The sequence below is a fragment of the Macrobrachium nipponense genome, chromosome 39 (genome assembly GCF_015104395.2).
Source record: "Macrobrachium nipponense isolate FS-2020 chromosome 39, ASM1510439v2, whole genome shotgun sequence".
Lineage (NCBI taxonomy): Eukaryota > Metazoa > Arthropoda > Malacostraca > Decapoda > Palaemonidae > Macrobrachium > Macrobrachium nipponense.
The window spans coordinates 46,576,232-46,648,320 of record NC_061099.1 but is presented as its reverse complement, the minus strand read 5'-3'; positions in this window follow the sequence as shown (position 1 = coordinate 46,648,320).

Sequence of the window (72,089 nt, the reverse complement as noted above, 5' to 3'; positions counted from 1 at the left end):
ACAAGAGCAAGTAGTTCCTTTTCAACTGTTGAATAATTTTCTTGGTGACTATTTAGTCTTTTGGAGAAGTAGGCCACTGGGTGATCTACTCCTTCAAGAAACAATACTGCACCGATACCCAGATCACTAGCGTCAATATTCAGTTTGAAAGGTTTATTGAAATCGGGGGTAGCCAAGATTGGACTATTAATAATAACAGATTTTAGTTTGTTAAATGCTTCTACACAAGCGTCGTTAAAACAAAAAGGTACATTCTTTCTGAATAAGGTAGTAATGGGAGTAGCAACGGTTGCAAAGTTAGGGATAAATCTGCGGAAATAGCTTATCATTCCTATGAATCGCATGGCTTGTTTCTTATTTACCGGAATGGGAAAATCCATTATTGCTTTTACATTACTTTCTTTAGGAGCGACTGATCCCATACCAATCTTGTGTCCCAAATAGGTAATTAGACCTTTACCAAACTCACATTTCTTAAGATTTATAACCAAATTTGCGCTGTCTAGGGCCTCCAACACCTTATCTAAGATAACCAAATGCTTTTCCCATGTGTCCGAAAAGATAACTATCATCAAGATATACGACACAGCCTTCCATGTCACCGATAACTTTGCTCATCAACCGCTGGAAAGTGCTTGCAGCGTTTCTCATACCGAATGGCATTACAAGGCATTCGAAGGATCCATGTGGAGTTACGAAAGCAGAAATTTTTCTTGCTCTTTGAGTTAGGGGGACCTGCCAGTAACCTTTGAGACAATCTATTTTGCTTATGTATTTAGCTGTACCTATTCTATCTAAACAGTCAATTACCCTGGGTAAAGGGAAATTATCCGGCTTGGTCACTGAATTTAGCTTCCTGTAATCAATACAAAGTCTATGCTGGTTCCCTTCTTTTCCAACCAAAACCACAGGAGAAGCCCAAGGACTAGAACTAGGTTTAGCTAGGTTATGAGCTATCATATAATCCATCTCTCTCTTAACAATATCAGCTTTTAGTGGATTCAGCCGATAAGGATGCTGTCTAATGGGGGTTGTATCAGTCAGTTCAACATCATGTTCAATTAAATGAGTAAGACCTGGTTCATCCCTTACTACTTTAGGATACTTTGAAATTATTCTTTTTACATCTTTTGTCTGAGAGGGACCCAAATTATAATAATCATCAAATGAACTGAATATGTAGGAATTACTAGCCTGTTCAGCAGTTTGATTGTTAATATCCTTCGAAGGACATTCTACATTAATATTAAGTTTTACATTAATATTACAAACTGAAGTCTGTGCCTTGTTATATTTTTTAAGTAGATTAATATGAACCCATCTAGCTTTCTTTATTTTACCGTCACACTGTAAAAGGTAATTAACATCTCCCTTTTTATCCAGGACCTTATAAGGACCACTAACTTATACTTAAGTGAACTTCCCTCCTTCGGAAAAAGAGCTAATACTAAATCGCCTTTCTCAAAGACCCGAGACTTTGCTTTCCTGTCGTAAACTATTTTATTTTTCTGATGAGCACTTGCCTGGTTTTCTCTAGCTAAATCCCAAGCTCTAAATAATTTAGTTTTAAAATTATCAATTTTGTCTGCAACATTAACGTCTGTTTTCTCATCATCCCAAGTTTCTCTCAAAACCTCTACAGGACCTCTCACTTTATGTCCAAACACCAAATCAAAAGGCGAAAGACCTAATGTTTCACTTGGTGCTTGTCTCAAAGCAAACAAAGCATAGGGCAACATGACATCCCAAAGGTTATCTTCACCACTACATAACTTCCTAAGAATGTGTTTCAAGGTCTGGTGGAATCTTTCAATGACACCCTGACTTTCGGGATGATAAGGGGTAGAGGTAATGTGCTTTATACCGAAGTTTCTCATCTGGTCCTTGAAAAACTTGCCTGTAAAATTGCTCCCATTGTCAGACTGAAGTGTTTTAGGTAACCCAAATCTAGTAAAAATATGCGATGAGATGTTGCACTACTGCCTTAGCTTTAGCGTTCCGAATGGAATTGCTTCTGGGTATCGTGACATTCTATCAATAATTGAGAGTATATAGCGTTGTTTCCCCTCCTACTTCTCGGTAAGGGTCCCACAATATCTATTACTATGTGCTCAAACGGCTCCTCCAGTAACCGGGATATTAATTAAAGGTGCTTTAGGAATTGGTTTGTTAAGTTTTCCTGCCATCTGACACTCGTGACAAGAATTTACGAAGTTCTTCACATCCCTCCTCAAAGATGGCCAATAGAATGAGTCATAAATTTTCTTAAAAGTTTTGTTTACGCCCAAGTGACCGCTCATTATATTGTCGTGAGCCAAACTTATTATTTTCGGTCGTAATTTAAAGGGAATTACTACCTGGTCAATTACTTCATTACTATTAGCGAAAATCGGTCGTGACAATCTATGTAACAAGTTATTCTTCAAAATGAACTTTTCCTTAACATAATCATCATTTCCTGAGCCTTCTTCACATTCTCAAAGATATGTTTTAAACTTACATCATCCCTCTGAGCTCTAATTAAGTCATCTCTTTGTAAAGATATTTCTAGAGGTACGCTAATTAATGAGCTATCAACATTGCTACCTAGATCTAAATCATAATTATCAGAATCAGTAATAAATCCAGATCTAGTTACGACTGCTACTTCAGCTTCAGGTGTAGGAGTTTTCATTACAATAGGATTCACAAGGCAACTTTCTTTTCCTAAATCATTTCCTAATAGGATATCAACCCCTTTGACAGGTAATGTATCTGCCACCGCGACCTTAACTAGACCCGTAACGTATCTGTGTCTAAATAAATGGTTTGCAAAGGGCAAGCATACAAGCATCAGGAAACCCCCCAATCAAGACAAACTCATCCCCAGCAACCGGATCATCGGGTAGGGAAGACTTGAGGACAACTGATATGGCCGCACCCGTATCCCTTAATACTGTAACTGGTTTCCTAATACCGGATTCACTTACAGCTAAACTACCTTTAGATAAGTAATTACCAAAGCTTTTAATAGTATTTTTCCATTCATCCAACTGAAGTACGGAGTCACTTCCTGAACTAACTAAATTAACTGGTTTCTTTTGTGTGGCCAAATAAGTTTTATGCTTGAAGCAGTCTTTTATAATGTGACCTTTGCTTTCTTTTCACAAAAAAAACATTTCATGTCACTTAGATGCTTGGTAGTTTTCAATTGAGAGTTGCGTACAGGTTCCCCGCTTAATTGACGGTACCCTTTAGTTTCAAAAGTTTTAGGATGTATTTTCTTATCCTGTCCTTCTTTACTAAATTGATGGGTCAAAGAAAACTCATCTGCTAATTCAGCTATCCTTGTGAACTTGTTTACCTGACACTCTTCAATATATAATTTCATCTCTGCTGGAATGTTATTTTTATCCTCTGTCAAGATTAGCTCCTTTAGGTCCTCTAACGTACTTACTTCCATGGAGTTACACCACTCATTAAAATACTGTTGTTTGCACCTAGCAAACTCCATGAACGTCATGCTACTATTTTTTCTAAAATGCCTAAATTTTAACCGATAAGCCTCTGGTACTTGCTTATAGGCTTTCAGTATAATTTCCTTTACTGTCTCGTAATTAGCACACTGTTCGTCTGAAAGACAAGAATAAACTTCTTGGGCTTTACCTGTGAGAACGGACTGCAACAACAAACAATAATACTCTTTAGGACACTCTACCTGTTTCATGAGCTTTTCAAAGGACTGGAAATATTTTGATACCTCACTTTCATTGAATTTTGGAACCAACTTGAGTACCGTTGTCCACCCAAACCTATCTGTCTCCACAATGGAAGTCCCCTCCAGCCCTAATGAACTAGGAGAACTTAATTTAATTTTTTGTAGTTCATGCTGTCTTAAGTTTTTCCTCTCCTCTGCTTCTAATTCTAATTTCCTAGCTTCAGCTCTTTCGTGCCTTTCATCTCGCTCCGCAGCTTGTTGACCTTTAACAAACTCCCTTAACTCACCTCCCTCATAGCCCAACTCCTGCCCCAAAGCCACCAATTCTTTGAGCCTATCACACATCGTCCACCAATAAACTGAAGGTAAAAGCAAGGTCGCCAATTAATGTTACGGGCGGGTCTTGTTAGTGACTGATTCCAGGCTCTTACGCCCTTTAACATTAAATAGAAAAAAAAATAAATATAAATACTTATAGGAATACCTTCAGTATATATTGGTAGGCGTAAAGAAAGAAAGCTTTAAAATAAAATAATTATATTTACAAAAACTTAACTTTAAATAATGAAGAAAAATAAATCCTTAGAACGTTTAAGGTCGATGGGATTCGATGAATGGGGGTTTTGAATTCGTGAAGGTTGGTCAGCGCCATCGAAGTCCGTTGACTAAGGTATCCATAATAGAGCTCTGAAGAAATCCATCGTCGACTAGCAATTGGAGACGAAGCAGATGTTTGGCTGATGAATACGGAGGTCGCTATCAGCAACTGAAGTCGAGTTCAGACAATCTCTTCTAAGTTACGCCAAGGTTTTGACGGGGGGAAAAGCAAATCGTATTTCGGTAAACAATACGTTTTCACTAGGGCATAAGTAAATTACCCAGTGTGCTGGCCAGCATTCTCTAGACTGCGAAACTCCAAGACTTCCCTGAAGTCGTACTTGCCATAAACTGTTCCTGAGCAATCCAGTAACGTTAAATAAGACCATCCAAAACCGGTCCATCAAAGACTATCCAACAAGTCCACCAATATCGAGGGCCGTTCCTCTCTCGCAGTCGTGTCCAAGGCTTTTTCCCCGCGGGTTCAGGGTTACACCACTCGAACTCACCTCACGTAGTGGGAGAAACAAATATAAATAACAGTCCTTCAACTATTCAATTACCACTAGAACAACCCATTTGCGCTCTGCAGCACAACAACTTAACAACAATATAAAGATAAATACATATTTCCGTAACACCTCCCACCAAAAGAAAAGTTTTACAGGTAAAACTTACACATACCACTGTTCACACAAGTACAAAGCCTCGAGACAGTGCATCTGCAACCTGGTTGTCCACACCTTTGATATGCTTTATTTCTAGCTCGTAATCCTGCAACATCAGGCTCCATCGTGTAAGCCTTTTATTTTTATTCTTGAACTTATTGAGGAATACTATTGGATTGTGATCCGTGTACACTGTAACTGGGCCGGTCCCATTATTGATATATACATCAAAATGTTCAAGTGCTAAAACAAGAGCAAGTAGTTCCTTTTCAACTGTTGAATAATTTTCTTGGTGACTATTTAGTCTTTTGGAGAAGTAGGCCACTGGGTGATCTACTCCTTCAAGAAACAATACTGCACCGATACCCAGATCACTAGCGTCAATATTCAGTTTGAAAGGTTATTGAAATCGGGGGGGTAGCCAAGATTGGACTATTAATAATAACAGATTTTAGTTTGTTAAATGCTTCTACACAAGCGTCGTTAAAACAAAAAGGTACATTCTTTCTGAATAAGGTAGTAAATGGGAGTAGCAACGGTTGCAAAGTTAGGGATAAATCTGCGGAAATAGCTTATCATTCCTATGAATCGCATGGCTTGTTTCTTATTTACCGGAATGGGAAAATCCATTATTGCTTTTAAATTACTTTCTTTAGGAGCGACTGATCCCATACCAATCTTGTGTCCCAAATAGGTAATTAGACCTTTACCAAACTCACATTTCTTAAGATTTATAACCAAATTTGCGCTGTCTAGGGCCTCCAACACCTTATCTAAGATAACCAAATGCTTTTCCCATGTGTCCGAAAAGATAATATCATCAAGATATACGACACAGCCTTCCATGTCACCGATAACTTTGCTCATCAACCGCTGGAAAGTGCTTGCAGCGTTTCTCATACCGAATGGCATTACAAGGCATTCGAAGGATCCATGTGGAGTTACGAAAGCAGAAATTTTTCTTGCTCTTTGAGTTAGGGGGACCTGCCAGTAACCTTTGAGACAATCTATTTTGCTTATGTATTTAGTCTTGTAACCGTATTCTCTCTAAAACAGTCAATTACCCTGGGTAAAGGGAAATTATCCGGCTTGGTCACTGAATTTAGCTTCCTGTAATCAATACAAAGTCTATGCTGGTTCCCTTCTTTTCCAACCAAAACCACAGGAGAAGCCCAAGGACTAGAACTAGGTTTAGCTAGGTTATGAGCTATCATATAATCCATCTCTCTCTTAACAATATCAGCTTTTAGTGGATTCAGCCGATAAGGATGCTGTCTAATGGGGGTTGTATCAGTCAGTTCAACATCATGTTCAATTAAATGAGTAAGACCTGGTTCATCCCTTACTACTTTAGGATACTTGATTATTCTTTTTACATCTTTTGTCTGAGAGGGACCCAAATTATAATAATCATCAAATGAACTGAATATGTAGGAATTACTAGCCTGTTCAGCAGTTTGATTGTTAATATCCTTCGAAGGACATTCTACATTAATATTACGTTTTACATTAATATTACAAACTGAAGTCTGTGCCTTGTTATATTTTTTAAGTAGATTAATATGAACCCATCTAGCTTTCTTTATTTTACCGTCACACTGTAAAAGGTAATTAACATCTCCCTTTTTATCCAGGACCTTATAAGGACCACTAAACTTATACTTAAGTGAACTTCCCTCCTTCGGAAAAAGAGCTAATACTAAATCGCCTTTCTCAAAGACCCGAGACTTTGCTTTCCTGTCGTACACTATTTTATTTTTCTGATGAGCACTTGCCTGGTTTTCTCTAGCTAAATCCCAAGCTCTAAATAATTTAGTTTTAAAATTATCAATTTTGTCTGCAACATTAACGTCTGTTTTCTCATCATCCCAAGTTTCTCTCAAAACCTCTACAGGACCTCTCACTTTATGTCCCCAACACCAAATCAAAGGCGAAAGACCTAATGTTTCACTTGGTGCTTGTCTCAAAGCAAACAAAGCATAGGGCAACATGACATCCCAAAGGTTATCTTCACCACTACATAACTTCCTAAGAATGTGTTTCAAGGTCTGGTGGAATCTTTCAATGACACCCTGACTTTCGGGATGATAAGGGGTAGAGGTAATGTGCTTTATACCGAAGTTTCTCATCTGGTCCTTGAAAAACTTGCCTGTAAAATTGCTCCCATTGTCAGACTGAAGTGTTTTAGGTAACCCAAATCTAGTAAAATATGCGATGAGATGTTGCACTACTGCCTTAGCTTTAGCGTTCCGAATGGGAATTGCTTCTGGGTATCGTGACATTCTATCAATAATTGAGAGTATATAGCAGTTTCCCCTCCTACTTCTCGGTAAGGGTCCCACAATATCTATTACTATGTGCTCAAACGGCTCTCCAGTAACCGGGATATTAATTAAAGGTGCTTTAGGAATTGGTTTGTTAAGTTTTGTTTTCCTGCCATCTGACACTCGTGACAAGAATTTACGAAGTTCTTCACATCCCTCCTCAAAGATGGCCAATAGAATGAGTCATAAATTTTCTTAAAAGTTTTGTTTACGCCCAAGTGACCGCTCATTATATTGTCGTGAGCCAAACTTATTATTTTCGGTCGTAATTTAAAGGGAATTACTACCTGGTCAATTACTTCATTACTATTAGCGAAAATCGGTCGTGACAATCTATGTAACAAGTTATTCTTCAAAATGAACTTTTCCTTAACATAATCATCATTTCCTAAGCCTTCTTCACATTTCTCAAAGATATGTTTTAAACTTACATCATCCCTCTGAGCTCTAATTAAGTCATCTCTTTGTAAAGATATTTCTAGAGGTACGCTAATTAATGAGCTATCAACATTGCTACCTAGATCTAAATCATAATTATCAGAATCAGTAATAAATCCAGATCTAGTTACGACTGCTACTTCAGCTTCAGGTGTAGGAGTTTTCATTACAATAGGATTCACAAGGCAACTTTCTTTTCCTAAATCATTTCCTAATAGGATATCAACCCCTTTGACAGGTAATGTATCTGCCACCGCGACCTTAACTAGACCCGTAACGTAATCTGTGTCTAAATAAATGGTTTGCAAAGGGCAAGCAATACAAGCATCAGGAAACCCCCCAATCAAGACAAACTCATCCCCAGCAACCGGATCATCGGGTAGGGAAGACTTGAGGACAACTGATATGGCCGCACCCGTATCCCTTAATACTGTAACTGGTTTCCTAATACCGGATTCACTTACAGCTAAACTACCTTTAGATAAGTAATTACCAAAGCTTTTAATAGTATTTTTCCATTCATCCAACTGAAGTACGGAGTCACTTCCTGAACTAACTAAATTAACTGGTTTCTTTTGTGTGGCCAAATAAGTTTTATGCTTGAAGCAGTCTTTTATAATGTGACCTTTCTTTTCACAAAAAAAACATTTCATGTCACTTAGATGCTTGGTAGTTTTCAATTGAGAGTTGCGTACAGGTTCCCCGCTTAATTGACGGTACCCTTTAGTTTCAAAAGTTTTAGGATGTATTTTCTTATCCTGCCCTTCTTTACTAAATTGATGGGTCAAAGAAAACTCATCTGCTAATTCAGCTATCCTTGTGAAACTTGTTTACCTGACACTCTTCAATATATAAATTTCATCTCTGCTGGAATGTTATTTAAAAATCCTCTGTCAAGATTAGCTCCTTTAGGTCCTCTAACGTACTTACTTCCATGGAGTTACACCACTCATTAAAATACTGTTGTTTGCACCTAGCAAACTCCATGAACGTCATGCTACTATTTTTTCTAAAATGCCTAAATTTTAATCGATAAGCCTCTGGTACTTGCTTATAGGCTTTCAGTATAATTTCCTTTACTGTCTCGTAATTAGCACACTGTTCGTCTGAAAGACAAGAATAAACTTCTTGGGCTTTACCTGTGAGAACGGACTGCAACAACAAACAATAATACTCTTTAGGACACTCTACCTGTTTCATGAGCTTTTCAAAGGACTGGAAATATTTTGATACCTCACTTTCATTGAATTTTGGAACCAACTTGAGTACCGTTGTCCACCCAAACCTATCTGTCTCCACAATGGAAGTCCCCTCCAGCCCTAATGAACTAGGAGAACAAAAATTAATTTGAATTTTTTGTAGTTCATAGCTGTCTTAAGTTTTTCCTCTCCTCTGCTTCTAATTCTAATTTCCTAGCTTCAGCTCTTTCGTGCCTTTCATCTCGCTCCGCAGCTTGATTTGACCTTTAACAAACTCCCTTAACTCACCTCATAGCCCAACTCCTGCCCCAAAGCCACCAATTCTTTGAGCCTATCACACATCGTCCACCAAATAAACTGAAGGTAAAAGCAAGGTCGCCAATTAATGTTTACGGCGGGGTCTTGTTAGTGACTGATTCCAGGCTCTTACGCCCTTTAACATTAATAGAAAAAAAAATAAATATAAATTACTTTATAGGAATACCTTCAGTATATATTGGTAGGCGTAAAGAAAGAAAGCTTTAAAATAAAATAATTATATTTACAAAACTTAACTTTAAATAATGAAGAAAAATAAATCCTTAGAACGTTTAAGGTCGATGGGATTCGATGAATGGGGGTTTTGAATTCGTGAAGGTTGGTCAGCGCCATCGAAGTCCGTTGACTAAGGTATCCATAATAGGGCTCTGAAGAAATCCATCGTCGACTAGCAATTGGAGACGAAGCAGATGTTTGGCTGATGAATACGGAGGTCGCTATCAGCAACTGAAGTCGAGTTCAGACAATCTCTTCTAAGTTACGCCAAGGTTTTGACGGGGGGAAAAGCAAATCGTATTTCGGTAAACAATACGTTTTCACTAGGGCATAAGTAAATTACCCAGTGTGCTGGCCAGCATTCTCTAGACTGCGAAACTCCAAGACTTCCCTGAAGTCGTACTTGCCATAAACTGTTCCTGAGCAATCCAGTAACGTTAAATAAGACCATCCAACAGGTCCATCAAAGACTATCCAACAAGTCCACCAATATCGAGGGCCGTTCCTCTCTCGCAGTCGTGTCCAAGGCTTTTTCCCCGCGGGTTCAGGGTTACACCACTCGAACTCACCTTTACTTCTAAAAATTACTTTATATTCTCCCCATTTTATGCGGTGATCGAGCTTAAGGCTGTGACTAACTAACACTGTTATCCGCATGCAACTGGTATGCTCTTTCGTGTTCCCCGATTCTAGTTGGCAGCCCTCTACCATTTTCTCCGAAATATTTAGAGTCACATTCTGAACAGGGAATTTCGTAAACAACAACATGTTTGTGATTTATAGTGCTGTTGTTATGTATACGAAGTCTTTTAATAGTGTTGTTATAATTAAAGACTATATTTATTTTATCATTGTGATTTTTGTTAATAGTTTTCCGTATTCTGTTTACATGAGGATTAAAAGGGAGTGCAAGACAATTTCGTAAACTTCTTTTTGTCATTAATTTAGAGGAATCTATGTAGAATATTCTTCTGGCTTTTTTAAAGGCGTTATTAATAAAATATGAGGGTAACAAAGTTTTTTGAAAACATCTTCAATGTGTTTAAGTTCTCTGTCAATGAAGTCAGGGTCACATATTTTCAGGGCTCTCAAAACAAAATTGACTAAGATGTTAGTTTTGACTTCATTATTGTGCTAGGAGAAAAATGAATGTACGTTTCTGCATTGGTTTCTTTACTATATACTGTATATTTAAAAGTGAAAGTTAGTTACTGGGTCATGGAAGATCAGTATGTCTAAAAACGGCAACTTATCATCTGTTTCGTGTTCGGCTGTGAACTTGATAGAGGACAAGATTCCATTAATATACCGAAGGAAATTGTCAAAATTTGAAGGGTTACCTTTAAAAATAATGAAAATATCATCTATGTACCTCACCCAGAAAATGGGTCTTAATGAGGGTTCACAGTTCTGTAAAATCTCAACTTCAACAAATTCCATGCATATATTGGCAAGAATAGGAGACAAAGGAGACCCCATCGAAACACCAAACTTTTGTCTAAATCCTTGATTGTTAAAGGAAAAGACTGTGGAGGACACACAAAGTCGAACTAGATCTAAGAATTGTTCAGTTGGTATAGCAAAACTAATGTTACCTAAATCCGACTGTTCCTTAAGCTTATCAAGTACATATTCCAATGGCACATTAGTGAAAAGCGCTGCCACATCTAGACTAATTTTACCCTGAATGTTTCCTAGTTTCTTGAGACGTTCCATAAAATCTATCGAGTGAAGAAGATGAACCTCAGAAAAAGTACTCAACAAGGTACTCAGTTGTTCTACTAAACATTTTGCTAAAACTGATTGAGGTGAATTACAAGTGGCAACTATAGGACGCAGGGGACGACCACTCTTATGAATTTTCGGTAAGCCATAAAAATAGGGAAGACTCGGGTTTTTATTGGAAATCTTACTTATTATGATTTGTCTATGTTCCTGTTCAGTCAACGTACTAGCAATATTTCTTACATCTCTATTGAATTTCAATTGCAGTGAAGTCAATGAGGGTATTTCGTTAAGTTTAATTTAAGTATTGTCATCATCAAGTTACGAGTTCGCTTTGGAAATGTATGTGTTATGGTATATAATAACAAGTGACCCTCCCTTGTCCGCTTTCATAATTTTGGTGTCCTTATTCTCACATAATTCTTTTAAGGCTATTTTGTGTCTTCTAGTTAAGATTCCAATTTGTTCATGCAAATGATTATTGATTAAAACACCTTTCAAAAAGTTTATCTGAAACTCAGTGTGTCTGAAATTAAAATGGTTTATATTGCTAATACCTTGTAAAAGGTCTGTGTTACTAGTCCCTAAACAGCAATTCAAACCAAGACCGAGCAATTCTTTTTGTTCTACTATAATAGTCATAAAAGATAAATTAACCTTTGTCTCCCATTCTTGCCAATTTATGCATGGGATTTGTTGAAGTTGAGATTTTACAGAACTGTGAACCTTCATTAAGACCCATTTTTGGGGTGAGGTACACAGATGATATTTTCATAATTTTTAAAGGTAACTCTTCAAATTTTGACAATTTCCTTCGGTATATTAATGGAATCTTGCCCTCTATCAAGTTCACAGCCGAACACGAAACAGATGATAAGTTGCCGTTTTTAGACATACTGATCTTCCATGACCCAGTAACTTTCACTTTTAAATATACAGTATATCGTAAAGAAACCAATGCAGAAACGTACATTTATTTTTTCTCCTGGCACAATAATGAAGTCAAAACTAACATCTTAGTCAATTTTGTTTTGAGAGCCCTGAAAATATGTGACCCTGACTTCATTGACAGAGAACTTAATCACATTGAAGATGTTTTCAAAAAACTTTGTTACCTTTCATATTTTATTAATAACGCCTTTAAAAAAGCCAGAAGAATATTCTATAGATTCATCTAAAGTAAATGACAAAAAGAGGTTTACGAATTGTCTTGCACTCCCTTTTAATCCTCATGTAAACAGAATACGGAAAACTGTTGACAAAAATCACAATGATAAAATAAATATAGTCTTTAATTATAACAACACTATTAAAAGACTTCTTATACACAACAACAGCACAACGAATCACAAACATGTTGGTGTTTACGAAATTGCCTGTTCAGAATGTGCCTCTAAATATTTCGGGGAAAGTGGTAGAGGGCTGCCCACTAGAATCGGGAACACAAAAGAGCATATCAGTTGCATGCGGATAACAATGTGTTAGTAACAGCCTTAAGCTATACCACCGCATAAATTGGGAAGAATCTAAAGTAATTTTTAGAATTAAAGATGTTGCTGCGGTTGCCTCTCTTTCTCCCGTTCAGGTAACTCGGCTACTTCCAGTAACCGATGCTGCCGGCGCCTATGCTTTTGAAGAGGACCATCAGAACGACCGCATTGGGCAAGGACCAATTAGACGTTCCAGACGATTGTCGGGGTTTTCATCAGAATACGACGGCATTGCCTAATTTATACTTGGCGACCAGCTCCATTGTTTATAAACAAATCACTTAATTTTTGACTCCTGTTTTGTTTACTTCGGTGTAGTGCTATATCAACGTGTCAGATTGATAAGGGAACCGAACAGATTCCCGATAGCTATCCTTGCTGTTTTTAAATTTAGATATATGTACATTTACATAACTGTGGGATTTGCTTTCTCCATTATTTTATTATTATTATTTATTATTATTATTATTATTATTATTATTATTATTATTAATATTATTATTATTATTATTATATAATATCTATTCCACTAATGCTGCCATCATCTTTAGCAATATATGTTTGAGAGAGTGTCTCCTACCTTCATATTATTATTATTATTATTATTATTATTATTATTATTATTATTATTATTATTATTATTATTATTATTATTATTTTCTTTTTTTGTTTGTTTGCTTAATCACAGTTTTCCAATTCGACTGATAGTGTGGGGTTCCGGGTTGCATCCTGCCTCCTTAGGAGTCCATCACTTTTCTTACTATGTGCGCCGTTTCTAGGATCACACTCTTCAGCCTTTAGTTTTTCTAGATTCCTTTTCAGGGATCTTGGGATCGTGCCTAGTGCTCCTATGATTATGGGTACGATTTCCACTGGCATATCCCATATCCTTCTTATTTCTATTTTCAGATCTTGATACTTATCCATTTTTTCCCTCTCTTTCTCTTCAACTCTGGTGTCCCATGGTATTGCGACGTCAATGAGTGATACTTTCTTCTTGACTTTGTCAATCAACGTCACGTCTGGTCTATTTGCACGTATCACCCTATCTGTTCTGATACCATAGTCCCAGAGGATCTTTGCCTGATCGTTTTCTATCACTCCCTCAGGTTGGTGCTCGTACTACTTATTACTGCAAGGCAGCTGATGTTTCTTGCACAGGGTCCAGTGGAGGGCTTTTGCCACTGAATCATGCCTCTTTTTGTACTGGTTCTGTGCAAGTGCTGGGCATTCGCTTGCTATGTTGTTTATGGTTTCATTTTTCGTATTGCACTTCCTACATATGGGAGAGATGTTATTTCCGTCTATCGTTCGTTGAACATATCTGGTTCTTAGGGCCAGATCTTGTGCCGCTGTTATCATTCCTTCAGTTTGCTTCTTTAGCTCTCCCCTCTGTAGCCATTGCCATGTGTCATCGCTGGCTAGTTCTTTAGTCTGTCTCATGTATTGTCCGTGCATTGGTTTGTTGTGCCAGTCCTCTGTTCTGTCTGTCACTCTCCTGTCTCTGTATATTTCTGGGTCTTCGTCTACTTTTATTAGTCCTTCTTCCCATGCACTCTTTAGCCACTCGTCTTCACTGGTTTTCAGATATTGCCCCAGTGCTCTGTTCTCGATGTTGACGCAGTCCTCTATACTTAGTAGTCCTCTCCCTCCTTCCTTTCGTGTTATGTATAGTCTGTCCGTATTTGCTCTTGGGTGTAGTGCTTTGTGTATTGTCATATGTTTCCTGGTTTTCTGATCTATGCTGCGAAGTTCTGCCTTCGTCCATTCCACTATTCCTGCGCTGTATCTGATTACTGGCACTGCCCATGTGTTTATGGCTTTTATCATATTTCCGGCGTTGAGTTTTGACTTGAGTATCGCCTTGAGTCTCTGCATATATTCATTCCTGATCGTGTCCTTCATCTCTTGGTGTTTTATATCCCCTTCTTCCATTATTCCCAGGTATTTGTATCCTGTCTCATCTATGTGTTTGATGTTGCTCCCATCTGGTAGCTTTATCCCTTCAGTTTTCGTTACTTTGCCTTTTTTTATGTTGACTAAGGCGCATTTTTCTATTCCAAACTCCATCCTGATGTCCCCAGATACAATCCTTACAGTCTGGATTAGGGTATCTATTTCCTTGACGCTCTTACCATACAGCTTGATGTCGTCCATGAACATCAGATGGTTGATTCGTTGCCTCTTTTTCTTGAGTTGGTACCGGCATCCATCTTCTGGTATACTTTTTTGTTCATGGGAATCATGGCTACTACGAAGAGTAGTGGGGACAGTGAGTCTCCCTGGAAGATCCCTCTCCTGATATTAATCTCTGCTAGTCTTATTCCAGAGCTTGTAAGTATTGTATTCCAGTTGCGCATTGTATTTTTGAGGAAGCTGATGGTGTTTTCCTCTGCCCCATATATTTTCAGGCATTCTATTAGCCAAGTGTGTGGTATCATGTCGAAGGCTTTCTTATAGTCTATCCATGCCATGCTTAGGTTGGTTTTCCTTCTCCTACTGTTCTTCATTATTATTATTATTATTATTATTATTATTATTATTATATTATTATTATTATTATTTTTCTCTACTTTTCCTTAAAACGTCACATGAAAGGGAAGCACACCCAAGGCGCAACAAAAACAGCACTCACTGGCAGGAAGCAACAAACAAAGACAAGAATTCTGAATCGATTTTTTTTCTCGTTCTCTCCCTTTTCTTCGTTAAAAGTAGGCACGGGAGGCCACAAAAAAAAAAAAAAACTCTTTTAAGACGTTTACCAGTGCCAAAGCGTTTTGGCATAAAAGTCTTACATACAACACGAACCGAAAAATACTAGGAACAGAAACCCAAAGGAAAAAATATTATAGCACATATAAAAAAAATCTTACCTCAAAACCCAGTGGGAGAACTCGATAAAAAGCACAAGATCCTTCTTCCAAGAAAAGGAAAATAGTTTGTATGAACAAAAACCCAACTCCATAAAAGTGCTCCTTGAAGCTTTTCTTTTAGAAAAACTAAAGAACAATAAAAACTTTACTCTAACGGGAACCAAAGACCACGATGAAAGGTTTCAGCCAAAGACGTTTCTGAAGAATTATACAGATAATACCTCCGCTCCTTTTTATTTCTAAAAACCAGGCAAAGGCTGGTGATGCTAATATCAGCGTGTGATACATACGTACAATATACATGCACAAACATTATATATATATATATATATATATATATATATATATATATATATTATATATATATTATATATATACATATATATATATATATATATATATATATATATATATATATATTACATATATCTATATATATATATATATATATAGTATATATATATATATATATATATGTATATATATATATATATATATATATATATATATATATATATATATGTATATATATATATATATCTATATATATATATATATATATATATACTATATCTATATATATATGTACATTTGTGTGGATGTTTGAGTCTTATTTTACACAAGGGAGGGACCTGACCTGCTCGGTCAGAAGAACGTTCATTTTTACAACAAATATTACAATGTAAGGAAATAAGCCAAAACAAATTCTAAACATAGACAAATGTTGACTCAGGTGAAAATCCACAAACTTTCTCTCGGGGATGATACAATGATACAAAATCAGATAACAATTGATTCCGTTTTTCTCGCAACGAAAATCGTTTGGCGCAAGAGCTCAGATTAAAAACTCATTTGAAAGAATCGAAGCAATTACGCATTCTTTGATTCGAAACCAGTGTTTTTAATTTGGGCCTTCCTAAAACTAAAACGTTAAAAAGCAAGCAAAAGAAAAAGTTTGGAAATAAAATGAAAAACACAAATTGGGGAGCGTGATTAAAGTTTAATTTGCGAAATCTTTTTGCTCAGTAACAGAAAAGTTTGCGCACATCAAATATGCAGTAAACACGTAAAAATATTCCGCTCGAAAACTACTTTTAACATGTTTGTACAACCCTGACAGTTTTACAGAAGCATGAGAAGTTTTATGAAATGAATCTTTGATATGACATTCTGCACAATCGTATTTTAGTGCTTTTAACTTCTTCAGAATTCTTTTTGTGTTTTTTCAGATGTTGTATTGTGAATAGTTTCAAGTGTGAAGTGCTTAGTATTTTCACCTAATTCTCTGGTAAACGTTAAAGTTTGATGATAAACGGCAATACATAGAATAGGTGTGAAATCTGTACTACATATTTTTTCATGGAAATTCTTGATTCTATCCTGGAAAATAAGGCGGATCAAATTATTCAGAAGTTTAATACGCTGGGTAATATACATTTTATACAAGCAACTTATAATATGGTGACGCTTTTTCATCATCATTTTACTGGTTGTTTCAGTTGAAAGGCAGACAAAGAAATCTGGAAGTCTTTGGAACCTTTCATAAGTAAAACGGGTTAACTGGAAAGGGCATTTTTTTACATGTCAAGAATATAAATATAAGCTTAAAAAACTCATGAAAATAAGTCACGTTAAAAACAGTTTTTATATTCAGTAAGTAGTTCAACAGAAGACATGAAATAATCAAAGGTAAAAAGCATTTTTCATGATAACTCACAGAAAAGTCCAAAGGGTCATACACGATCTTCGATCAACATTAAAAATGAATACTAAAATACATTCGACGCTTTACATCAGTTGTCACATAATATACTTTTTTTATGTTTGTCACTTCAGTTCCAATATAGCTGTATAAAAATATAAAAGGAAAAAAGAAAAGACATAATCTAAATAAAAGCAAAAAAAAAAAGACAAAATCGTTCTAACGCTGTCTATGAACTCTGCTTTACCTTTTAGCCTTCATTCTCTCTCCCAAGCTGCTTCCACCCCTACCCCCCCCCCCTCCTCCCTGTCTTCCTCACAAGGGGATTTCCTCGTCGGAGAGGTTGAAGATGACCTGCCAATATATGTAATGCTAAACTTTCCTGAGAAATAAAATTCTCCTCTCTCTCCTCTTATCTCTCTCTCTCTCTCTCCTCTCTCTCTCTCTCTCTCTCTCCTGCTAGTATATATGTAGTGCTAAACTTTCTGGGAGATGAAATCTCTCTCTCTCTCTCTCTCTCTCTCTCTCTCTCTCTCTGCCAGTATATATGTAATGCTAAACTTTCTGGGAAATGAAATTTTCTCTCTCTCTCTCTCTCTCTCTCTCTCTGCCAGTATATATGTAATGCTAACTTTCTGAGAAATGAAATTCTCTCTCTCTCTCTCTCTCTCCATTTCAATAGCTTTTTGGAGTAGGAGCGTGTGGAGGCGAGTGTTATTCCAGGGTGTGAAAAAGATGATAAAAGGCAGAAAAGATCATTTAAAAGAGACTTTTCCATCCGTCAGGGGAATTGGAGAATACGACTGGATGTGAAAGAGTCAGCGGACTTGGAAAAATCCATCCTTGGGAGAAAACTTGATTCCAGTCGATATTTCGCGAGAAATGTAATGAATGTGGATTCGCTGAAGATTTTCCTTTGAAATTTCTTTCACTAATTCTACTGCTGCTCTGCTAATAATATTTCACGTTTGCTGAAACTGTGATTAAGTTATTAAACTTTATATATATATATATATATATATATATGTGTGTGTGTGTGTGTGTGTGTATCTGTGTATCTATCTTTCTATCTATATCTATATCTATCATATATATATATATATATATATATATATATATATATATATATATATATATATATATATATTAATATATATAATTTATTTGCTGCACAACGCTACTTATTTTATAATTAGGAGTTGTTTCGATGTGAAATAACATCGTCCGAGTAACTTCTTCGCAATTCTTCCGCAATGTCATATTTAAGATACGACTCCGTTTTTACTTTTCTCAAATTTACTTTTATATAAATATATTTTGCTACAAAACGCATTTTTTTTTTTTACTTATGAATTGTTTCCATGCGAAATAATATTGGTTGAATCACTTGCTTAAAAAAAACGCGCACGTCACACAAAACAAGTCTTCGCAATATTTTTAAAATACGATTCGATTCATAATTTTCTCAGAATATGCAGTTGTCATTTTGACGTGAATATAAACGGGAGTGAACAACAGCCCTTACATTCTCAAGAAATTTATGTAAAAAAAAAACATGAATAAGCCAAGGAAATCTTGAGCTTCCACGAATGCTAATTCACACTTTAATAGATGAATCCCCCCCCGCCCCCCCCCCAAAAAAAAAAAAAAAAAAAGTTGTTCCCGTAAAATATCATTAAAGCAACTCACGCTTTAATATTTGAATCCAAAGAAGTAAAGTTCTTGCAAAATATTATTGAAGCAAAAATACACAGAGTTGCCCAATTCTAGTGGTCCACTTTTAAAACCGCTCGTATTGAAGGTGTCACTCTGCAATCACTTTAGATTTGTTGAAATATTCGCTGTCGAGAGAATCAGTTGTCAGGGACGTAAAACTTGAGAATTCATAATTTTATGAAAATAACTCCAATTGTAATCGAATGTTGATAGCAGTTATATTGAGGGTTATGCTAAGTCCACGAAGAATACGGAATAGAAGGACACAGGTATGAATTAAAATGAGGTCATTGTGTGATAACTCTCTCAGTAGTAATGTTCTTTCTTTGGCATTATTACAAAATTCTTATTGACTAAGTGTGTCTCCTCTACATTTTCATTCACCTAATAAACCACATTATTTTTCAGGCAAACGACCCTTAAGTTCTCTTGTGGAAAAGGAAGAACAAATATTAATTAATAGTGATGATTGACGCTGATCTATAATGGGATTTACAAAAAAGATTGTTGCATGCAATACACCAAAAATAATTTTTTCCTAGGCTTTGCTAAGAACTTGGCTATACGTAATGTAGAGTAGCGTTCTTCTCTATTTTTTTTTACTTACTTTACTTTTCTCATTAGCATCTTCGAATAAGAACTGCGGGGCGGAAGGGCCTTGAGATTTCTGAAATGAATTTTTCGTGCTAGACTTGTCAACACTACAAAAACCACCAATTTTATTCTCTCTCTCTCTCTCTCTCTCTCTCTCTCTCTCTCTTTTTTTTTTCTTTTAGGAAATCCTTGAGATGTCTGCTAAGCATTACTGAGAATTTCGAAGACTTTCTCTCGGGATTACAGTGAGCCCCTTCCATCTCATGTTATGTACGCATTATTTATACGAATGGGATATTGGCAAGAGAGAGAGACCTCCATCCGAAAAAGAGGTATATTATCCTCATTACCTGTTACAAAAAAAAAAAAAAAAGGTCGCTTTGAAGACTTTCGAAAGCGAACATTTGAATTTTTTTTAATTTCATATATATTGGAAGATTCTGCAGGGAAGCCATGCGTGGGTAAATTAAATATTTGCAAATTGTGTGTGATACTTTATCGTACAGTCAGACATTTTGGGGATAAAGCTCAAAGTTAACAGTACACACATTACCTCTCAAGCTGCACGATTTTTTTTAAGATTCAGTGAAATAGTATAAATGACAATAAGAATACAGAATATATAGATATGCAATTGCCGAAAAAGAAAGAAACGAAAGAGGCAAGGTTATATAACTCCCTATCCCGACACCCCAGGGAATAACATAAAACCTCGTACAAAATACAATTTCTTTTTTCCCTTTTTTTTTTTTTTTTAATAATGGTGCTGAATAAAGCGAGAGGGATAAAACATTCATCCACCAGAACGGGGAAATGAAGGCTTGGCTCTGTCCTGTTCGTTATATTTCATCACAACTAATTTTTTCATAAACATTTCTCAGTTTTATTTTGCGGTGGCCTTGGATTATTGACTGGAAAGAATCAGCATGTATTTTTTATTTACCTGTTCATGTTTTAAATCACTATTTTATTTCGGTGTGTGCTTTCCCACTTTCCTACACGGGTGATTTTGTTGTTATACCTATTGTAGCTTTGTTTTAATTTCCATATATTTTCCTTGAATAATCTTGACACATTAGGCTACGGATGAGTTATGGCTGGAACAAGATATTTTAGAAGTTTCACATTTGTCTGTGGCATTCATTCTTATCATGTAAAGCAAGAAGACAATCTCCCCCCCCCCCCCCCCCACCCCCCACCCCCCACCCCACCACTACAACTTGTTTTTTTTTTTTTTTTTTTTTTTTTTTTTTAAGATATACTTTGTCGAGAAAAACCACTGAGTGAATGGCCAGAGTTTTGGCGAAAAGAATTGAAGTGAGCTGTAGCTATAGAGGTGAGATTTCCAAATGTCAGATTAGTTGATATTTTCTCAGCGTCATTCACGCTCTCCTAATATTTCCTGCTATACCTTTTACTCTTCTGATAATAAACATATTTTTGGCAAATCTTTCGTCATATTTGAGAAGCAAATATACAGTTATCTATATGTACAGTACATATATTTAAAGATACGGAAACTGAAAAGTGGAATCGAACAGTTTCCCGAAAGCTTTCAGTACAGATTATCTTTAAATATATGTACGTATAATAACTGTTGATTTGTTTCTCCATTTCACGACTCATGGAACTATGAGTATTTTCTAATTCGTCATATTCATATGACATGATTCTGTCATTCATACCTCCTCATAATATTTAACATAACAAATGACATATCCCTCATGTGCATGTGATATCGCCTTGTGATAGATACTTACATATTCCCCATATGCGTGTGATATTGCCTTGGGATAGATACTAACAATAAACTTCTGCAGTTTCTGTAGCCGGTATTTCAAATCCCAAAGGGAAGATATTGTTAGTAGCTCTAACGATTCCCACCACACATCTCTGATATGATAGAGACAAATTCCAGTAGGAAGAGCCATAAAGAAACTGCGGTTATTTACGTCTATTATCACGGCAATTACCTTATCTGTACTATCAGTTTTATAGTATTTCTTCTGAAGAGCATCTCTCTCTCTCTCTCTCTCTCTCTCTCTCTCTCTCTCTCTCTCTCTCTCTCTCTCTCTCTCTCTCTCTTTTCTTGCAGTACGACTATAACTTATTACTCAGTCACTGTGACCTTCTGTGAATTGTGTTAAACACGTTTAAATTCTAAATTAGTAAACTCTGTCAGTTCTCCGTACTTTTCAGAGTTTTATACGTTGGCAATTCTGCGGCATGCTGTAATTTTTAATTAACTGAGCAACGCAGCATAGTGTTTCTACTGAAGAGCATCTCTCTCTCTCTCTCTCTCTCTCTCTCTCTCTCTCTCTCTCTCTCAAAAAAAAAAAAAAAAAATCTCTCTCTCTCTCTCTCTCTAGAACTTACACAAAATGAGTCCATTTAATGCTTTGCAATTCCCAAGTGAAGCAATTACTACGGCTATAGCGCCACAAATAATTATCTGTCCTAATTAAATGTACTAATTCCGTGGAGAAACCCACAAAATAAGAGAATAGAAGAAAATAGCAGAGAACAAGAGTTGGGCCAATAAACTGGTAGAGAAAAATAAAGGGTAATAAAAAAAGTAAAATATAACTGATTAAAAAAATCAAGAATTACAAGATAAAAACACCATATAACGATTCTCATTACCAGAGAATATTTGAACTTAAAGCTAGGCAAAAAAAAAAATTTTCTTTAGTGATGTGCTGAAATGGATCAACTGTGAGATAAAAATAATAGTAAATGAACTACTTTAGAATTTCAGTACTAAAGTTCAAACAAATAAATCCTAAAATAAAACAGGTGAAAGTTCATTTTGAAAATGCCATGTTAAATGAAGCTTATTCTTTTTTAGAAAGTTTCCACAAACACACACACATACATACATGTGTGTGTATACATGTGTGCATCATCCCTAATCCGTTTTTATCATTGTTTCATGTATTGTTTACGTAATGTGTCCAGAATTACAATAAACATAATTGAAACTCCTGGGCTTGTTCTGTATCCCGCCAATCAGTCCGTAATATCCCTCCATAACGTCCGTAATGTCGTTCCACTCGGTACGTAATGTTCCTCCATGCGTCCCGTAATGTCTCTCCATAGCGTCCATAATGCCCCTTCATGCTGCCTGTAATGTCCCTCCATATGGTCCATAATGTCCCTCCATGTGGTCCATAATGTCCCTCCATGTGGTCCATAATGTCCCTCCATACCGCCCGTAATGTCCCTCCATACGGTCCATAATGTCCCTCCATATGGTCCATAATGTCCCTCCATACGGTCCATAATGTCCCTCCATACGGTCCATAATGTCCCTCCATACGGTCCATAATGTCCCTCCATACGGTCCATAATGTCCCTCCATACGGTCCATAATGTCCCTCCATGCCACCCGTAATGTCCCTCCATACGGTCCATAATGTCCCTCCATATGGTCCATAATGTCCCTCCGTACGGCCCGTAATGTCCCTCCATACGGTCCATAATGTCCCTCCATATGGTCCATAATGTCCCTCCATATGGTCCATAATATCCCTCCATATGGTCCATAATGTCCCTCCATATGGTCCATAATGTCCATCCATACGGTCCATAATGTCCCTCCATACGGTCCATAATGTCCCTCCATATGGTCCATAATGTCCCTCCATATGGTCCATAATGTCCCTCCATATGGTCCATAATGTCCATCCATACGGTCCGTAATGTCCCTCCATATGGTCCATAATGTCCCTCCATATGGTCCATAATGTCCCTCCATATGGTCCATAATGTCCCTCCATAATGGTCTCCATAATCGTCCCATGTCCAACGGTCCATAATGTCCCTCCATACGGTCCGTAATGTCCCTCATATGGTCCTAGTCCTCCATACGCCTGTAATGCCCCTCCATTGGTCCATAATTCCCTCGGCCTAAACCGTCCTATGGTCCTCCTCCATATGTCCATATGGTACCATCCCCTGTACGGTCCGTAATGTCCCTCCATATGGTCCATAATGTCCATCCATACGGCCCGTAATGTCCCTCCATATGGTCCATAATGTCCATCCATACGGCCCGTATGGTCCCTCCGTAATGTCCCTCCACATACGCCCAATGTCCTCCCTCCATACTTGCCCTAATGTCCCTCCATGGTCCAATGTCCCTCCTATGGTCCATAATGTCCCTCCATACTTGACCGGCCCGTAATGTCCTCCATATGGTCCCACCATAATGTCCCTCAATCCGCCCGTAATTACCTCCATATGGTCCGTAAATGTCCCTCCGATGGTCCCATAATGGTCCATAACCGGTCCCCGTAATGTCCCCCTCCATGGTCCCCTAATGGTCCCCGTGCCCATATTTTCCATAATGTCCCTCCGTACGCCCCGTAATGTCCCTCCATATGGTCCATAATGTCTCTTATACGGTCCGTAATGTCCCTCCGTACGGCCAATAATGACCCTCCACATACAACATAATCAAAACCTATAAAATATAAACTATATTATAGATGCAAATCAGTGATAGCCGAATAGCTTAATAAAATAATTACTATTGTCCTCGTTGTCATATTAGAAGTATTCATCTTTTGTTAAGGCCGTTTTCACTGATAAGTATCCTTTCCAGAAAAATGAGAGACAAAGTATATAAGGTTAATTGCTCATATATAAAAAGTATATGAGATTTATATCTAAACAATGACTTCATTTATAATACATTATAATCTGGGAGTCTTACAGCAAATACATATTCATTAATTACTTGAATCTCGAGCACTGTTGCAAATTCCGATGGAATTCTTGTCTTTTTCTGAAGAAACCCTTCTGGACAAACACTGAAGGCGACACAAGCAATCCATCCGTCCTATTTTACGAAGGGTGGAAATAGGATCGCGAATGTTCTCGCCTTCTCACTGTCTCCACTGATCGACCGGCCAATACAGCGTGTTATCAGAACGGAGATGGCTTGCCAAGTTACCGAGTTCGGCCCAAATGGGATGAGAAGCCGATTGCCTTTCTGCTGTCGAGGAGATGAAAGCAGGATGGCTCGGTGGGAAACGGAAGGGGAAACGCAGATCGAAAATACGCCCGCCGAAAGTGAGATAGGTTTGGAGCGACTGGGCTTGTTGGGAAACTGAATCATTTTGTAAAAGGGGAGAAAACGGGAGGCTGCTACGTTTAAAAGGGGGTACATTGTGTTACGTAACGCACGTAACGAATTACCCTTCCAGTAGATGACTCGACCTAACCGTAGGTAATCCAGTTTACCTTAAAAGTGGTTATCGACCCCAATTAAGTCACTGGTTATTACAGAAAAGTTCACCGACGTGTAGGAAGTGACGTCAGATGGAAATTTGCGAAATGAGATTATTAGACATCTTGGAAGGTATTTCAGCTAATTCTGCGAATATAATATAAGGTAGAAACGCGAACGGTTTGATATTCGTTAATGAAAAAAAAACTGTCTTTTGTAAAGTTAATCGTCTGAGTTCTACTCCCAAAGGGCAGACGTTTGGTAAGAATGAAAGGGTACGAAAACTGGTAAAATAAAAGCACATAAGGTCCAGAAACGAATCCTATTGAGGAACTCATGCTAACTTAAAATTCATGAAATAAAAAGTTACAGCTGATGTTTAGGAAAACATCCCTTTTCCCTCTGTAAAAAAAAAAAAAAAAGAAAAAAAGAAAAAAAAAAAAGAAAAAAAAAAAGCAACGATAAAATGGAATATGTAAGGACCGACATAAGCCTTACTACCGAAAGCTGCAAAGTGATTCATAGGTATCATGGTATTTCTGTGGAACGACTTATGCAACGAAATTTGATAATATTTTATCTAAATAACTTCAAATCATCTATTACAATTATTGGACAATCGCTGCTGTTTTGGAAATCCATGATATTCCTACAAGAAAGAATAAAAACTAACAGAACATTATGTCAATAAATCATCGTTACAATTGCTGGGTGCATCACATTTTAGTGAGGAACAGTTATACTATATTGTCAACCTGTTTTCATTGAGGAATACTTATACTATATTGTCAACCTGTTTTCATTGAGGAATACTTATACTATATTGTCAACCTATTTTCATTGAGGAATACTTATACTATATTGTCAACCTGTTTTCATTGAGGAATACTTATACTATATTGTCAACTTGTTTTCATTGAGGAATATTTATACTATATTGTCAACCTGTTTTCATTGAGGAATACTTATACTATATTGTCAACCTGTTTTCATTGAGGAATCTTATATATTTGTTCAAACCTGTTTTTCATTGAGGAATACTTATACTATATTGTCAACTTATTTTCATTGAGGAATACTTATACTATATTGTCAACCTGTTTTCATTGAGGAATACTTATACTATATTGTCAACCTATTTTCATTGAGGAATACTTATACTATATTGTCAACTTGTTTTCATTGAGGAATATTTATACTATATTGACAACCTGTTTTCATTGAGGAATACTTATACTATATTGTCAATCTGTTTTCATTGAGGAACACTTATTCTATATTGTCAACTTGTTTTCATATTTCATATTTCGAATATGGTCAGATTTATGGACACTGTACTACCTCAGAGTCATCCTATTGAATTATGGTAAAATACTATAAGTAACCAGGACCTATTACCAATATTTTCACGAAATTTTGAGATGTATATGATTAATAAATTATTAGACTACCATTTGTATTATGAAAAAGGAATTATAGAAAAGAATAATAAGAAATAATGTAGAATAGGGGCACATTTCAATCGTGGCGGAATTCTTTCGCAAAAGGGAAAATACAATACGATCGGGGCTTGACTGGTATTCCTGTAAAAGATTATTTCAATCATTTTAGCATTCCTTTTCAAACTGAACGTTCCCTCTAAAACTAGACAATAAAGAGATTCCTGGATTTTAACGAACAGCTTTTTTTTATAAGGAGGAATAATATACTCCAAAAGTAATCATTTATAAATACTAAGCATTAAATACCTCATGCGTATAATAAAAATTAGCCTTCATTAACATTACTAACTTTGACAACTAAACTACATTCTGAAAGCAACTGTTATGATGTCACAAGAGGTATTCTGAACACATTCGATGATATGGTCTGACCTTCGATATCAATATCTACCTACAATCTAGATAGTTTCCAACCTAACTGTCAGTAAGATGGAAAAGACGAGTACAATAATTGCGATAACCACATGGATGTAACCGATTGGTCAATATGCTTTTGACAATGGGCATGAGCAAAATTTGATCTAATTCACGTTACTCACGTGACCGACTGTAGAAATTTATTTCGAAGGAATTTTTAGTAACCTCAGAACTTTGTGTCTTTTCTTCCATAGGGTAAAGTACTAGGGCCCATGTTGTTTGTATCCTCTTTAGTGACATGATTTCGTTTCATGTGAAATGGGGTGGCAGTTAACCATAACTAATAACTAGTGTTAGCAGTGAAAGATGAGGATTACTTCAGTATTTCAAAGACCTTATTAAACAGTATGTCTTTCAATGTACTACCATCACATGAATAATACTGGTCCAAATGGTTCCCAAAATTTGTCATTACCTGAGGCTCCCCCTACTCTCATTATTATCTCTGGAATAATTAATCTGTAACCTAATGATGACAGGAGACACTGCCGTGTTTAAAACATTTGCTATCTGTACAGGGGCAATAGCATTATCGCAAAAAGCTTCACTGTTGTATAATGACTGCTGGGATATTGTTTTCCTCTTTAGATTTATGGAGCCTCCAGCGATTATTCATCATCAATGCAAAATGTTGTATGTGAGGTGATTTTTCTCTCTCCTCAGTGACAGTATTTTATGATTAATCAAAGCTCCCCAGGGGTATCCTGACCGGCCATTTTCTTTTAGTGCATTTCAAAAGAGAAGCTCAACTATTATTTTTACTGACTACACCTTTGTAATCATCGAATGCTGCTTATTTTGCCGACGGCAGCATACTTTTTTTTATTTTAACGATACTCTTAATTCTGCTTCCCCACTCACCGCTGCGAGCATTATTTGCTTTTTCCTTCTCATACTCACTCTTTCAATTTCGCATCTATTGAATGTTTTGCAGTTCCCTCTTTTAAGCTGCTTCTCTTTCTTCTGTGAAGTTCATCAAAGCTAATCACCGGGTAGCCATGACTGCGTATTTCTCTGCTCTTATTTTCCCCCCTCGTTATATGCAATGTTAAACAATAATTTTTAAAAATCCTATACATTTATTGAATCAGTAACCTGGCTGATAACCTAAGATTCAGCACCATGGTAAATTCTAGCGCTTACATTGAAAAATAACTCCATTTCATGTTCCTAATACCAGGGAGATGCTTGTGTGTTCAATCATTTTCCATTATACACGGTGTCCATAATGTCCCAGTACCATTCTGAGCCATAAATACTTGTAAGGGTACTGGGTGTTTATGGACACCTTTTATCAATAATTGACAATAATGCCCGGCAAAAGCATCCTAGTGATTGGCACCCTTGGACGTCTGCGCCTGATGTTTTTGTGTGTCGGTCGTTTGTGTCCCTTTACTTTATCGGTAGAAAATATTTCGTAAGTTCACATTTAAAGTCCTTTGAATTGGACGGCGTAATTGTTGACTGCACTCGTTAACTGGTATCCGCTACTGAGGATGCATTGCAAATGGTCAATATCTAGTATGTATTGCTAATTGGTTACACGGTTACTTTTGAACTTGAGACAATAGGTGCAATTTGTATTTTTAATATCAACAAGATATATAGATAAAATTAGATGTTAAAGATCAGGAATGATAATAGATGGCTAGCTTTTGTTTTTATTCATTTTCTACTGTATGTTATATTATTTTATTTACACGCATACACACACTCTATATATGTATATATATATATATATATATATATATATATATATATATATATATATATATATATATATATATATATGCTATATATCTATATATATGTGTATATATAAGTATATTATATTATATTCAGTCTAATTTATTACTTGTTTTTGTCTGTTTATTACTCTTATTTATTTATTTTTGTTTATTATGAATTCTTGTATCCATTTATTTGTTTATTAATCATTCACTACGTTATCAATTGTCTGTGTGTTTTCTACTGTTTATATATTTGTTTTTTATATATATTTCACGTTTTATTTCTTTTACCTTCATATATCGATTATTTATGTTTTGCAATGTAATCATATTTATTTACTTATTATATATCTATTTACCTTGTAGTTGAGTATCTTCTCACATTTATTTATCTTTTTCTCATTTAATTTATATTCTTAATATAGATTTATATATTGGTTTATAAAACTTTTGTATTTAAAATCCTATTGTAATCCACCTGATTTAACTTTTTACATTATTTTTATTCCTTCAGTATATTCTTTTAATAGTTATTTACTTGATAATATACAATTAATTTGATTTATGTTTATCTATATCACCATCTTGTCTACTTATAGACAAGATAGCGATATACTTGTTTACTTATAGTGTATGTGTATTAACATAATCATAGGTATTCAATTTTTAACACCTAATATAAATGTATTTTGTTTTACGTTAGTTAAGTACTACAATTTCATTTTAAATTTACCATTTATACACAGACATACATACATACATTATATATATATATATATGCATATATATATATATATATATATATATATATATATATATTTATATATATGCATATATATATATATTTGTATATATTTATATTTATATATATATATATATATATATATATATATGCATATATATATATATATATATATATATATATATATATATATATAATATATATATATATATATATATACAAATATATATATATATATATATATACAAATATATATATATATATATATATAATATATATATATATATATATATCTATATATATATATATATATATATATATATATATATACAAACTCACATATACACAAGTATTTATGTATAAGTGTGTATGGAAGAAAATAAACATATATACAGGATATGCAAACAAAAATAAAAGTTATTCCCAAGGTTACAATAGTTGCCAAGCATTCTTGTTGGAGGAATATTTATATAATAATCCCACAATACAGGCGCCAGAGGCCAAGGTCAAAGCGAAGGACTTTATTTTTTTTCTTTTCTCCTCTTGACAAATTAGATAAAAACTGTCTCATTATTTTTAGTGTTGAACGCAAGGTCCAGAAGTGAATATTTTCTTGAGAGGAATATAATGTACAATTTCATGGTGGATCCTGTTTTATTTTGCCTCTTTTTCTTAATCTGTTTTGTTTACATCCCCTTATCGCTGCACCATATGATGGTTGTTCTTTGTTTACAACTGCAAATTGATATGACAGCCTTCCTTCGCTTGGTCCTTTTCTCTAAAATTCTTTCGATAACAACTCTCTATAAGTATACCTCGTCGTATTCACATGTTAGTCATTACTGAGACTCTTTATTAAACAATTATCTTGCAGTGTGCCTTAACATATATGGACATTTCCATATATCTGCAGATCTGTGAATCACTCATGTAGAAGGGACTTAGAAAGCTCACACGAGACTGGGAATCGCTTTGAAAGCAAACAAGGTGTGATCCAAACTCCAGCTTACTCGAGGCGCGTGCTAAAATCTATGGTCAAATCGCGTGCTGTTTCACCAACGAAAATTAAAATAAATACGCTATACTTTGTTCAAAATAATTGTTCTTTGCAGTTTAACATGCACAATAATTATATTTTACATTTTCAATCTAATGAATAAACCATAAATATCCTATCCTAATATTCCTGTATTTTTAACTCAACGCAAAATACCTTTTCCAGACCGTTTCAGGCTTTTCTGTAGGGCTTTCCTACACCCCCAACAAGAAAGTAGTTTATGGGCTTACTTCCCAATTAAGCGAAAATAGAATGTATTAATAGTTTATAAAGTTCGGTGGTCTCTGTGAAAATGAAGGGTGGATAATGACATTAAAAGTAAATTGATTAAAACGTATTTGCTGCATGATGTTCTTAAGTATGGCATTGTGGTCATACCATGGTTATGCAGTAAGATTGTTAGAAGATGGGTAAGTCTGTTCATGTTGTTTGGCTCTGGCTGGAGAGGAAGTTATTTCACTGAAATTTTTTTTCAAAGAGGAGTCTGAAAAGGCTAGAAGGATGTCAAGAAAATCTAGGTTTGATAAGGTTAAAGAAACACTGACGCTCAATGGCATTAATATTCCAGCAACCCTTGAGTGGGCACAAACGGGTGTGCGACGCCCCTGATGCTTTTAAACTTTAAGGAATCTTTTGCTGTGCGCAACGTTTTTGCTGGAACAATTGGCCGGCAGCTCCGAGGAAGGTAAGACAAAGATTGACTGCAGAGGAGCAGTAGGGGCGGGGGAATAAGACGGGAGGGGGTACCTACCAGGAGTTAGGGGGGGAAGGGGAGGCTGTTTTTCAGCGTGCTTGGGATATTGTTCTCATCAATTGTCTGAGAGTGGCTCACCCTCGAGGGTCTGGCAGCTTTCCGCAGCTTCTTGTCTGTTTTCCTCTCTTTATTTCTCTAATAATTTTGGGGGTTTACAGTGACTAAACCTGGTTATTGACGCAGAATGGTTTGGTATTTCTTGTGATAAGTAGGCAATAGAATCAACATCGTTCATGAGTAATGGTATAGAATTATAGTAATAAAAAAGAAATATGATAATTATTTTGTAATTCTTTTTTGAAATGTGTGATGAAATAGATTCAATATGATCAAAGAGACAATATGGCTGTTCTATATGAAGGAATATTTCATGTTGATATAATTAATAATATAATAATAAAAAATAATAATAATAATAATAATAACATTTTAGTGGCGTGAAATTAATTAAACTAAGAGAGAGAGAGAGAGATAGAGAGAGAGAGAGAGGAGAGAGACCTTACCTTACAGACCTTACATCTTGTTCGGGTTGCCCCCAGGTCCCTCAGTGTGAGGCACCTCTAATGTCTACCAGAGAGTTGCTAGTACATCTTCCGGTATATTTTGCATCTTCCAATCTTGGATGGTCTGGGATGCAGTTTCTATAAATTTGTTCCGAGCTTATTCTTAAACACATCTACGCTCACTCCTGATATATTCCTCAGATGAGCTGGCAACGCATTGAATAGACGCTGCATTATCGATGCTGGTGCGTAGTGGATTAATGTCCTGTGTGCTTTCCTTATTTTTCCTGGTATATTTTTGGGCACTATTAATCTACCTCTGCTTGCTCTTTCTGATATTTTTAGTTCCATGATATTTTCTGCTATTCCTTCTATCTGTTTCCATGCCTGAATTATCATGTAGCGTTCTCTTCTCCTTTCCAGACTATATAATTTTAAGAATTGTAGTCTTTCCCAGTAGTCTAGGTCCTTAACTTCTTCTATTCTAGCTGTAAAGGACCTTTGTACACTCTCTATTTGTGCAATATCCTTTTGATAGTGTGGGTACCATATCATATTGCAATATTCAAGTGGACTACGAACATATGTTTTATAAAGCATAATCATGTGTTCAGCTTTTCTTGTTTTGAAGTGCCGTAACAACATTCCCATTTTTGCTTTACATTTTGCCAACAGAGTTGCTATTGATCATTGCATAAACATGTTCCTATTCATCATCACACCAAGGTCTTTAACTGCTTCCTTATTTGTGATGGTCTCATTATTAGGTCCCTTATATGCATATAGCTTTCTTTCTCTGTCTCCATAATTTATTGATTCAAATTTATCAGAGTTAAATACCATCCTATTTACCTCTGCCCAATCATATACTTTGTTAAGGTCTCTTTGTAGAGCGTTCCTATCTTCATCACAAGTAATTTCTCTACTTATTCTTGTGTCATCTGCGAAACTACTCACTACCGAATCCTTAACATTATTGTCTATGTCTTCAATCATAATAACAAACAGTATTGCAGCTAACACCGTACCTTGCGGCACACCGGATATTACCTTGGCTTCATCCGATTTCTCGTCGTTTGCAATAACTATCTGTTTTCTGTTGTGTAAAAATTCTTTTAACCATCTTCCTACTTTATCCACGATATTGTGTTTTCTAATTTCTTCGCTAATATATTATGGTCTACTTTATCAAAAGCTTTTGCAAAGTCTAAATAAACCACATCTGTTTCATTTCCGCTTTTCATATTTTTGAATATGTTTCACGGTGGACTAACAGTTGGGTTTGTGTACTTTTTCCGGGTACGAAACCATGTTGTCCTTTATTAAACAAATTATTTTTTATTAAATGTTTCATAATATTTTTCTTCATTACCCTTTCATACACTTTCATTATATGTGATGTTAGACTCACAGGCCTATAATTACTTGCCTCTAGTCTTGATCCACTTTTGAAAGTAGGGGTAATATACGCTAATTTGTGCTCATCATATATCTTGCCTGTATCTACACTTTGTCTTAATAATATTGCAAGTGGCTTTGCGATAGAATGAACTACTTTCTTTAACAAAATAGCAGGAATTCCATCAGGCCCTGCAGCAGCTCCATTTTTAATTTCATTAATAGCCTGCACAATATCAGCTTCATTAATATCTATGTCAGCTAAATATTCACTATTTTCATCCCTTACTTCTATATCATTATCTTCATTATCTATTCTAGGGGTGAATTCTCTCTTATATCGTTCTGCCAGTATGTTGCAAATTTCCTTTTTTTTCATTCGTTAATCTCCCTTCAATTCTCAGAGGGCCTATTTCTATTCTTCTTTTATTCATCTTCTTCGCATATGAGTATAATAGTTTGGGGTTTTTGCTTGATATTTAATAGGGTTTTTTCTTCCAAGTCCCGTTTTTCATTTTCTTTTGATTGTATAATCTTTTTTTCTGCATTTTCTATCTTACTTTTTAGTTCTATAACTTTCCATGCATTTTTTTCTTTTGCAAGACCTTTTTTCCACTTTCTGATTTTCTGGAACAAGATTCTTCTGTCTCTTGGTATGCATGAATGATGTTTTCTTTTCTTCTTCGGTATATATTTTTCCACTATTATCTCCAAATATTTTATATAATATCTCCGTACCCTTTATGTCATCACTTACAAAAATGTTTATCCCAATCTTTGTTTAATTCTTCATTAATTTTCATGTGACCATTTTTAATATTTTTACTGTAAAGAAGTTGTATTTTCCCATATCCTTCCCACTTTTTCATTTCTTGCTTATCTCTATTTTCACTTGCTTTGGAATGAACTGTTAATTCTATGACATTATGGTCTGAAATACTCGCATTATAAAACTATTATTTCTTTAACATAATTCATCTCGTTCACAAATACTAGGTCTAAAGTATTTTCCTTTCTTGTTGGCAGGTGATTTATTTGTTGAATGTTGTATTCTAGTAGCATATCTAATAGCTTTTCAAATTGCCTCTTATCTTCTGCACTACTATTACTCTCTTTTTTATATGTATAAAGTACAAACCCACAATCTCCTATTCGTTCTTTTCCATTCTACGAAAGGAAAGTTGAAGTCACCAGATAGGAGAATAGTCCCAGTCCTTGTGATTTCTACATATATCATCCAATTTTTCAATTATTAAGTCAAACTCTTTAGTATTAGGAGGTCTATATATTACTATGTTCATCAATTTTTCAGATTCAAATTCTACCGCTATTAGTTCACATTCTGAGTTACTATATTTCTCATATATTTTTCCTTGTTTTTTGTCTTTCCCATATATTGCGGTTCCCCCTTGATTCCTATTTTTTCTATCTGATCTATAAGTTTGGAACCCTTTTATTTGATCATCATTCCCAGTCTCTTGGGAATACCAGGTTTCACTTATATTCATTATATCTATTTTCTTTTCATTTTGGGTTAGTTCTTCTAAGTACTCTATTTTCTTTTTGAGTTACTCGTAACTAAACCCTGCGCATTCATCACTATGATGGTTTGCGTGTTTTCTCCTTCATTTAATACTGATAGTAATAAGGATTTTCCCATGTCTCTTTCCTGTTCTGGTATGTTGTTCTTTTTTTCATTTCCAGAAATTCTGACATTAAAAAATCCAACTTTTCCATAATATTTGATCTTCCTTCATCATAATTATTCATTTTGTGTCTGAATCTGCAATTTTCTCCGTTTCTGCAATATCCTCTTGCATAATAAATACAGTTATTATCTCTTGAGTAGAATTTCGGAGCTGATGCTTTGAAATTCTTTGCTGACACCTCTGCATATCTCATTGGTGGTTTGCTTTTCTCTTTACCTGATATTCTTGATTTCTCTCTTTATTTGTTTCTTTCTTATTTTGGATTTTATTACTTGGTTGGTTATTTATTTGATTATGATTCATGGCTACAGGGTGCATATATTTGCATTTTTTGTCGAACTTACATCCTTTTCCTTCTTTTAGGTTTTACATATTTTTGGATGCAGATCTCTGCAATCATCCCCATATCCATCTAAGTATGCACATTTACCATATATTTCATAGTTTTGACATATCTTAGGATGTTTGTAGTAACATTCTTTCTCCAAATCTGCAATTCCCTCTTTTCAAAAGGTTGCAGATTTTGTCTTTCTTGTCTATTTTTTCCTCTTTCCCGTCATTGTATAGATCTGGGTAGAGCCTCTTCGGGGATTTGCTTTTCTGTTGTCATATCGTAATTTACTTCTCGTAGGTATGCTGCTTTATTGCCTCATATGTAGTTATCAATGAGTATCTCTGCATCAATACTTTTATCTGTTCTTTGTTTTCCTTATTTTTTTCTGTCATTTCATTTTTGTTTACTTCTCTTCCGTTTTCCTCTTCTTCTTTTTCTTCTTCTTCTTCCTCTTCTCTTCTTCTTCATCCTCAACTATTTGTACATTCAATCTTGATTTAATAACATTGTCTATCCATGATAGACATGTTGAACAAAAAATTCTTGTATCTTTTCTCAAATCTTGTATTACCTCAGCACACTGTGGATGGGTCGGAATGTTGCATGCAGCACATTTTCTGATTAGGTTTTGTGGATTGACTATGCTATACCAAACCAAATTACACAGTTTGCATGCTTTTGGCATTCTTTTTCCTAATGCATCAATTAGTATATTCACAAGATTCACCTTATTCATTTTCTTGTCGGAATATGTTGGTTTATGTATATTTTCTTTATGAGTCTCTTGACCACTTGGATTTTATTTGGAACTTCTTCAATTATTTTCAAGATGTTTTCATTAGATTTGTTCCAGTTTGAAGGATTATATCCTTCTAATATATCTATGAATGCTTTTGTATCTTTTTGTTTAGGACTGTTGCTGATTTCATAGATGAGAAATGCCAGTTCCCTTCCTGCTACCTCATCGTATTGCGAATCTGCTAGACACGCCAAATTACGCCACCTTTTCCCGCAGTTGGAACTTACTGCCATCTTGTTCTGATTTATAGTATTACACTTGATAAACTACTTAGAAGACGCTTTATCCTACTATTTTCACACTAATCTTATCACCGATAGTTCACGAACACTTCTAGATATTTTCTCAAATTCTAGTCGTATGTTAAACTTGTGATATCTGTTGATTATTGTGACTTCACGCGGGTACGTCTCACCAAGCAAGATGGCTACTACGAGAGAGAGGGGGGAGGGGGGCTGTAAAACAATACTGATAATGATAATATTTTCAATGATATGAAAGAGTTAACTGAGAGAGAGAGAAAAAAATATGTAAAAAAAAATAGTACGGATGATAGTGATAATGATATTTTCAGTTCCATGGGAGTAATTAACACAGAGAGAGAGAGAGAGAGAGAGAGAGAGAGAGAGATCAACTGGAATTTTGGGGACGTTCCCTGTCATCTCTTCTCACACTAATGAAGGCAACTGTTCGTTTCTTTTTATCCCAAATCCAGACCACTTTAAAGCGTCTTCTTTTGTTTTCTTAATTAACACGTGCCTGAGGACAGAATGGAAAGAGAAGAGAGAAAATTTTGAGAAATACTTTCATTGTTGTCTTCGCTGATTTTCTAGGATTGCTTGATTATGTAGAAAGATTGAAGTCCTGATCTCTCCTCTGTGCGCTGATTCGAATCCACGAGAGGACGAAAATTATTATGAACTAAAAAATTCCCCTTCGGTTAACATATACGAAAATATATTAATTCCAAGGTGAACCGAATTGGATATCAAAGGACATTTGCAGCTTACTGCGCGTATATGAATTACGGTGAAGTGCTAAAAATTCACACACACACTATATATATATATATATATATATATATATATATATATATATATATATATATATATATATATATATATATAGAGAGAGAGAGAGAGAGAGAGAGAGAGAGAGAGAGAGAGAGAGAGAGAGAGAGAGATTTTGCACACATTAGGAAAATGCAGATTGTTTAGGCTTTATTTCTTGAGGTACAAAACGAAAAGAAAAAAAATAGCTCGTAGTTCAAAAGGAACAAAATGAAAAACTATTAAATCACGCATATTATAACACTAGAATTACAACAACAGCTGCTCTTGCTATTAATTTTAAATAATAACCATAATTGATGGATTTTAATTTACTGTATATATATATATATATATATATATATATATATATATATATATATATAGTATATATATATATATATATATACTACATATAAAGATAAAATATATATATATATATATATATATATATATATATATACACATAGAAAGATATAATATATATATATATATATATATATATATATATATATATATATATATATATGTATATATATACATATATATATATATATATTTATATATATATATATATATATATATATATATATATATATATATATATATATATATATATATATATATTCTTTTAATTATCGAATACAGTAAACCAGGCAACTGGCAAAAGACAGAATCACGTTTGGAAATTGTTAAATATACAAAGTAAATGATATTGGTAGATTTTTCGTTAAGCATCAAGAAGAATATTGTACGCCTGATATTAGAATAGTGAAGGAATATACAATGAAGGGAATTACAGAAATCCCATATGTAGATGAAGCGCCTCAGTGGCGTGATCGGTATGGTGTTGGCGTGCCACCTCGTTGGCCGCGAGTTCGATTCTCGTGCATTCCATTGAGGTGTGAGAGATGTGTATTTCCGGTGATAGAAGTCCACTCTCGACTTGGTTCGGAAGTCACGTAAAGCCGTTGGTCCCGTTGCTGAATAACCACTGGTTCCATACAACGTAAATACACCATACAAACAAACAAACATATGTAGATGAGAAAATAGTGAAGGGGATATGGAGATTGCTTGGGCAACCTTCACACAGTAGGAGGAAAATAGTAGGTAATGGCGCAAACTGAGCTCCTCTGGGCATCATAAGGGTTGGAAGGCCGCACCTAATTGGATGAATGCTATGAGACGGGAGACTGGAGATGGCTGGAGGTTTATACAAGTGAAAATGCGGGAAAAAGTGGGTGGGAAAATTTTCGCATAGTCCCTTCGTCTTGCATGGCATTGGATAACTAGTTAATAATGAGTATTACATAAACTTGTACTGACGCGCGCGCGTTTACATACACATAAACACAGTCACACACACACACACACACACACATATATATATATATATATATATATATATATATATCTATTATATATATATATATATTATAATAATTAATAATAAATGTATATTTTATATATATATGAATATAACCACTTTAATAAATCACTTAAATAGCGCAAGCTTCATATGAATAAATAATATATCATTCGCAGTACTTTAAGAAGAGATCAAATGAATATTTTTTTCTCTAACAGAGTGTACGACTTCAATCTTCTTCTGTCTCTTTCTTACTTTGACACAGGTCATAAGGGGTTGCCCAAATTTCTTTCATCTCCGTGACAAAAATATTCTCTTCTTGTCATTGCTCTCAGAGGATATGTCCTCCGCAGTGAATGAATGTCTTGATTGGTGATAAGACGACGCGGTAGAAAGAAGGAGGAACAAGATTCCGGACTTTCAGAATTATTATAACACCGAGGACCAGTGGAAGATAGCCTATTGTAGCTTGCTACTCAGTGTGACACGGTCTAAATATTTTCAGTAAAAATTCTACTCTCACCGAAAAGGGTAAAAATTGTTTTATATATCAGAAAGGTACTTGGAAGAATGCTTCCAAAATAGAAATTAAATGTTTTTTTACAAGTATTTGTGCAATTTGTCTAAGGTGTTGATATGGATTTTTCTACTGCACAGTAAAAACAAAGTTGAACTAAAACTCTCTGGGTAGTCTTTTAATATGCGATAAATTTAATGTAAAGAGTAAAAAGTTCAAAGGGTAAAATTAAGGCATATTAAAAGAACCGACAATGGAAGACGACATTCGTTTCTCCAAAGGAGTCAGGCATGGATAATTCATAATTAGAAGGTTGTAGGTTCTCTTCCCTTTATATTATAATCTCATGATTTATAATCATGTGGACAGATCATAAGGGATCAAATCTGCCAAACCTGAATAGATGATCAGCTCAAATAGAATCATAAACCCGAAGGTATTGGTCCTACTGGTGAGGAATAATCTAGCCCTCCAATTCCCAGTGCAAAAATGGTTCCGTCAAAAGCTGAAATGATTTAACTTGAGACAGATGTAACTGATATCTCCTGGACAACCATTGAGAAAGCCTCCTTGAGGAACCACAGTTTGTTTTGAAGTCAGGATACCTTCCTGAATGTCACCACAAGAGGCATTCCTTCTTCTTAGTAGAATGAGAATACCTGTAACACAAGCAAACGCTTTTCATGACGACGACACTACTGTTCTAGAGTCCCTTCTGAGTTTTGGGTCACAAATTTTTATACAAGAGAAATGACTTTTCATTCAATAAACTTAACAGCAAGGTAGTCGAAATATTCATAACATTTCATATTTAAATTTGCCATATATAAAAACATTTCACTCCTGTGTCTGATCCTACTTCACAGGTCTAATTTTGTTAAATGGACAGTTGGTGAAGAGTCAAGAGGGCTGAAGAGAGAACAAGAATTGGGAATGGAGAGAATTCTTTCTCTAGGACAGAGAATTAGTTGGCGATATAAACTGAAGGAAGATATGGAGACAAAAGGTTTAGTGGAGGATGATGCCTTTGCTAGAAGGCAGTGGAGGAGAAGGCTCATCAGGCAACCGACCCTTTGATGTAGTGATAACGGTGGAAAATAAGGAGAAGAGGAAGAGGAAGAAGAGAATTCTTTCCCGGGGAGATCGCTCGTACAGTGGCATTTTCGCCTGATATATTGCAGTTGCCAGTGAATTCCATTCGAGGATCGTCCCGAAATAGGAATTCGTCGCCCATGAATAGGAATTGATTCCCCGAGGAAAAACCAATATCGATACAAGACGAAAGTTTGTTTCTTCGGGCAAGTGAGACAACAAGGTGACGAGCTAGTTTCTTTCTGCCAGTCTTGTTATGTCTCCAATCATAGATCTTTTGTTCTTGTAGTTTACATTGATTTTTAGGACTAAGAACTTTATTCTCGTAGTTTACCTTGATATCAGGATCAAGACTACTGATTTTTACTGCTTTGCTTTCGGAGACACAGTCGTTTCCATCGGGTACTGCTCATTGAAGCCTAACACGATTATTAAGAATATATATATAATATATATATAATATATATATATATATATATATATATATATATATAAGTGTGGCTATTTTTATGATTATATATATATATATATAAGTTTGGGTTGGCTATATTTATATATATATATATTATATACATATATATATATATATATATAATCTATATATATATATATAACATATTATATACATATATATATATCTCTCTCTCTGTATGTATGTATGTATGTACATATATGCTACGATGAGCTTCTTATAGAGAAATCTACCAACACTTACTGGACAAATGCACTGAACAGAAGTCGTATCAACAACACATGGACATAATTCACCTTATCGTACATCCCATTTTTCCCCTTAAATTCCTGTAAAGTATTAACCCTCTGTGCCTCTCTCCCCTCCTCCTCCCAAAGTATCACTATTCTGCACTATTTTCATTCAAGAAAATAACAAACACAACCAAGCCACTATAGCTTAACCCTATGCTTACGAGACGTTTGCTTGGTAGCCGCTGATTGGCTGGTACCGGGAGATTGGCAGCTCCCAGCCAATCAGCGGCCGCCAAACAAACGTCTCGTAGGCAAGGGGATCACCCAAGAATCTACCATAAATGGACCAACTATAATGCTGTAGGCAGTGCCATCTGCTTAAAGCATAGGATCACCTAGCAAATGGTTGTGGCCCACATGAAGGAGGAAGTACACCCTAATATTAAGAAAAGCTTATTTGCGTCGAGTTTATCGCCGAAAAATATATCGCTTTTTTATGCTGTAACACTACAGGAAATAAACATAATGGTATTCTCAATGCTATGCTGGCCGTGACAATTGCCCAATGGCTAAGGTATGTGGTCTGCAGCTTCACTTCATGAAAACAAAACATGCACTCATTATACACAAACGAATATATACATACACACACATAAATATATATATATATATATTGTGTGCATTATGTAATGTGTGTGTGTATATTATATATATAATATTATATATATATATATATATATATATATATATATGCAAAATAAGGTAATCATATATATATTTTTAGGGAAGCACCGATACCAAATTTATGGCCGTTACCAATACCGATACCAACTTTTAAAGCCGATACCGATACCTGTTGCCTTCATATTACGGTTATTTAGGAGAATATATATTGTTACTAAAGTTATTCTTGTTCTCTGGTTATCGTATATTAAAGGTTCAAAAGTTGAAAGGTCATATAATAATAGGGTTATTGATATTTTATCTAAACTGCCACGTGTCCCAATTCCAAGCTGCTGCAGTAGCAGTACAGTAACTCATTGCACCATTCACTTATACCATATCTGTACGGTACATGTTAAAATAGTACCCAACTCCAACAGAATGGCAGCGACTCATTGCTGATAGAGACAGACACAACCATAGTTGATTAAAATTAGAATTACAATAATAAATTGTTAAATGCACAGTATAGTATTATGATACCATCTGTTTTTAAAAGATAAACAATGAACCTCCACACAATGTGTCCATATATATAGTTTGTTTGGTGGGCTTTGTTAATATATACATTTAGGAAGCCTAGAAGAGTTTTAAATTCCTATAATAATGACAGTATCGGCTGATATCGGCAGAAACATTCTGTCGATACCCACAAAAACTAGCCGATACCACGATACCGATACTTTGGCACATCCCTGTAATTTTTGTTTTTTTTTATAAACCCATCTGCAAAACCACCCCTTTTCCTCCTGTTTCGCTTATAAATGAGTGATTAACAACGCGTTTGTATTAAACATTTTGTTTTCCTGACTTTTCTGTATTATTTATAATTCATAACCAACATGTCCCTCACTCAAAGTCGAAAATTGGGTTAACGAAAAGTAAGTAATTTAGAATGTAAGTTGTAAAACAAATTGAACGGAGTAGAGCGAAGTATACGCATATGCATATACACTTCGAATGCTTAAACGAAACGAAGAACAACGACGCTGTAATTTAATCTACTCTTCCGTCAATCGTAATCCGTGGCTGTAAATAAAGAAATGCCGGCATTAAAGCAATCTCGCTCGCTTTTGAACCCGTGTCAGGAAACGGACCCATTTTTTGGCCAATGGCTTTGACTTCGGCCTGAAAGCTGCTGATTTCAGTTCGGTCTCTCGGGATCATCTCTCCTCCCGTCTCGGTAGCACGTTTAATTGCCCCATTCTCGGTCATTGGAGCTTCGGGGGATTTCCTCCGTGGCATTACCTTTATCTATACATAGCATCACGTTTTATATATTTCGGGATCATACATACATATATATATATATATATATATATATATATATAGTATATATATATATATGAGTCATATCACATTACCGTGATTCATATACATACACCGAGTTACAAATGTCCTTTAATATTCTAATTCACTCTACCTCGGAATTAATATGCTTTCATATATGTTAACCGGAGGGGAATTTTTTTAGTCGATAAGAAACTTCCCCTTCGGTGTTAACATATATGAAAAATATATTAATTCCGAGGTAGAGCGAATCAGATATTGAAGGACATTTGTAGCTCGATATACATACATACACACACACATATATATATATATATTATATAATATATTATATATATTATATATATTATATCTATATATATAGATATATATATAATATATATATATATATATATATGATATATATATATATATATATATATATATATATATATATTATATATATACATACACCAAGCGCCTGCTGTCAATGCACAGCCCTGGTGTAAAGGGGGACATAGCCTAGGTAGGCAAGACATGCCGACTAGTTAATTTCCATCGCTCCAGATGCAACCACCTTCTCTATACCTGGCTGGGTGAGATGTTATTCCCATCTATCGTTCTTTGGACATATCTTGTTCTTAGGGCCTGGTCTTGTACGCAGTTAGTATTCCTTCTATTTGCTTCTTGAGTTCTCCCTCTCTGTAGGCCATTGCCATGTTTCATCGCTGGTCAGCTCTATAGTCTGTCTCATGTTCTGCCCGTGCATTGTTGTTATGCCATTCCTCTGTTTTGCCTGGCATTCTTCTTTCTGTATATTTCTGGGTCTTCGTCTACGTTTATCAGTCCTTTGCCCCAGTGCTCTGCTCTCGATGTTGGCACAGTCCTCTATACTTGGTAGCCTTCTCCCTCCTTTGTTTCGTGTTATGCAGAGTCTATTTATATTTGCTCTTGGGTGTAGTGCTTTGTGTATTGCCATCTTTTTCCTAGTTTTTGGTCTATGCTGCTGAGTTCAGCCTTCGTCCACTCCACTTCTCCTGCGCTGTATATGATTACTGGTACTGCCCATGTGTTTATAGCTTTCATCATATTTTCTTTTGTTGATTTTGACTTGAGTATCACTTCAGTCTTGCATATATTCTTTCCTGATCGCGTCTTTCATCTCTTGGAGTTTTATATTCTCTCCTATTATTCCCGGGTATTTGTATCCTGTCTTATCTTATTGTTTTTTGATGCTATGTCCATCAGGTAGTTTTGTCTTTTTCAGTCCTTGTTGTATGGTGACCAAGGCACATTTTTCTATTCCAAACTCCATCCTGATGTCCCAGACAACAATTCTTACAGTCTGGATTAAGGTATCTGTTTCCTTGATGCTCTTACAATACAGCTTGATGTCGTCCATGAACATCAGATGGTAATTATGTTGCCTCCTTTCTTGAGTTGGTACCCGGGCATCCATCGTCTGTAGTACTTTTGTCATGGGAATCACGGCTACTACGAAGAGTAGTGGGGACAATGCAACACTTTGAAGGATCCCTCTCCTGGTGTTAACCTCTCCTAGTATTATCCTGAAGGATCCCTCTTCTGATTTTAATCTCTCCTAGTATTTATCCCAGAGCTTGTTAAATACTTGTATTGCCATTGCGCATTGTATTTTTAAGGAAGCTGATGGTGTTTTCTTCTGCCCCATATAATTTCAAGGATTCTGTTGCCATGTGTGTGGTTTCATATTGAAGTCTTTCTTGTAGTCAATCCACCCCGTTGTTTTCTTTCTCTTAATATTCTTCATTACCATTTTACTGGTCTTTTGTTCCCCTACACTTCCTTCTGCAGCCTTTCTGTTGGTGGGGGATGGTGTTTGTATCTTCCAGGTAATTGTACCGCCTTTTAGTACTTCCACATTATTATTATTATTATTATTATTTATATTATTATTATTATTATTATTAGTTATTATTATTATTATTATTATTATTATTATTATATTATTATATTATTATTTGTATTAATTCTTGTTATTAATTTTTTTTTTATTGATTATTATCAATTTTATTTTTATTTTTGTTATTTTTATCTATTTCATATATATTTTATTTATTTATTTTATTTTTTAATATTTTCATTTTCACTTGTATTATTATTAGTTTAGGATTGTTATTATTTTTTATTATTTTGATTTTATCTTTATTTTCAAAATTATTACTACATATGTTTTACGATATGTATATTTATTTTCATGATTTTTTATTTTTATTTTTTATTTTCTTATATTTTTTTATTATTATTATTATTATTATTATTATTTTATTATTATTATGCTCTATCACAGTCCTCTAATTCGACTGGGTGGTATTTATGGTATATCTTCCGGGTTGCATCCTTGCCTCCTTAGGAGTCCATTCACTTTTCTTACTATGTGCGCCGTTTCTAGGATCACACTCTTCTGCATGAGTCCTGGAGCTACTTCAGCCTCTAGTTTTTCCAGATTCCTATTCAGGGATCTTGGATCGTGCCTAGTGTTCCTATGATTATGGGTACAATTTTCACTGGCATATCCCATATCCTTCCTTATTTCTATTTGTTCAGGTCTTGATACTTATCCATTTTTTTCCCTTTCTTTCCTCCTCAACTCTTGGTGTCCCATGGTATTGCCCACATCAATGAGTGATACTTTCTTCGTGATTTTTGTCAATCAACGTCACGTCTGGTCTATTTTGCACATAGCACCCTATCTGTTTCTGATACCATAGTCCAGAGGATCCTTACCTGATCGTTTCTATCACTCCTTCAGGTTGGTGTTCGTACCACTTATTACTGCAAGGTAGGTGGAGGACTTTTGCTACTGAACCATGCCTCTGTTTGTACTGGTTCTGTGCAAGTGCCGGACATTCGCTTGCTATGTGGTTTATGGTTTCATTTTTCGTATTGCACTTCCTACATATGGAGAGATGTTATTTCCATCAATCGTTCTTTGGACATATCTGGTTCTTAGGGCTTGATAATGGGGCGCTGTTATCATTCCTTCAGTTTCCTTCTTGAGCTCTCCCCTCAGTAGCCATTGCCACGTGTCATAGCTGGCTAGTTCTTTAGTCTGTCCCATGTATTGTCCGTGCATTGGTTTGTTATGCCATTCCTCTGTTCTGCTTGTCTTTCTCCTGTCTCTGTATATTCCTTCTTCCCATGCACTCTTGAGCCACTCGTCTTCACTGGTCTTCATATGTTGCCCAGTGCTCTGTTCTCGATGTTGACGCAGTCCCTCTATGCTTAGTAGTCCCCTCCCTCCTTCCTTTCGTGTTATGTATAGTCTGTCCGTATTTGCTCTTGGGTGTAGTGCTTTGTGTATTGACATATGTTTCCTCGTTTTATGGTCTATGCCGCGGAGTTCTGCCTTCGCCCATTCCACTATTCCTGCGCTGTATCTGATTACTGGCACTGCCCATGTGTTTATGGCTTTTATCATATTTCCGGCGTTGAGTTTTGACTTGAGTATCGCCTTGAGTCTCTGCATATATTCTTTCCTGATCGTGTCCTTCATCTCTTGGTTTTTTATATCCCCTCCTTCCATTATTCCCAGGTATTTGTATCCCGTCTTATCTATGTGTTTGATGTTACTCCCATCTGGTAGCTTTATCCCTTCAGTTCTTGTTACTTTGCCCTTTTCTTTTGGAGTATGTTGACTAAGGCACATTTTTCTATTCCAAACTCCATCCTGATGTCCCCAGATACAATCCTTACAGTCTGGATTAGGGTATCTATTTCCTTGATGCTCTTACCATACAGCTTGATGTCGTCCATGAACATCAGATGGTTAATTCTGTTGCCTCTTTTCTTGAGTTAGTACCCGGCATCCATCTTCTGCAGTACTTTTGTCATGGGAATCATGGCTACTACGAAGAGTAGTGGGGACAGTGAGTCGCCCTGGGAGATCCTTCTTCTGATATTAACCTCTGCTAGTCTTATTCCAGAGCGTTTAAGTATTGTATTCCAGTTGCATTGTTTATTATTATTATTATTATTGTTATTATTATTATTATTATTATTATTATTATTATTATTATTATTATTATTATTATTATTATTATTATTATTTTTCTTTCTTTTTTTGCTGTATCAGTCTTCCAATTCGACTGGATGGTATTTATAGTGTGGGGTTCCCGGTTGCATGCTGCCTCCTTAGGAGTCCATCACTTTTCGTACTATGTACGCCGTTTCTAGGATCACGCCTCTTTTCCATGAGTCCTGGAGCTTCTTCAGCCTCTAGTTTTTTTCCAGATTCCTTTTCAGGGATCTTGGGTCTTGCCTAGTGTTCCTTTGATTTATGGGTACAATTTCTACTGGCATATGCCATATCCTTCTTATTCTATTTTCAGGTCTTGATACTTATCCATGTTTCCCTTTCTTTCTCTTCATCTCGGTGTCCCATGGTATTGCGACATCAATGAGTAATACTTTCTTCTTGATTTTGTCTGGTCTATTTGCCACGTATCACCCTATCTGTTCTGATGCCATAGTCCGTGAGGATCTCTGGCCTGATCGTTTTCTATCACTCCTTCAGGTTGGTGCTCGTAGCACTTATTACTACAAGGTTCTCCTATTATTATTATTATTATTATTTTTATTTTTTATTTTTTTATTTATTTTATTATTTTTTTTTTTTTTGCTCTATCACAGTCCTCCAATTCGACTGGATGGTATTTATAGTGTGGGGTTCTGGGTTGCATCCTGCCTCCTTAGGAGTCCATCACTTTTCTTACTATGTGTGCCGTTTCTAGGATCACACTCTTCTGCATGAGGCCCGGAGCTACTTCAGCCTCTAGTTTTTTCTAGATTCCTTTTCAGGGATCTTGGGATCGTGCCTAGTGCTCCTATGATTATGGGTACGATTTCCACTGGCATATCCCATTATACCTTCTTATTTTCTATTTTCAGATCTTGATACTTATCCATTTTTTTTTCCCTCTCTTTCTCTTCAACTCTGGTGTCCCATGGTACTGCGACATCGATGAGTGATACTTTCTTCTTGACTTTGTCAATCAACGTCACGTCTGGTCTGATTGCACGTATCACCCTATCCGTCCTAATACCATAGTCCCAGAGGATCTTTGCCTGATCGTTTTCTATCACTCCCTCAGGTTGGTGCTCGTACCACTTATTACTGCAAGGTAGCTGATGTTTCTTGCACAGCTTTTGCCACTGAATCATGCCTCTTTTTGTACTGGTTCTGTGCAAGTGTCGGACATCGCTTGCTATGTGGTTTATGGTCTCATTTTTCGTATTGCACTTCCTACATATGGGCCCCCTAGATGCTGACCCCTTGGCGTGGGTAGGGGCTTGGGGACCAGCAGCTGTGCCCGTGATGCCTGGTGGGTTCCTTTTTCACTGGTTCCTTTGGGTGGGGCTCAGCTGCTGATCCAACTAAATTAGTCAGAACTTTTCCTTCTTTCTGCAATATTTTCATTCTTACTATATCCTTCTCCTTCATGTATTTTTTAATTTTTTTTTTCCTTTGGATTAATTGTGGAAATTTCCACCTTTGATAAAATTTACTGGACCTGGTAGAACAGAAAAAGATATCATACTGCTGGGACTGGGTTTTATATCTGAAGCTAAATAGTGGGAACCGTGGAGGTCCATCAACTGCCCGATAAAGGTCGGACCTGAGTGATATCAGGCGGAACTATTTTGCAGGGCTGGACCAACGCGGATTCCAGGGGGTCTAGTTTTTTGCGGATAGGTACTCTCGGCATTCTGTCCGGTTTGCCCATAATGTAATTAGGGTGGGGATGATTGTATTCTGGTAATACTCTCAGTCCTATCAAGCGGGTTTGGGCTTACATTTGGGCCACTCTAATCCTGTTGCCATCCCCTGTGGGGTAGGGTAGGACGCGGATATTTGGGAGTCGGTTCTCACTTGTGCCATTGGTGGAAGAATAAACTTCATGAAAGGCTGATGATGTCTTTTTACGGTTTTCAGGTTTATTTATCTTTTTTTTTTTTTTTTTTTTTTTTTTTTTGTTTTTTTTTTTTTTTTTTTTACCAATACTTTGATCTTTATGAATAATACAAATAAAGAATCAAGTACCCCTGGACCCTTTTGATGGTAATGAATTGGCACAGTTGATGACTGCAGGAACCTCCAATGGCAACCTTCCTTTGGAAAACTCCAAAAAACCTTCCAGTGTAATCACACTGAAACCCTATGCTCCAGTACGGAGTAAGGGGAAATTTAGTAAAAATATAGTTACAGAAATAGGACCCGGATGTTTGAAAACTCGTATGATAAATATTTGACTTTTAATTTGGAAGACTCTGATTGTGACATTTTTAATGTATATAAAGTATTGGGTCAGGTGCTGTGGCCGAGAGCCTAAGATTTCTTCTGAGGGGCGAGGAAAGCTGACAGTGGAATCTGCCTCGCAAAGAGAGTGGAAAGCTAAAAACATTATCTCGCCTTGGAGGAGTTAAAGTAGAGTGTGCAGTACATGCTTCTGAATTACTCCAAGGGCATGATATATGCACCCCAGCTTTGTGACTTACTCTGAGGAAAGGCTCGTAGAGGAATTAAGGGATCAAGGGGTAATAAGAATTGAAAGAATGAAGAAGAAGATAAATGGAGTCCCAGTCCCACTTCCCAATTTAATTTTTTTGTTACTTTCAATTCCACCCGATTGCCTAGTATAGTGAAAGCAGCCTGGTTACGTTTAAGGTTAAACAGTATATCCCGCCCAAGACCGAGGAGATGTTTTATTTTTGTCAAGAATTTGGACACATGTTGGGTCATGCAGACAGAAATTACAAGGCAAGCCTGCTACTTGTGTTTAAATGCAGTGAGCCAGAGCATGGCATATGTAATAAGGAGGCCAGATGTGTGCATTGTGGAGAAAATCATCCATCATCTTCACTTACTTGCGATGTATACATCATGGAAAAAGACATTCAGACATTAAGGGTGACCGAACGTATCACATTTGGAGAGGCAAAAGAGAGAGTGTTGAGTCAGTACATTAGACCAGGAATATCCTTTTCCAGTGTTTGCTGCCAACCGAAGAAGAAATATCAATGTCACCAAAACTAATGTTAATAAAACACCAGTTACGACCTGTACTCGTGCCTCTTTGGAGGCGGCGCCAGTGATTGCTGGCACTCAATGCCTTCTTCGGAAGGCTGTTGCAGTGACTCCTGGCGCTCCTGCCTCTTCGGAGGCCACGCCAGTAATTCCTGGCGCCCCTGCCTCTTCTGAGCAGTGCCAGTAATTCCTGGCGCCCCTGCCTCTTCGGAGGCAGTGCAAGTTGATTCTGGCACTCCCGCCTCTTTGGGAGGCAGTGCCAGTGGTTTCTGGCACTTCTGCTTCTATGGAAGCAGAACCAATGATTTCTGGACTCCTGCCTCTCTGGAGGCTGTGCCAGGTATACTGGCACTTCCACCTCACTGGAGGCTGTACCAGCTTTAAATGGTGCTTCTGATCCTTTGGAGAATGTACCAATGTCCAACCTTCACACCCCTCCTCAGGCAGCATCAGCTTTGTCTGGTGTTCCTGAGACCGATAACCCTCTGAAAAGGAAGGCAGCCATAAATAATCGGTCTCCTTCCAGAAATAAGGAGCAAGTCAGTAAGCTGAGAGCTCTTAAAAGAGGCTCTAATTTAACAGCCTCTAAAGGGAAGTAAATTCATTCATTTTCTACAGTGGAACTGTCAGGATTAAGAGCTAAATGGGAAGAATTAAGGCTGCTCATATCGAGTGTCTCCTGTTTGTATAGTCTGCAGGAGACAATGATTGGTAATAATATGTGCCCCAGCCCACGAGAGTATACATCCTATCACTCCACCTATAATTTGAATATTGGAAGCCATGGTGGTGTCGCTTTGTATGTTCGAAATGACACCCCACAAAATCCTATCAGTATCCAATCAGCATTGCAAGTGATAGGTGTGCAGATCCATTTGCAAAGAAAATATACAATATGCTCTCTTTATCTACCACCTAATGAAGCCTTCCCCATCAATGAATTTAAATCTCTCATTCAACAGTTACCACGCCCTTTTGTTATTTTGGGAGATAGAATAGCAGAAATCCTCTTTGGGGTGACATCATCACCAATCAAAGAGGAAGGTGTTTAGGTTCCATCATAGAAGATGAAAATGTTGGGATCCTCAACTCTGGGGAGTCTACGCATTTTCATGTTCAAACAGGCACATTATCAGCAATTGATTTATTCTATATGTAGTGATGACTGTATTATTGACTTTAATTGGAGAACTATAAATGATAGATTTACCAGTGACCATTTTCCGATAGTGGTGAGTGTAGCATCAAGTCCTCCATCTTCAAGGCTACCCAAATGGAACATTGGTAAAGCTGATTGGTCAACATTCCCAGGAGCACAGCTCAATAGATGACTCTGCTGATGACTTTCCTGTGTAGATGACGCTCTTGACTTTTGAATACAATGATGTTCTCAGCTGGTCTTCAATCTATACCTAGGACTTCGGGCAAATTTGTCCGCCGACCAGTTCCCTGGTGGAGCACGTTAAATGCCATGGAAAACTCATAGAAATATGAGATCTGCCTTCACCAGATACCGCAGACGAAAATGTGAGTATTATCGTGTAGAATTTCGAAAAGCGAGAGCTCATTTTCGCATGGAAATCAAAAAGGCACGAAAAGAATCTTGGACGATATTCATATCTTCACTAAATTCGAAAACTCCTCTGACTCTAGTTTGGAAGAGAGTTAGAAAAATAGCAGGCAAGTTTACTCCTTGTCAACCTCCCGTTATCAAGGTGAATGGTTGTGAGGTATGCAGACCCCCTCCCCAGTTAGTGGCAAATGAGTTTTTGCTAATCATTTGTAAGATGTTGCGAAGAAAAATGATGATAGACCCTATTCAGCTCAAAGACGGATAATAGAACAGGTCGAAATTGATTTTAATACCTTAAGGCATGAGCAATACAATGCTCCTTTTACTATTAGAGAATTTGAATCAGCCTTGAATAAATGTAATGAATCAGCTCCTGGACTGGACGATATAACTTATTCAATGATTAAGCATACCCCTGAAAATACCAGACTTTTCATATTAAGCCTAATTAACAGAATTTACAGAGAACATATCTTCCCCAAGCTTTGGGAGAAGTTGAAATTACTGCCATTTGTGAAACCTGGAAAAGATCCATTCAAGACAGAAAATTATCGTCCTATCGCATTAACTTCTTGTTTGTGTAAGATCATGGAAAAAATGGTGAACACACGATTGATGTGGTACTGGAAAGAGGTAAATATCTGTAGCCTGCTCAGTGTGGTTTTCGGAGTATGCACTCCACAACTGATGTATTGGTACGAATGGAATCTTCAATATGTGAAGCTTTTGCCAACAAGCAACATCACATCACTGTTTTCTTTGACCTAGAGAAGGCTTATGATACAACATGGAGATATGGCATTTTGAGGGTCCTTTATGAATGTAACCTGAGAGGCAATTTGCCCCTGTTTCTTAGGCTTTTTTAAAAATAGGATATTTCAGGTTCGGTTGGAGCAATAATGTCAGATGTATTCAGTCAGGAAGAAGGAGTAACCTCTCACAAGGAAGTGTTTTAAGTGTAACCTTGTTTGCCTGGTAATCAATGGGGTTTCTAAAATAATTCCCCCAGATATAACCTATACCCTTTTTGTTGATGACCTATCAATTTCCTTTGCAGCATCAAGGATGGCAGTGGCTGAACGCCGCCTTCAGCTCTGCATTGATAATATAGTAAAGCGGGCTGAGGTTAATGGTTTTAGATTTTCCGCCAGTAAAACTGTAACTATGCATTTTTGTCGTATAAGGGGAATCCACCCTGATCCAGATCTATTCATTCATAGGCAGAGCATTCCATGTGTTGGTGAAACAAGGTTTCTTGGCTTGATTTTTGATAGCAAGCTGACCTGGATTCCACATCTGAAATATATTAAGGCAAAATGCTTGAAAGCAATGAATTTGCTGAAAGTCGTGTCTCACACTTCGTGGGGTGCAGATGTTGAGATTATATAAAGCCTTGGTCTTTTCAAAATTAAGTTACGGGTGTGAGGTGTACACTTCTGCAAAGCCAAATAGCCTTAAAATGCTCAACTCAATTCATCATGGAGGAATACGGTTGTGTACTGGAGCATTTAAATCATCTTTCACCGAGAGCATGCTTGTAGATGCTGATGAGGTGCCACTGGATCTTCATTATAAGCGTCTGCTGGTTCGGAGCTGGTATAGATTCCAGAGGCTACTAAGTCTTTAACCAGCATTTGTATGAGAAATGAAAGGCATTGGCAGTTTATGAAAATCACCCCAAGCAACCTCATCCATTCGCTTTTAGAGTCATACCATTTTTGGTTTCGTGAATTAAACATGCCAAGGGTCGAGATTTTACCAGCAAAATATTCAGTTAGTCCCCCGTGGAACTTCCCAGAGGTAAAATTCTGCAGATATTTCAATTTTACCAAAACAGAATTGTCCAGTGAGGCCACGCGGTCAATATTTTTAGAACATTCCTTGCAACATGACGACTCCACTGCAGTTTTCACGGACGGCTCAAAGTCAGATGCTGGCGTCGGCTTTGGTGTAGTCTTCCCTGATGTAGAGAGGAGTGGCAGGTTATCATCTGTTGCATCAATTTTTACAGCAGTGTTATATGGAATTTTAAAGGCTTTAAAGGAAGTTTTAATTCGGAATGAAAGTAATTTTATTATATATTGTGACTCAAGAAGTGTTCTTCAGTCACTGGAATCTTTTAACCCTTTAAACACTCTGATTTTAGATATATTGGAATGGCTGCTTTTACTAAAAAGAAGAGGGAAGGAAATAAAGTTCTGTTGGGTGCCTTCTCATGTAGGGTGGCTGGGAATGAGAAAGCTGACCAACTTGCAAAGTCTGCGTCAGCTCCCCAGAACCCACAAGATGCCTACTACCATATCGGGATTTGTATCCTCTAGTAGGTCAGAGAATTAAAAAATGTTGGCAGTCCCAGGGGGAGGATATTTTAAACAATCAAAAAATGCGTAGTATCACGTCTTCAGTGTCTCCTTGGTCATATCCATATATGCCAAGGAGACAAGAAACGATGTTGTGCAGATTGAGGATTGGACATACAAGACTCACCCATGGGTTCTTGGTCCTCGTGAAATCCTCCGTTTTGCGAGAACTGTACTGTGCCCTTGACTGTGAGACATTTGCTGGTTGAATGTCCCAGACTTGGGAATTTGAGACATAGGTTCATGTCTTGGGGTCGTGACAGAGTAGGTAATTTTATCCTAGCTACAATTCTTGGAAAGGATTGTAATATAGAGCATTATATTTTTTATGAGGGAGGCGGGCCTCCTTAACCAAATTTAAATTATACAGAGATTCTCTATGTAAGAACTTTTATATATGAAAAAAATTTTTATATAATATATTTATAGATTTTTATATGAAATTTATCAAAAATTTAATTTTTTTTATATTTTAATTTATTTCGGTGTCAATTACCCAGATGTTTTGACGCCAGATATAATACACAATCAATCAATCAATCCTACATATGGGAGAGATGTTATTTCCGTCTATCGTTCTTTGAACATATCTGGTTCTTAGGGCCTGATCTTATGCCGCTGTTATCATTCCTTCAGTTTCCTTATTATTATTATTATTATTTTTATTATTATTATTATTATTATTATTATTATTATTATTATTATTATTATTATTATATTATTCATTATTATTATTATTATTATTATTATTATTATTATTATTATTATTATTATTCGTTTTATTTTTATTTTTATATTTATATTATTATTTTTGTTTTATTTATATTACTTTCTTTTTTATTTTTTTTATTTTTCTTCAAAATTATTACTACATGTTATTTTACTATTATTATTATTATTATTATTATTATTATTATTATTATTATTATTATTATTATTATTATTATTATTATTATTATTATTATTTTGCATTCTTGTTTTTTTAAATTTTATTTATATTTATATTTTACTTTTTATGATTTTATTTTTATTTCAAATTATAATTCAAAGCTTTATTATCAAAGGTATTCCTATTATTTTTATCATTTTTATATCTATTCATATTTTAGCATTTTTATTTATTTGATTTTTAACTTTTAATATTATTTTTTTTTTAATTTGTATAATTATTTTTATTTTTATCTTCTATTTTATTTTCATTATTTATTTTTATTTTTATTTTTGTGTATTATTTTATATCTATTTTTATTTTTGTTATTTTTATTTTATTTATATTTTTAATGTTTTTTTTCATTTTTACTCTTAATTTTATTTTATTTTAATTATTATTATTATTTTATATTATGTTTGTTTTTATGATTTATATAATTATTTTTACTAGAATTATTTTTATTTTTATTTATATTACTATTATTTTTATTTTTATTTTAATAATATTTTTATTAATATTATTTTTTTAGTTTTATGTTTATTATTATTATTTTAATGTTCTCATTATTATTCCTATTTTTTTATTTTATTTTTATTGTTGTTATTATTATTGTTTTTATTTTTATTATATTTATTTAATTAATTATTATTTTTGTTTATTTTATTTTTATTTTTTTATTTTCCTTCTTATTTCATTATTTTTTTATTTTTTTCTATTTTCATTTTAAAATTATTACTATATATTGTTTTACAATTTTTATCGCTATTTTCATTATTTTCATTTTCATTTATTATTTTTTATTTTAAATTTGTATGATCATTAATTTATTAATTTTACATATGTTTTTATTTTCTTTTATTTTTATAATTTACATTTTTATTTCTTTCTTGTTATTTTACTGTTTCATCATTAATATATTTTTATTTTATTATTTTTACTTACATATTTATTATTTGAATTTTAATTTCAAAATTAATACTATCATTTTATTGTTTTTTGTCATTATTTCTATATGAAGTCTTATTATTTTTATTATAAAATGTTATTATTATTATTTTATTAATAATATTTATATCTTTATTATTTTTATTTTATTTTAATTATTTCTATTATATTATTTATTTCATTTTATTTTTATTTTTCATTTCTATTTTTATAATTTATATTTTTTTAATACTTTTATTTTATTTTTTTTCTTTATTTTTAATGTTTTTACTTATTTATTATTTCTATTTTTTATTGATATTTTTGTTTTTATATTTATTTTTATTTGATTTTTTCATAATTGTTTTTTATTTTTATTAAAATTTTATATATTATTATTATTATTATGATTATTATTATTATTATTATTATTATTATTATTATTATTATTATTATTATTATTATTATTATTATTGATAATATGTTGTTTTTTATAAATTTTTTTTATCTTTATTTTTTTACTTTTTATTATTTCATTTTTATCGTTTTGATTTTTATTACTATTATTCTCGTTTTCCTTATCATTATTTCATTAATTTCACTTTTATTTTTACTAATTTATTTTAGTGGAATTTTTAAAAAAAATTTTAAAAAAATTTTTATTTATATTTTCATTATTATTCTTATTTTATTACTGTTATTTTTACTTATCTATTTTTCAAATATATTATTTTTATATTGTTATTTCCATATTAATTTTTTTATTATTTTTATTATTTTATTTACAAAATTATTACTATTATTGTCTTACTTTTATTTTTTATTATACTATCCTATTTTATTATTAGAAATATTATTCTACTATTTTCATTTTATGTTTTTATTTTTATAGTTATTATTTTTAATTTGAAATTTTAATTATCATTTTACTAATTGTATTTATACTTTTATGTTTTTAATATTATTATTTTTATTTCCTATTATTAATATTTTATTTTTTTACTTTTGTTTTTAAAAATTTTATTTTATATATCTTGTTTGTATTTTGAAATATTATTATTATCATTTTTCTAACTGTATTTATATTAAATATTTCATATTTTTATTATTTTTATATTTTTATTTATTAATTTTAATTTTATTTTATTTTATAATATTATTTAATTTATATTTAATCATTATTATTTTTAGTTATACTTTTTTATTATATATTTTCTTATTGTTATTTCATTATTTTTACCTTTATTCGGGAAGTAAAACATCTTTTAAAATTGTTAAATTAAAGGTAATTGCTGCCTCAGCTGCAGTAATTCTATGTAGGTCTATTTTCACAATTATGATTTTCTCATTGTTACTTAAACTGTTGAACAACGCATGTCTAAAATAGGTAATCCTGAAAGTAAATTTTAAATTCATTCAAAGATGCCAAAGGCTGTAGTTAAATATTCATTGTATCATCCGTAGAGTCTTTCAGGGCTACATTTTTATTCAAAGTGTGGATTCTGACTATTTCTTGGCATTACTTAAACAGGGTAGTAGAGCGTTTAGGGAGGTCATTTTCACATGCAGGGTAAATATCAGTGTGTATATTTATATTTCAATTTTTACAAATAAACTACGATACCATAGCCATCAAAGTCATTCTCTCTCTCTCTCTCTCTCTCTCTCTCTCTCTCTCTCTCTCTCTCTCTCTCTCTTTCTCTCTCTCTCCTGAATCTTCTCAATTTTTTCATTTCTACTCTGGTGTCCCTTGGTATTGCGACATCAATGAGTGATAGTTTCTTCTTAATGTTGTCGATCAACGTCACTTCTGGTATATTGGCACTTATCACCCTTTGTGTTGTTATACCACAGTCCCCGAGGATATTTGCTTGATCATTTTCTATCACCAAGCTCCTCCCCATTTATATTCTTCTCGTCATCTTTCAGTTGTCAAAGAGGAAAGGCGATTTTTTTTTTAAATATGTTGACATTTTAATCATACCTAAATTATGATGTCTGGTGCCCACATAGATTATGAAAACATAAGGAAATGTTTAAATTTACATTGACTTCCAAGAGATATTTCGGTATGTGACGTCATATCTGTAGTAATGACGTTATCATCCGTTTAGCACGAAATATGATAAAAGCCATAAACACAGACGCTGAAATGACAAGCAGAACAGAGGAATGGCACAAGAACAATGCACGGATAGTACATGAGACAGACTAAAGAACTGGCCAGCGATGAAACTGGCAATGGCTACAGCAGGGAGAACTTAAGAATCAAACAGAAGGAAATGCTAACGGCGGCACAAGACCGGCCCATGCCCTAAGAACAAGATATGCCCAAAGAACGATAGATAGGAATAACATCTCACCCATCTGTGTATAGGAAAGGTGGTTGCATCTGGAGCGATGGAAATTGACTAGCCAGCATCTCTTGCCTGCCTAGGGCACGCCCTCCTTACACCATGGGCTGTGCATTAATGGCAGGCTCTTGGTGTATATATATATATATATATTATATATATATATATATATATATATATATATATATATATACATATATATATATATATATATATATATATATATATATATAGGGTATAATTATATATATATATATATGTATATATACATATATATATATATGTATATATATGTATATATACATACATACATATATATATATATATTATATATATATAGTATCTATATTATGTATGTATGATTTTTAGTCTTAGTAATGAGGGAAATTCATAGTTATAAAGAAAAATATAGTATTTGCGCAATCGGCAATTCGATATATCATAATTATACATGAAATGTGAAATATAAAAATTAAAAGAAAGAACTTCATTTTTTTTTTTTTTTTTTTTTGAGTGAAAGACTGTTAAGAACACGATAACTGATCCACTAAAGATAATAGTGTTTCCTTGGCTTTCTGTCGAAGACACAACCGTGTCAATTTCCACGTTCGTTTCTTAAAAAGGAAGGAAACCACCTTCGCCCCTTTTTACCTACATACGAGTCCACTCAAAAAAAAAAAAATTCATAGCGTAAGTTTCGAGAGCTGCCAATTTCTTCGGAACCGGCGAAGTTTCACCGTAACTCTTCGTGATATTGCTGCTATTACTTCTCTTCAGAAGTTGGAGAAAGTTCATAAAATCCCTTACATGACAATGCTGACGCAAGTTTTGTGTTTGCACTTTTTCCTCATGGGAATTATATCAAGCACTCTCGCTGTTATATTGACCTGCCTGCTTTATTGAATTGGGTACTGTGAACACAGGTCTCTCAGGCGTTATTATTGTCATTATTTTTTTTTTTTTGTCGCTCTATCACAGTCCTCCAATTCGACTGGATGGTATTTATAGTGTGGGTTCCGGGTTGCATCCTGCCTCCTTAGGAGTCCATCACTTTTCTTACTATGTGTGCCGTTTCTAGGATCACACTCTTCTGCATGAGTCCTGGAGCTACTTCAGCCTCTAGTTTTTTCTAGATTCCTTTTCAGAGATCTTGGGATCGTGCCTAGTCCTCCTATGATTATGGGTACGATTTCCACTGGCATATCCCATATCCTTCTTTATTTTCTATTTTTCAAGATCTTTGATTAAACTTATCCATTTTTTTCCCGCTTCTTTTCTTTCTTCTTCAACTCTGTTGTCCCGCCTAGTAACTGCGACGATCAAATGAGTGATACGTTTCTTCGTTGATTTCTTGTCAAATCAACGTTCAACGGTCTGGTCTATTTGCACGTATCAACCCTATCCGTTTCTGATACCATAGTCCCAGAGGATCTTTAGCCTGATCGTTTTTTTCTCATCACTCCCTCTGGTTGCTGGCTCATACCATCTTTATTACTGCCAAGGTTAGCTGATGTTTCTTGCACAGATCATCCCAGTGGAGGGCTTTTCTGCCACTGAATCATGCCTCTTTTTGCTACTGGTTTCTGTGCAAGTGCCGGGCATTCGCTTGGCTTATGTGGTTTATATGGTTTTCAATTTTTCCTATTGCACTTCCTACATCATGGGGAGAGATGTTTATTTCCGTCTATCGTTCTTTGAAACATATCTGGTTCTTTAGGGCCTGATCTTTTGTGCCGCTTGTTAATCATTCCTTCAGTTTCCCTTCTTTAGCTCTCCCCCTCTGTAGCCATTGCCAATTGTCATCGCTGGCTTAGTTCTTTAGTGTGTCTCATTGTATTCTGTCCTCGTGCATGGCGTTTGTTGTGGCCAGTCCCTCTGTTCTGTCTTGTCATTTTCCTGTCTCTGTATATTTTCTGGGTGTCTTTCGTCTACTTTTATTTAGTCCGCTTCTTTCCCATTTGCAATCTTTATGCCACTCGTCGTTTCACTGGCTTTTCAGATTATTGCCCGCCAGTGCTCCTGTTTTCTCGATGTTGACGCAGTCCTCTATACTTAGTAGTCCTTTCCCTCCCTTCCTTTCCTTCGTGGGTTATGTAATAGTTTCTGTCCGCGTATTTGCTCTTTGGGAGCGTAGTTGCTTTGTGTGATTGTCTTATGTTTGCCGCTGGGTTTTGTCCTTGATCTATCGCTGGCCGGAGTTTTCTTGCCTTCGTCCATTCCACTATTCCTGCGCTGTATCTGATTACTGGTCCTACTGACCCATGTGTTTGTATGGCGTTTTATCATATTTCCGGCGTTGAGTTTTTGACTTGGAGTATCGCCTTTGAAGGTCCTCTTGCATTGCCTTATTATTTCCTTTCCTGATCGTGTCCTTCATCTCTTGGTGTTTTATTATCCCCCTCCTTCCATTACTTCCCAGGTTTTATTTTGTGTCCTTGGTCTCATCTATGTGTTTGATGTTTTGGCTTCCCCATTCTGATAGCTTTATCCCTTCAGTTTGGCTTCATTACTTTTGCCTTTTTTGTTATGTTTTGACCTAAGGCGCAATTTAATTTATTATTATTTTATTTATTATTATTATTCTTATTATTATTATTATTATTATTTATTATTTATTATTTCTTATTATTATTATTATTTTATTATTATTATTATTATTATTATTTCGTTTAATTTTTTTTTAATTTTTAATTATTTAGATTATTTATTTTTGTTTTGATTTATATTACTTTCTTTTTTTTATTTTTTATTTTTCTTTTCAAAGATTGTTACTATATGTTATTTTATATTATTATTGATTATTATTATTTATTGTTATTTATTATTATTAGTTATTGATTTATTATTATTATTATTATTCTACTATTGATTTATTATTATTAATTATTTTGAAATTTGCATTCTTGTTTTCTAAATGTTATTTATATTTATATTTTTTTATTGATTTTATTTTTTATTTTTATTTTCATGTTTTATTTTGTTATTATTATTCTTAGTTTTTATTCTTTTTACTTCTATGGTTTTTTAATAAAAAAAATTTCCCCCAAAATTTTTTTTTTTTATTATCAAAGTTATTCCTCTATTAATTTTAATTATTTTTATATCTACTCCTATTATTTCTTTAATTTATTATTTATTATTATAATTCATTCCTATTCATATTTTTAGGGCCATTTTTCAATTTTATTTGTTTTTTTTAACTTTGTTTAATATTTCATTTTAATTTGTATTATTTTTTTTATTTTTTATTTTTATTTTTATTTTCCTATTTTATTTTCATTATTTTATTTTTATTTTTATGTGTATTTATTTTTATATCTATTTTATTTTGTTTATTTTTTTTTTATTTTGTTTTTTATTTGAAATAATTTTTTAACTATTTTTTTTTTTATTTTTACTCTTAATTCTATTTTATTTTAATTATTATTATTATTATTATTTATTATTATTATTATTATTACTTTAGTTAACTAATGTTTTTCTTTTTTTTATTTTATTATTTTATTTTTTGGTTTATTATTATTATTTCTATATCTTTTTTGTTTTATTTTTATTATTTTTATTTTATTATTTTTATTATTATTTTTATATTCATGGTTTATTCTTTATGATTTATATAATTAATTTTTTATTTTTACTAAATTTATTTTTCTTTATTTTTAATTTATTATTACTAATTATTTTTATTTTTATTTTAATTAATTTTTGTTTTTATTGATACTTATTTTTCTTAGTTTTCATGTTTAATTATTATTTTAATTTTAATGTTCTCATTATTATTTTCTTATTTTTTATTTTTATTATTGTTATTATTGTTGTTTTTTATTTTTAATTATATTTATTTAATTAATTAATTTTTTTTGTTTTTGTTTGTTGTTATTTTTATTTTTTATATTTTTCCCTTCTTATTTTCATTTATTTTTTTCTATTTTTGCATTTTTTTAAATTATTACCAATATTATTGTTTTAACAATTTTTATATCTATTTTCATTATTTTTATTTTCATTAGTTTTATTTTTTATTTTGAATTTGTGTTATTTCATCCAAATTTAATAATTTTACATAATATTTTTTATTTCTTGTATTTTTATAAATTTACATTTTTTTTCTTTGTTTTTATTTTACTGGTTTTATTCATTAATATTTTTATTTTATTTATTTAAGTTTTCTTTACATGTTTAGTTATTTGCAATTTTTAATTTTCAAAATTAAATACTATTTGTTTTATGTTTTTTTTTTCATTATTATTTCTATATAAAGTCTTATTATTTTTATTATTTGTAAATGTTATTATAATTTTTTATTATTTTATATATATTTTATCTTCATTATTTTTTTATTTCATTTTTATATTTCTATATATATGTTTATTATCATTTTTTTTATTTATTTTTCATTTTCTATTTTTTTATAATTTATATTTGTTTTATTACTTTTATTTTTCATTTTTTATCTTTATTTTTAATATTATTTTTAACTTATTTATCATTTCTATATTTTATTGATATTTTTGTATTTATATTTATTATTATTAGATTTTGTCATAATTGTTTTTATTTTTTATTAAAATTTTTATATTATTATTATTATTATTATTATTATTATTATTATTATTATTATTATTATTATTATTATTATTATTATTATTATTATTATTATTTATTATTATTATTTCGGAAGGAACCCCTCTCGCGTAGACTGTTTTGTTAAAAATGACTGCTGCTTCAGCAACTATTAATCTTATAAAGAGTCTTCTCTATCTTTCTGATGACGGGTTTTTCGTTGTTGCTTAGACTGGCAAGCAACGCACCAAAGGCATGGTAAAATTCGGTTGAGTCATTTGATTTATTATTGCTTATCAATTCTCTCTCTCTCTCTCTCTCTCTCTCTCTCTCTAACGCGACGTTTTTCCTCCTGATCGACAGGACATTATCAAGCGATAACTTCTGAGGGACTGAATTCCAGTGGCGAGTCCTTCTCCTTTTATCGTGGTGTTTGGATGCTTCAGGGGGTCTCCTGCGGGGGGGTGGGGGGAGGAGGGGGTTGTTCTTCATCAGGAGGTCTTTTTTGTACGCCGATTCTTGTAGTAAATAAATGCCTTCATGCACCACCAACAAGGGAAGAAGAAGCAAGCCATGAAGAAAATAATAGAGGAAAAACACGTCCGCCCATTGGAGGAAGGAAAGAGAGTGTCCCTCATTATTTTACTACAAGAATCGGCGTACGAAAGAAAACCTCCTGATGAAGAACAACCCCTCCCACGGCAGGAGACCCCCTGAAGCAGTCCAACGTCGTCTACCGATACGTAGCCCGCCCAAAGGATGCCCGAGATTTACATCGGCATGACGACGATGCGCCTGTCAAAAAGGATTTCCTGCCACGCCCAGGAGGGCGCCATTAGGCAGCACGCCCTTGCAGTACACCGCAGAAAACATCACGAGAGAACGACATCGTCGGGAATATTAAGATCATCGGGATAGCACCTGACCCACGACGTCTGCGTCTCCTAGAAGCGCTGCTCATCCTCGAGGAAAAGCCTCCCCTCAATACCACCCAAGAAGCGTTCCTGATACGACGTGTGTGAGGAGCACCACACCCCCCCCCCCTCCCCCCTAACGAAAGTACCAGCGCGCATGAGAATAATACCAGGGGTGACGTCACGCAGGTAGAAGCCAATCAAGAGGCTCCCGGTGATAACCCTACCTGAGAAGGTCTGCAAGACTCGTCCAACGCCCGCCGTATGAGTCACCTTCCCGGGAACCAATAAAAACTCGACCTGCCGGAGAAGTGCTCTGACCGTACTGAAGAGCTCGCAACAACCACGATAAAAGGAGAAGGACTCGCCACTGGAAAATCATTTACGGGCTGCTCTGTGAGCAAGAGCCCGTGCTGGCACAAGGCCAGCTTAATCTTAAACAACAACAACACTGGAATTCAGTCCTCAGCAGTTATCGCTTGATAATGTCCTGTCGATCAGGAGGAAACGTCGCGTTAGAGAGAGAGAGAGAGAGAGAGAGAGAATTGTATACGCAATAATAAATCAAATGACTCAACCGAATTTTACCATGCCCTTTGGTGCGTTGCTCGCCAGTCTAAGCAACAACGAGAAAGCCGTCATCAGAAAGATAGAGAAGACTCTTTATAAGATTAATAGTGCTGAAGCAGCACTCCATTTTTAACAAAACATATTATTATTATTATTATTATTATTATTATTATTATTATTATTATTATTATTGTTTTTATAATTTTTTTTATTTTTATTTTTTTTACTTTTTATTATTTCATTTTTATTGTTTTAATTTTTATTACTATTATTCTTGTTTTCCTTATCATTATTTCATTAATTTTATTTTTATTTTTACTCTTATTTTTAGTTGAATTTAAAAAAATAATTTATTTCTATTTTCATTATTGTTCTTATTTTATTATTGTTATTTTTACTTATATTATTTTCAAATATATTATTTCTATTATTGTTATATCCAAAATATTATTTTTGTTATTATTTTTATTATTTTATTTACAAAATTATTACTATTATTGTCTTACTTTTATTTTTATTATTACTAATCCTATTTTTATTATTAGAAATATTATTCTACAATTTTCATTTTATGTTTTTATTTTTATAGTTATTATCTTTAATTTGAAATTTTATTATTATTTTACTAATTGTATTTATATTTTTATATTTTTATTATTATTATTTTTATTCTTTATTATTAATATTTTCATATCTTTTATTTTTGTTTTTTAAATTTTATTTGTATATATCTTGTTTGTATTTTGAAATATTATTATAATCATTTTTCTAATTGTATTTCTATTAAATATTTTTAGTTAGTTTTTTATTTCATATTTTTATTATTTTTACATTTATATTTATTTATTTTATTTTTATTTTATTAATATTATTTAATTTATATTTAGTCATTATTATTTCATTATTTTTACCTTTATTCGGGAAGTAAAACATCTTTTAAAATTGTTAAATTAAAAGTAATGGCTGCCTCAGCTGCAGTAATTTTATGTAGGTTTATTTTCATAATTATGATTTTGTCATTGTTGCTTAAACTGTTGAACAACGCATGTCTAAAATAGGTAATTATGAAAGTAACTTTAATTTCATTCAAAGATGCCAAAGGCTGTAGTTGAACATTCATTGTATCATCCGTAGAGTCTTTCAGGATTACATTTTTATTCAAAGTGTGGATTCTGACTATTCCTTTGGACTACTTAAACAGGGTAGTAGAGCGTTTAGGGTGTCATTTTCACATACAGGGTAAATATCAGTGTGTAAATTTATCTTTCAATTTTTACAAATAAACTACGATATCATACTAAGCATCAAATCAGTCTCTCTCTCTCTCTCTCTCTCTCTCTCTCTCTCTCTCTCTCCTCTCTCTCTCTCTCTCCTGATTCTTCTCAATCTTTTCCTTTCTACTCTGGTGTCCCATGGTATTGCGACATCAATGAGTGATAGTTTCTTCTTAATGTTGTCAATCAACGTCACTTCTGGTATATTGGCACTTATCACCCTTTGTGTTGTTATACCACAGTCCCCGAGGATATTTGCTTGATCATTTTCTATCACCAAGCTCCTCCCCATTTATATTCTTCTCGTCATCTTTCAGTTGTCAAAGAGGAAAGGCGGTTTTTTTTAACTATGTTGACATTTTAACATACCTAAATTATGGTGTCTGGTGCCACATAAATTATGAAAACATAAGGAAGTGTTTAAATTTACATTGGCTTCCAAGAGATATTTCGGTATGTGACGTCATATCTGTAGTATGACGTTATCATCCGTTTAGCACGAAATATGATAAAAGCCATAAAACACAGACGCTGAAATGACAAGCAGAACAGAGGAATGGCACAAGAACAATGCACGGATAGTACATGAGACATGTACTAAAGAACTGGCCAGCGATGAAACTGGAAAACTGGGCAATGGCTACAGAAGGGAGAACTTAAGAATCAAACAGAAGGAATGCTAACTGCGGCACAAGACCAGGCCCTAAGAACAAGATATGCCCAAAGAACGATAGATAGGAATAACATCTCACCCAGCTGTGTATAGGAAAGGTGGTTGCATCTGGAGCGATGGAAATTGACTAGTCCAGCATCTCTTGCCTGCCTAGGGCACGCCCTCCCTTACACCAGGGCTGTGATTAATGGCAGGCTCTTGGTGTATATATATATATATATATATATATATATATATATATATATATATATATATATATATATATATATATATTATATATATATATATATATATATATATATATATATATATATATATATATATATATATATATATATCATATATATATATATATATGTATATATACTATATATATATATATATATATAATACATACATACATACATATATATATATATATATATATATATATATATATATATATATATATATATATATATATAGTGTATGATTTTTAGTCTTAGTAATGAGGGAAATTCATAGTTATAAAGAAAAATATATGTATTTGCGCAATCGGCAATTCGATATATCATAATAATTACATGAAATGTGAAATATAAAAATTTAAAAGAAAAACTTCATTTTCTTTTTTTGAGTGAAAGAGCTGTAAGAACACGATAACTGATCCACTAAAATAATAGTTTTCCTTGGCTTCCTGTCCAAAGACACAACCGTGTCAATTTCACGTACGTTTCTTAAAAAGGAAGGAAACCACCTTCGCCCCCTTTTACCTACATACGAGTCCACTCAAAAAAAAAAAAAAAAATTCATAGCGCAAGTTTCGAGAGCTGTCAATTTCTTCGGAACGGCGAAGTTTCACCGTAACTCTTCGTGATATTGCTGCTATTACTTCTCTTCAGAAGTTGGAGAAGTTCATAAAATCCCTTACATGACAATGCTGACGCAAGTTTTGTGTTTGGACTTTTTCCTCATAGGAATTATATCAAGCCATCTCGCTGTTTATATTGACCTGGCTTCTTTATTGAATTGGGTACTGTGAACACAGGTCTCTCAGGCGTTATTATTATTATTATTATTATTATTATTATTATTTTGTTAAAAATGACTGCTTCTTCAGCACTATTAATCTTGTAGAGAGTCTTCTCTATTTTTCTGATGACGGCTTTCTTGTTGTTGTTTAGACTGGCGAGCAACGCACAAAGGGCATGGTAAAATTTGGTTGAGTCATTTGGTTTATTATTGCTTGTACAATTCTCTCTTCTCTCATCTCTCTCTCTCTCTCTCTCTCTCTCTCTCTCTCTCCAACGCGACGTTTCTTCCTGATCCACAGGACATTATCAAGCTTGATAGTGTCCTGTGGATCAGGAAGAAACGTCGCGTTGGAGAGAGAGAGAGGGAGGGGGAGAGAGAATTGTATAAGCAATAGTAAACCAAATGACTCAACCGAATTTTACCATGCCCTTTGGTGCGTTGCTCGCCAGCCTAAGCAACAACGAGAAAGCCGTCATCAGAAAAATAGAGAAGACTCTCTACAACATTAATAGTGATGAAGCAGCAGTCATTTTTAACAAAACATGCCTACGAGAGGGTCCTCAGAAATAGTATTATTATTATTATTATTATATTATTATTTATTATTTATTATTATTATTATTATTATTATTTATTTATTTATTTATTTCTTTGTCTATCACAGTCATCATACTCGATAGGGTGATTCTGGGTTGGTTGCATCCTGCCTCCTTAGGACTCCACCCCTTTTGTTACTACCTTAGCATCTAATTTACCCAGGTTCATTCCCAAGGATCTTGGGATTGGGCCTAGTGTCCCTGTGATTATGGGTACAATTTTCACTGGCATATCCCATATCTATTATTTTTTTTTCTTTTACTCTATCGCAGTCCTCCAATTCGACTGGGTGGTATTTATAGTGTGGGGTTCCGGAATGCATCCTGCCTCCTTAGGAGTCCATCACTTTTCTTACTATGTGCGCCGTTTCTAGGATCACACTCTTCTGCATGAGTCTTGGTGCTACTTCAGCCTCTAGTTTTTCCAGATTCCTTTTCAGGGATCTTGGGATCGTGCCTAGTTTTCCTATGATTATGGGGACAATTTCCACAGGCATATCCCATATCCTTCTTATTTCTATTTTCAGGTCTTGATACTTATCCATTTTTTCCCTTTCTTTCCCTTCAATTCTGGTGTCCCATGGTATTGCGACATCAATGAGTGATACTTTCTTCTTGATTTTGTCAATCAACGTCACGTCTGGTCTATTTGAACGTATCACCCTATCTGTTCTGATACCATAGTCCCAGAGGATCTTTGCCTGATCGTTGTCTATCACTCCTTCAGGTTGGTGTTCGTACCACTAATTACTGCAAGGTAGGTGGTGTTTCTTGCACAGGCTCCAGTGGAGGGCTTTTGCTACTGAATCATGCCTCTTTTTGTACTGGTTCTGTGCAAGTGCCGGACATTAGCTTGCTATGTGGTTTATGGTTTCATTTTTCGTATTGCACTTCCTACATATGGGAGAGATGTTATTTCCATCTATCGTTCTTTGGACATATCTGGTTCTTAGGGCCAGATCTTGTGCCGCTGTTATCATTCCTTCAGTTTCCTTCTTGAGCTCTCCGCTCAGTAGCCATTGCCACGTGTCATCGCTGGCTAGTTCTTTAGTCTGTGTCATGTATTGTCCGTGCATTGGTTTGTTATGCCATTCCTCTGTTCTGCTTGTCTTTCTCCTGTCTTTGTATATTTCTGGGTCTTCATCTACTTTTATCAGTCCTTCTCCCCATGCACTCTCTAGCCACTCGTGTTCACTGGTCTTCATATATTGCCCCAGTGCTCTGTTCTCGATGTTGACGCATATGCTTAGTAGTCCCCTCCCTCCTTCCTTTCGTGTTATGTATAGCTGTCCGTATTTGCTCTTGGGTGAAGTGCTTTATGTACTGCCATATGTTTCCAGGTTTTCTGATCTATGCTGCGGAGTTCTGCCTTCGTCCATTCCACTATTCCTGCGCTGTATCTGATTACTGGCACTGCCCATGTGTTTATGGCTTTTATCATATTTCCGGCGTTGAGTTTTGACTTGAGTATCGCCTTGAGTCCCTGCATATATTCTTTCCTGATCGTGTCCTTCATCTCTTGATGTTTTATATCCCCTCCTCCCATTATTCCCAGGTATTTGTATCCCGTCTCATCTATGTGTTTGATGTTGTTCCCATCTAGTAGCTTTATCCCTTCAGTCCTTGTTACTTTGCCCTTTTGTATTATTATTATTATTATTATTATTATTATTATTATTATTAGTTCACTTGGGTTTGGAGACCTTATGTCCTTCATAATAATAATAATAATAATAATAATAATAATAATAATAATAATAATAATAATAATAATAATAATAATAATACTATTTGCACTTCCCGTTGACGGGGAATTTATAAAAACGATGTTTCACTTGCATAACAGTCCACTGGGAGAACAAAAAAAGACTGACGCATTAAATTCTGTCCATTATCATTATTATTTAGTTTTTACTCTGATTTTAAGAAATAAACCACGTAAGTCTCCGCATTGAATAGTAAGAATTTACTGATTTTTTCCACAAAACCGTAACTTGTTTTAATGTATGATATCTAGAGAAAGCAAAAACGTTTGCTTACATAATCCCATTTTGTTTCTGGTGATTTGATGTGATCAGGTGATTTAAAATTCAAGTCTTAATTTATTACAAGGTTATTTAAAATGATCGTAGCTCTGCACATGGAGTAAAAGAGAAATAAAAATCAAAGCTTTCACAAACAGCATTATTTTTTTTATAGCGTTCTTGGTATAAAAGAAGAGGCGAATAAATATTACTCAAGCCGGCATTCTACGTATGCCGTAACTAGAAACTTCGTAATTACACATCAAGAGGAATGAAATAAGCAGCCCCAAGATGCTCTGCTCCGGTTTTGTACTCGTGATAAATCGTCAGATGTTCATCACCGCTGTGTGTGCGCGCCAAGGAATAGGCCTAAAAACCTTTCTCTCGTGGGAAACTTTGTTCCTTCTTGGTTTTGGTGAAAGACTTAACTTTTCTCTATATTTGTGCGACTTATTTTTCTTTATGGTATAGTATTTTGAAGGGTTTTTCTTATGTCTGTTATTCGATTTTTTTAAAAACTCTCCCCTCTAGAAACCTACCTTGAATAATTCGTAGATTGTATTTCTAATTACTCTCCTACTTAATCATTTCTTATGAGAATTGATGACACTACCTCATAATATATATATATATATATATATATATATATATATATTATATATATGTTATATATATGTGTGTGTGTGTGTGTGTGTGTGTGTGTGTGTGTGTGTGTGTCTGTGTGTGCGTGCGCGCGCGCTACTGTGTGCAGACTCTTCCATAAACTTTTTTATGTATGCTACTTTATGCTTTTATTGTCTTTAAACGTTAAGATCTTCTAAGCACACGAGAAGTATTATGTTGTTGGATATTTATTGTGGCTTTTTGTCCTCCTGTTTTCTCAGGAAATGTAATTTTTTAATCATTTTCGAAAGCCATGACAAAAACAAATAAGACTTATTTCACCATCACGCCAGTCTTATTCCGGATCAACAATGAAATTGTAGTTAGCGTAAACAATTCTTACATGTTTTCCTTTGCTACCCGTAATCAATTCATCCAATCAGTGGAATAAATATTTTTTTGTATTTACCTACCTCTGCTGCGATAGCCTGTTCGATTATACTCTGTTTTTTTTCATCTGTCCATCCGCCTGTGGTGTTTGCGTATGGTAACACTGCGTCCCGGGCTTTAAATAATATCCTATTTCGAATATTAACGGTATAATTCGCATACAGTAAATTATTAAAACACTTTTCAGTTGCAAATGTACACACAGATATCCTTTATCTACCTTAAAACTTACACATAGCATAACTATTGAAAACCCGGGACGCAGTGTTTACCATGTGAAAAACACCACAGGCTGATGGACAGATGGAAAAAAACAGAGTATAGTAGGTCATCATTCTGTGTCTTTTTCAATCTCGTCTTTGTCCTGACTCTCTCCAAGAGACCGTTCTCGGCTCTGCCTGTCAATAATTTAGCAGGTGGCTATATTTAAAGCGACCTCCTGGCAATACTCCATCTTTAAAGTGTCCGATTGTGAGTTTCCTCTGTCTGTTTCTCTCTTGGCTGTACCTGATTCCAGTCTCTTCCAGATCTTAATTTGATACCTTCTTTTTTTGTTTCTTTATTGCATCGTTATGTGATCCCACCCCATTGAAAACACATCTGTTCCTTCTTATTGCTTCGTTTGTCTATCGAGAATTGTTTTCCGGTAAGAGAATAAAAGTTAGCCACTGAATGTTTCCGTTTTCCCTTTATATCCACCACCCTAATGTCTAGAGAGAGAGAGAGAGAGAGAGAGAGAGAGAGAGAGAGAGAGAGAGAGAGAGAGAGAGAGATTCTTTACATATGAATTTTCATTGATGGTCTTCTTCTGGCAGTTATGTCCGAACGTTTTCCATTTACTGAGTTCTCAAAAAGCTGATACACAACAACTAACACAAACAGTTTTATAGATATATGTGTATATATATATATATATATATATATATATATATATATATATATATATATATGTGTGTGTGTGTGTGTGTGTGTGTATGTATATATATATATTATATATATATATATATAATATACTATATATATATGTTATGAGTGTATAAAATGATTGTGTGAGTGGTTACTGTCCAACCTCTCTAAACCATTATTATTTTCGCAATGTTTGGGGTTCTTCCAATTCCGCATCAGGTTCTTGCACTTCGTCTCGTATATTTTCTGATCCCTATCTTTATATTGTCCAACCAATCCAAACTATCTCTTTACCTGATTGGCTTCACAGCCTGAATTTTGTATAAACCAAGCAACGTTAGCTGTTGGCTTAGATAAATATGCGAATTGAGATAAACAATACAATTACGATATATACATTAAGACTTTTTAACGTTTTGAGAATAGTGAAGTATATTTTTTACTTCTTTTTGGACAATAAAGCATCAGTGAACTTGGTAGTTGTCCTCATTATCATGTATATATATGAGGGGGTATATATATAATATATATATATTCCCATATTCCATTTTATAAGTCTCCACGTGGAACATTCATAAGCGCACGCATGAAGCGACAAATTTCGCAGACGAGAGAGTCGTGGAAACGGAACAAAAATAATTTTGTTTAATGCCTAAGCTGAAGTCACTCATTATATTCTCCTTCCGGCAAACGAACTCTTAAAATGCAGCGTCTATTCAGTGCCTTGCCAGCTCATCTGAGGAACGTATCAGGAGTGACCGTAGATGTGTTTAAGAATAAGAAGATGCAAAATATAACCGGAAGATTGCAGTTCTCTGGTAGACAGTAAAGT